The following is a 62,509-nucleotide window of genomic DNA, read 5'->3' as shown; positions in this document are numbered from 1 at the left end:
GAGGAGTGGACAAGAGGAAGAGGAGTTGATGTGCTCAAGTCGTGTGGCATACTGCTGACATCTAGTGATCACCTTCCTCAACTATAATTACTGTGTTTCATCAAACATCCCAGCATGATTTAATGTCAAACATTTAAAGTTAATAGCCTATTAGACAGTATAATTTGAAACATATTTGACATATAAAGTAAATGAAAAGCTATATTTATATAGAGCTTATGTATTTAGTATTACTATAAGTGCGTAGCTCAGGGAGGGCGGCGCCCCAGCGCCCTCTGTTGGCCAGCCACCACTTCTGAGTGTCCTTGTGTCATTAGGTTTGTACATTAATATGGGAAGGCTATGCACGAACTACACAATTAGTAGTATTGTCTCAACATAGGTGTTTAGTTATCTACTGAAAGTTTGAACTATGCCTTTAAAGTTCACACACATCATGTGCCTTACAGAGTAAAGAAAATCAAAACAATGTTAGTTCTGTTGCCATGAGCTCATGTGGCTGACACACCCGAGAGTCATTCGTGGTTGCTTAGCAACTCGACTGTTTATATTTATTTCAAAACACGCCCACATACTGTCGGCGTTTCCGCGAGGGGGAGGGTACTTAAGTATTTAAGCGCTTAAATGTTCAAATTACCAACAAAATGCCTCATTGTGTTAACTATACTTTGAAACATTGGGTTGTATGAGCGCATTTTAACATGTAAATTCTCTCGTACATGTCTAATATGTAAACACTAGCTTTTCAATGAACTTTGTGCACGAGGTCTTTAAGGGTAGAAATTATGAATATTATGTTCCAAAGACAAACACAAATGAATGTGGCTGCAGGAATAAAAATATTCATTTGTCAGAGGTAAATCCCAGTTTAATCTCAAAAGTTTAATCGGTTTGCTTAATGTCTGTTGTATAAATAGTGGATTTAAATAAAAAGGAAGAGAGTTGAACCTACCTTTAAATTCTAAACAAAAAGGATTCAGAAAAAAACCCATTGATTTTTCATATTTGTATTAGTAAAAAATACCAATGTCAGTTATTTGTTTAAATATATGCTTAATACTAATAGTATAGAATTTGTACTTGCTTTTTGAGTATATGAAGTCCCTGTAGAGTCTACCAGAAAATGATGTTTCCTTCAGACAGGTTGCTCTTCAGGCAGGAATTGGTGTAATTAAACTTTGTTGTTGTGTCTGTTAGATATTCAGGTTTTTTTGGGATAATGCTTCTTTTATACAGCACTTCAGCCACTGCGTTAAATGAGATGTTTCATCTAATCTGTACCAATCAAGCAGTTATTGTAACATCTTTTGATTATCATCAGGAAATAATGGAAATAAAACAGAAAAGTAGACAGAACTAAACATATATATATATATATATATATATATATATATATATATATATATATATATATATATATATAGTATATTAAAGGGTTGACAAATTTTATCCTTATCTGAAGCTTAATAAAGCCTGTAACATGCTTCATTGGTACATCTTGTCTGCAGAAATAACAAGACTGAACAGTTAATTTACTTGAAGGGCCTTGCACTTGCGAAAAGTATATAATTTAATATTTATATTTCTTAAAAGTTGTTTGTTTGCTAATAAAAAAAACAATATGGCATTATAACAAAAACGTCAATTGAAACAAAGTATACAGAGGTTTAGTTCTAGAATCTACTTCTCACATCTGCCATCTTCAAAGCTTTGCAAAGAGTTGCTGAATCCAGCTCAGAACTGTGAGGAAGCAAAGGACGACAAAAACAACCTATGTATAAACAGTGTTTATTTGTGTGGTGGAACTTACAGGATTTGCGGATAATTTCTTTGGTGTCTATAGGTAATACTTCAAAATTTGAAAATAACATTGAGCACAACACTGATAAACCACTCCCTCCTTTACATAAATGCAGCATGACTGTAGTAACGACTTGAAATTAAGGCTTGTGGCATTTAATCCCAATGAACAAAATGACAGAACAGTCAGGTTTTATTTTTTTTTCCCAGCCCCTGTCACTTGCTTCTGGTAGATCTGTTCGCAGGCGATGGACAGGCCCACCACAAGAGACACAAACTCTTCAAAGTTCACCTCTCCATCGCCGTTAGCGTCCAAATCCTTCATGATCTTGTCTACAGCAGCAGGGTCCTTCTGGGACTGCAGTAGAAGAGAGAGAATTTGATTCAAATTCAAACACAACAAATGAAATAGTATTATAAAGATACAGTATGAGCAAAGCCAAAAATGTAGGGGCCCCTGAGGACCGCGGTCATCACAGGGCCCAAGCCAGCGTTCAGAGTTGCCCCACCCAGGGTGTAGCAATATCAGATGGAATGTCGTACCTTCAGAAAGCTGGACAACTCTGTCTCCATCAGCTTTTTGAGCTCTTTGCGATTTAATGACGTGCTACATCCATCCGTGCTTGCATAGCGGTGAAACACTTTGATCAGCGTCTCCATCGCATTCTCCAGATCAGACGGCATTATGGGTGTCTGCAGTAGTGAGAGATAACGTATTAGCTCACGAAAATGTTTCGAAACTTAATCAAAATGAATATTGCGAAAACAGGCTATTGTTCTTCTCCCACTGGGCAGGCTGAAACAGAAGTGGATTTTTCCATTTGGAAATAAGCCAAGGTATGAGCAATACCTACCAACCATGATGCCAAGTAAATGCAGCAAAATTAAGGCATTTAACAGTACACAACAGTATGTGCTGATGGACATTTTAATGAACTGTTAACAGCAGTTACATAAACTGAACTGTTAATCTACCTGTAAAGTTTATTATTATTAATTTCATTACGTAGTAAATAACGCCGGTGTCCATAGAATATGTGCATCTACGCATACGTGTTTCATATTTTTTAAGAATTTTCATATTTCAAAGTTTTGTCCCAACGCTTAACAAGACGCAATAACTAAGAATTTTAAAAACTTTTGTAAAGCGCTCTCGGTGGATAACTAAGTTAAACAAGAAGATGTGCCACGCTCCGTTGAGACGTTTCGAGTAGTAAAACATTGCGTACTTACGCTGATAAAAGGCAGAGAGTCCGCTGGAGATGAAAGAGTGTGCTTAGTGTCCCGCTCGAGAGCTGTTCTAGAAGCAGAGCAGGAATTTATACCGGGGCTCCGCCCGAATGATGGGTGAGTCTGTGGGTGAGTCTGTGCCGCGGTAACTGGCGAGGAATTAAAGCCACAGAACACGCTGCCTGAGATTTACAATCCAAACGTGAACGAGCGTATGTATGTAAAACGAATATAACAGTACTCCTGTTAGAGATTTATGAAAAATAAATTCCACACCTAAACTTCCTGGAAGAGAAACACCTTGAACCAGCCTAAAATGGTTTGATTTCCTGGATTTAGGGGATTTGACAGGACTTGAAACCGGCTATGCAATTGTAAACCTAGCTAAAACCAGCAAACCTACCTTGTGGAAAAGACATGGATTTTAACCTTTTACTTTGAGTATGTTGATAATTATGTTGAAAAGGAAATCTGAATATATGTTTTCACAAAGTGTCATTTCCTAAGTGAATGGCTTGAGCTTGCTCAATGTGTCTCACCTTACAGCATAAGCTGTTTTGCTCTCTATTTGGAAAGATGTGTGAAAAGGATTTTTGCCAGGGAGTCTGTCTTTGGCAGCGATTAGGCTCGTTCCAGTCAGCAACGTGAAGGGATGTCTCTATCCAGCACACAGGAAGTACCTTTAACCATTTGGTCTAAGTAAGAAAATGTACTTAAAGTGACCTGCAACGCAAGCTATGGGGCTTTTTAACAGCATTGCTGTGAACATGCTATACAGTAGCAGTGGGGAGTCAAAATGTTGAGCCTGAATTCATGCATTCATTGCACAACAGACCTAATGAACCAATAGTTTGAAGGGAAAAGGCTAAAAGGAAGGAAAAGAGGAAGAGATTGAACGGTCATGGGTGGATGATACATGGTGTTTTGAGCCGTGATTGCGTTGTCATAGTAACATGGTAAATTCCATGCAACTAGAGCTCTGAAGGCATTCTTTTCAAGCTAGGGCATGACACTTTTTTATGCGGCCTACACAGTAAGTTGGTCCACAAAAGGCTGAAACAGACTAATATTCATTCATGCTAAATAAATAAATACATCTTTATCCATCCGGAAAATACATAAACGGTTTCAGCAAATTTTTTGAAAATACATGTAAAACGTTTAAGTAAAGAAAATGATAAACAAAATAAATAATCGTCAATAAATAAATGAATCTATGGTTTCGAAATGTAAGTGTCTTGTATACATGCAACTTTCTACACATCACCATTAGTTTTTAATTCATTTTACAAACAAAAAAATAACAAGCAATGGTCTTAACTACTAGAATATGGAAATTTGTCATCTTTTTTTTTAGTCCTAATGTCTAAAGATCCTACAATCGAGATACATTTACTTGGAAACCAAAACAACAGGATAAGAAGCATTTTAAAATGTAATGAAATATCTGCCAGTGGGCTTTGAAAATTCTACTTAGACTTTCATATAGCACGTATAGTTATATATAACATAACATATAGCATTTATAGTTGTTTAAAGCATAAACTAACAACTTTTCATAAGAACTCATATGTTCAGTTTTCATCTTGATTAAAGGAGGTTTAGATATTTGTATTGAAAAAGTGCATTCAACGTTTAATGGCCATTCTAAAACCTTTTAAAAAACCCACAGAAACTCTGATGTAAAGATAGACTTGCATGAGTTTTGAAAATACAGTGCTGTTCATACAGCCTGCAGAACTCTTCAGACGATTCCAGCCATTTCACAACGATCTGTTTTTAATTAAAACCCACCGAACAAATATTTAGCTGAGGCACATATTTTTAATTCCATGCAAATTTAATCCTTATCTGCAGTCTGTCCTTTAAGGACCGAGTAGAATGAAAGATTTTTTTCTTTTGCACAGTCCATACCAGGACTGAATCACCCGGGAGTCCCAGCATGCATTGTGAGGTCAAAACAGTTTAGCATACACAAAGGGTGGAGAAACTAGAACAATGAAAATACTTTACGGGTTAAGGTGCAGTCACAAAATTTTGCTTCATGTCTGCATGGGAAGCTTTTACACTTCTGTATGAATCTCCCAATTCAAATGATTCCTATTTGTAACTTACATTCTGCTTGGCAACGATAAATGGGACTGCACCTTTAGTCATGTGGAGTCTGACAGGAAAAGAAGTAAAATGGCAAATGTATTTTTTTATCCGTTTTTAATAACAAACCCCTTAAACAAAAATATATTGTAAACAAAACCAAAAATCACACATCTATGAATGGTATGATCAAATGTGTTATCTTTCAGTGTGAATGGAATGGATAAAAATAAGGTCTGCTGATGGCAAACACATCAGATTTTGTAGCTTCAGCACGCTGCGATCCGGAAGCTGAATGGGGGACTGCGAAGGTGACGGGATGAGGTAAGTACTTCAGTTCTTCCTTTTGCCCTTGCTGGTGGGTTTGGTGGGAATCGGGGCAGGTGCTGCCTGGTAAAGAGCGGCTGACACTTTGTTTATGTAGTACAGTGCAAAGACAGAGAAGATCAGGCTATATTAGAGAGGACAGAGAAAGAAAGAACAAATAAACGATGGCCGATTAGACAAAGTTTATAAAGGTGGGTTTCCAGTGGGATGTGGTAAACAGAGACTGGAAACTCAAGTAATATTGTCCAGCTTACCATGTTGTGACACACACACGGTGCACCAAACCAGACGCAAACAGAGAGAGGCACAGGCACAAGGCAACTAAGGAGAGAGACAAAAGACATTAATAAAATCAGTCAGAATCTGTTTTAATTTGTACAATAAATTGTTTAATTTGTTCAAATGCCACTGTTTAAAACTTTGGGGTTGGTGAGATTTTTTTTAAAGTATCTTATGGTTTTCAGGATTGCATCTATTTGTATTGGGAAATATTATTATTATTATTATTATTATTATTATTATTCATTTTTTTAATAAAATGCATTCCTGTTTTCATTTTCAGCAGCCGTTACTCCAGTCTTCAGTGTCACGTGATCCTTCAGAAATCCTCAGAATAATAATCTTATGGCGCTCAAGAAACAATTTTTATTAATAATCTTGAAAACAGTTGTGCTAGCTAATATATATATATTTACGTAAACCATGATGCATTTTATCAAGATTCTTTTTTTAATGTAAATGTTTAATCTTTTGCAACATCATAAATGTTTTACTGCCACTTTTGATCAATTTATTGCATCCTTGCTTACTAATAATTAATGGTAGTGCACAGTGTATTCATCTGAGCTTTCTGCAGGCAAGGAAGAGGATACACCAGGCAATATCAGTACAACATACGGTGTAAAAACGGCCTTAAGCATATTCTTTCTCGCACTTACTCTCCGGGAAGATTTTGGCTTGGAAGCCTTTGCCAAAGACAAGGTTCTCCAGGTTATTGAAAGCCTGTAATTGTGGGTTAAGAACTAACAGAAAAACGTGCAACATTGTGTAACCTCAACATTACTTAAATCTAGGGCTGTATGCATCACAAAGCGATAGAAGGATACAGTAAGAGAGCAGACAAACAGCACTGATCCCAGGAATCCTCCCAGGATAGTCAGCCACTCCGAAGAGCCCAGCTGCCGGCTGAACATCTGCATTCCTGCAAACACCAGCACTGACAGCAGACTGGACAAAACCAGGGACGTGCTTGTGTTCACCGCTATGAAAACAGAGAGAAAGACTGGGTGAAAGACTGCGTCTAAAAATCTAAGAAAACCATTACCAATCATGCTAGTAATACTTCTATTTTACTGATATTATTTATTTTAAATAAATATTCTATTTTTGTTTGTTGTTAAACTTGCACCAAGATTAAGTTTAAATATATCTAAAATGCATTTTAATCTAAAACATGTTGGCGAATAATGTTGACGTTTGGTTCCGCGACGGAAGTGTTCATTACGGAAGAATTTTAATCGGCCAAGAGAGCAGAGAGTGGTTAGAAAAACCTTTCTCATCTGTTGCTCAAACAAAAAGAAACACTAATATACTAGAACGAAGGCAACCAAAGAAAGGTCAAGTTAGAAATTGTATTATGGATCCATTACAAAGCAGGTATATCTGCAAAAAAAAATAACACATTTTGACACGTCAGTGTACGCTCTTCAAAACGTCCCGTGTGGAAACAAACACCGCAGCTGCAATTTTCATCTTTTGTTTTCTTTTAGTGCTTACTTGCTTATATAAATAGTAAGCATCCCCTACAACACGTTATTATCGGTGTTCCTTCGCCTTTTCTATAAACTGTGTACGGTGACGATTTAAAAATGTATGAAATGTTTAAGCATGAGTTAGCGGTAGGCTCAACGTCATTCAGATTGTACAATGTTTTGTGCTTTTTTTCCCTCAGACACAAAGGGACAAATCAGCATCATTTCAACACATTGCTACAGTTTTCAGATAGAATTTATATGACAGCAGGCTTCTATTTTGCGGTTAAGGGCTAAAACTTTCAGCGAGTCCACCGGTGAACTATCCGTGCTATATCATAACCGTGCGCACAAACTAGCCGATAAAACAGTGCCATCAGACAGCAGATTACCTATCCCGAATAACTGCTGTAAAAGCTACACTCACCCATATTTGACAGCTGTAAGACAAAGAGACAGGCTTGAATCCTCTCTTTTCAGTCCCAGGGCCAGCAGAGCAAAGATGACGCGACGCTAACGTCTAAAACCCGTGCCAAGCGCGAGCCCCTCTACAACCCTACAGCTTCATCTAGTGGACACAAGCGAGTATTACACTCACAGTCACATAATGCGGAGATATTTTTAATAAGGGGGCATATGTGTCCCTGGAATGTTTTTTCCGTAAGCTTTTAACCTTTAGAAGATAATTGTCGTGAAACACAAACAGCGTGGTTCATGTAGCCCAACTAAAAAAAAAAACAAAAACAAAAAAAAAAAAACCAAACAATAACTCTAAAATCAAATTAAAAATACACACGTAAAAAAAAACAACAACTATATATTATGTTATGTTATGTTATATTATGTTATATTATATTATATTATATTATATTATATTATATTATATTATATTATATTATATTATATTATATTATATTCCACTCTCGACTGTGCGCTCAGCATCCCTGCGCATGCTCAGACCGATCTCCCCCCCGAACATCTCACAACATCCATCGACTACATGATGGCTCAAGATCCGTCAGAACAGACCACAGCAAGCACTGTTGGAAAACCCCTAAATCAACATGGACTGGGTTAAATCGGACCTATCATATATATTATACACCAATAATATAATTATAACTTAAAGGTTCGTCTTATAGCCGTCAATTTCAGTCGCAGGTACAACCATATCGGTTTATCTCGCGGTGTCCTGATAGTATTAAGCTGCTAGTCGTGTTTAATGATTCTATAAAGAGAAAAGAGCTCTCGATAATAGCGTTATTTCATTTAATATCAATTTAACCACCGGTATAGAACAGCAATGGCAGACGCGGAGTTGCAAACCTTTACATCCATAATGGACGCTCTCGTGCGCATCAGCGTAAGTAGCAACATTTGCATCAAAGCCACATCATTTGCACGTTATCTGTGATTTGCATGCGGCTTCATTTAACACACGAACGCAACTCATCTTTATAAGAAACGGGACATTTCGGGGCATTTTTCACGTCCAAATGTAAAATAGCGTTAAAATAGCCGAGCTAAACAAGCACCCCTTTCTTCATCGAGCGCATGCATATAATTTCCTCGGGATGTAGAGGAAAACACCTGTAAGCAGAAACCGATTTTTAATCTTTTTCTTAATGCTGACACGCGTGTAGGCCACGGCTGATTTTCCTCTGGCAATTATGCATTTGCTCGCATTCACTCGTGTAGGCCTTATACATGTATATATATATAACAGGATACGCGAATTTATTTCACCTTTTAATTCAAGGTTGGGTATATTTAGTCTACTTTAAAATCGTATGAACGCATATCAAGCGTTGATACAACACATCAACTGATTGAATGACTTAAAGGAAAAACAGGAAGGTTATTTAAATCCAAGACAATGTAAAAGGCCTATCACTGCCTATGGACTGGATGCATGTTGCCATAGAGACGGGATGCAGGAGAGCGCGGAGGCCTGGAGAGCCTCTGTGGGAAACGCCTGCGTGAGGGGCACGTGGATACAAGACCGATAGGCGAATTTAATTACTTGAATGGCTTATTGACAAAATTAAACGTATATGCTGTCAGCGGCACGGAAAATAACGTCTAGAAGCCGAACGCAAAACGGCTTAAAATAGCCAAAAATTGATTGAGGGGGTTTATGGCTGGCCTGCTTCAAGATCTTCTCGCTAGCCGTCTAAATGAGAGTTAGCATATTCTTTGAAGCAAAAGGTACAAGACTGTGAGCTACTTGTAAAGAACTGAGGCAAATGAGCGTAAAAAACAGAATGCAGTTTTTCACCAGAAATTCCTCCGATGAACAGGTTTATTTAAAGAATGAGCTACTAACGAACTCGGAGCTCACGGCAGGTCTGCCTTTAGAGGTTATCATTCAAAGTCAGTTCCTCTGCAAAGAAAAGGAGTCGACTACTAGACGCGACGAACTCTGTTATCACTTATATCACTTAGATGACACTGCTGTAGAATTCATGAATATCACGGTTGCTTTATGGGGATGATCAATTTGGCAGATTAAAATGTTCACTTCTCTAAATTAATTCCAAATATGAAGCTCAGGTGGTTGGAATGTAAATAAACCAGATTTCTGTAGCCCTAATCATTATTACAGAAGCCAGTGTCAGGTTTTTCTAGTTTTAGCTGAGTGACACTCTTCTGCTTTCTGGAGTTGCATTTCTGCACACTATTCTCGGAAAGATCAAAGATGACTACATATGAACACATTTCTCAATCAAAAACAACTCAAAAAACGTTCTTTTATGAATAAAATGGAGCTGCTGTAAATATTATTCATATCGTATCTCATTTACAGTTTGAATATCGCATATAAAGATTTCCTTTGCGATTCCAATACTGCGACTAAATAAAAAAAAGGATGTTTTGACTGCGGTTTTTATGAACAATATGGCTGTTTGTTTGTGTTGATGTTTGATATCTTCTTTCTCTTGATATGCAAATGTTCTAACATTTATGAGTTCTGACTAAACCATTTCCATATTGTTTACCTTACAAAAACTCCATAGCACAATCCATAAAAAACTTCAGTTATAAAATGGAACAAACATCTTTAAAATCTAAAACGTATTAAAATAAATAAACCATGAAATGACACATAGCATAAAGAGTTAGGATATATGGATATGATCAAGTCTATAAATATCAACATAAGCTATAATGAAAAGAGCGTGAATGTTTTCTTCTGACAGTTGTTTATTTAACTCTGTGTCTTTCTCTGTCTAGTCCAACATGAAGAGCATAGAGCGAGAGCTGCACTGTCCAGTGTGTGAGGAGATGGTGAAGCAGCCGATCGTGTTGCCTTGTATGCACAGCGTGTGTGTGCTGTGTGCGGCAGAAGTCTTAGTTCAGAGAGGATACCCTCCACCCGAACTCCCCCCAGAACCCAACACTCCCAACTCAAGCCCCATCACCCGCTCTCCCCGACAGACACGCCGGCCTCCCCCCAAAACAGACCGTCTAGACCGGGTGATCAGAACAGGTTTGACTTCGAGATCAAAATCAGTGCTAGCATTTAGTTATAGATGGCATTTTGCGATGCTTGATTCTGTTTTGATTAAGTATTTTTATAGTGAACACTATACACTACCATTAAAAAGTATGGGGTCACCAAGGCTGCATTTATTTGATCCATAATACATTTTGTGAATATATATATATATATATATATATATATTTATATTTTTATTTATAATAATTTGTTTTAAAATGTAATTCATTTTTATAGTATAGCCATTACTCCATTCCTCAGCATCACATGATCCTTTTTAAATCATTCTAATATAAAAGCATGATTTTTTTTTCCTCAGTATCAGGATTCTTTGCAAAAGTGTTTACGGTAACTTTTGATCAATTAATGCATCTTTGCATCAAAATAAAGATGACTTAGTGACAGCTAACTTTACATTCTTGTATCTCTTTGTGGTCCTTTTATTCTCCCAAAATCAAATCATTTTTAGCTCAAATCAATTAAATTTAAGAATCACTTCAGTTTATTTAGTGTATTTATGTATTATTTGTCTAAATCAGATGAAATATTATTTAAAAAATAGTTTTAATAATTATATTGCATTGTAGTATTAAGTTTAATATTACATTTATATTAACCTTATAATAAAAAATTAAATAATAGAACACAAATGTAATTGTTTATTTTCTAATAAACGTATTATTTATTTGAAAAATATTTTATTTAATTAAAATGTACATCGTTGTTAAATATTTAAATAACATTTCAAATGTTGACATCGATTAAATATTATTTATAAAAGAGTTTAAATAATTATATTGCTTTAAATAAGTTTAACAATAAAACATAACAGCATGGGAATTTATTTATTATGATTATAATATTTATTTAATTAACTCGGCATTTAAATCGCATTTCAAATCTTGACGTAACAGAATAGTTTCAGCTCTGTTCAGAAGTTCCTGTATCACTGAAATGTATTGCATCGGTGCAGCACTTTGCAGGTGTAGCAGTCGTGGTGATGGGCTGATTCTGAGTGTGTCAGCACACAGCGGGCCTCTAGATTCTCTTCTCTTTCTGCATTGATTAGCTTTTCCTTTCTTCTTGCTGGCTTAGATTTATTGCGGCTTAAAGAAGCTTTAATGTTGGAAACAGCTTTTTTCAACAGTATCTCTCTCTCTTTTTGTGCAGTGTGCGGAACACATCCAGGACGCAGGCGTAAAGACACCCCTCCTGTGATCATGTTGTTCCCCTGTCCCACCTGCGGAAAAGATGTGGAGCTGGGAGAGAGAGGGCTTGCAGACTGTCTGAGAAACCTCACGCTGGAGCGCATAGTGGAGAGGTCTCTCTCTCTCTCTCTCTCTCTCTCTCTCACACACACACACACACACGCAAGGACGCAAACTCAGAATTCCTGCTACATTCAAATTGAATTCCAGTAACTGTGCTGTACAATGCAGAAATGTTGCTCTGCTGGTTTTGAACACTTGAGGAGATGTCACATCTATTCATAGGCACGCAGCCAAAGAGATCGACAGCTCACAGAGTATGTGGACCAATGAAATCATTTGAAATGAAGTCGAGAAAAGGAGGAGACTGACAAATATTTAGTTTCTTCCTTCCAGTAAAGAGCATGCATGACTGCCAATCAGCCTCATGCTTTCAAATGCCGTGTAGGTTCAGTGATAGCTTATTCAATTTATTAGTAGTATTTGGCTTTAAGTGAAAAACATTTTAAAATATTGTCATTTTTCTACGTAAATTACATTAGGATCTTTTAAATTATGATGCTACACAAATCGCACATTTAGTTGCGATACATCAGGTTTGTCTTTCTGATGTCAATGTGACCAATTATTATTATTATTACTATTATTAAAATTATTTAGTTAAATCGTGGCCACTATTGAGCTACATTGAAATACATAAAAATGGATTAGTATTGCATGGTAGCCATAAAATTATAAAATAAGGAAACAAACGAGTACAACATGGACACAGATTAATAAGTCCTTTGAACTTTTTCTTAAAAGTTTCTTCCTCTCCGTCGTGTGTGGAGCTTTGTACATGACTGATCGTGTCTGGCACAAGATGTGTTATTGAATGTAACAAAACAAAATATTAAAAAATGTAGTTAGATTGTTAAACTGTTTAAATTGGGGCATGACGTTCTTTTCAACACCTATAATAAATGAAGTGAGTACAATCTAAAGATAAGTAATATATCTATACATCTCTCTTCTCACATCGAGGGGTAAACACCTGAGGGTTGAACATTGTTGAAATTGTGAGGAAACTTTGGACAGCTGAGATGCATCTATGCTAGAATACACCGCCTACACACACACACAATGTAGTGTAAGCGCACATACAAAATTAATCTGGTATGCATACATGCAACCCAAGCCAATGCATGTTTACTCTTCAGATTAGCCTGATGTTATTCAGTTCACACTGTCTTTGTTGTGCAGGTACAGGCACACCGTGAGTCTCGGCAGCATGGCAGTCATGTGTCAGTTCTGCAAACCTCCTCAGGCTCTGGAGGCCTCCAAAGGCTGCGCTGACTGCAGGTCTAACTTCTGTAACGAATGCTTCAAGCTGTACCACCCCTGGGGCACGCCACGAGCCCAACACGAACACATCCTGCCCACACACAGCTTCAGACCCAAGGTGAAAGCACACGGGACCACTAATGATTTACAGAAAGAGAGTCTTTGAGTCAAACTATTAATTCCTGTGTTGACATTCAGGTTCCACGTTTTTTCACACCTGAAGAAATGTATTAGCCAATATACATTAACATTCAAAGGAGTTTTTGAACAAAATTTAGCACTGATGCATTCAGTTGATTTATAATGTTACAAAAGATTTGTATTTTAAAATAGTGTTGTTCATCTGAACTTTCTATTTATTAAAGAATCCAGGAAAAATGGTGCATTCGTGTCACAGATTAAAATATTGCACAGCATAGCCATTTTCAGAAAGAGATGTTTCTTGAGCACCAGATCAGCATATTAGTATGATTTCTGAAGGATTATGTGATACTGAAACCTGGAGTAATGATGCTGAAAATGCGTCTTTGCCATCACAGGAATAAATTATATGTTAAATATATTTGAATAAAAAACAGTTCATTTAAACGGTAACAATATTTCACAATATTACTGTTTTTAGTGTACATTTAAAACATAAGCGCAGTCTTAGTGAGCATAAAAGACTTCTGAACGTGTTATATATAAATGCAAAACGGTATTTTGCATTATTTTATTTATATTTTTGTCCATACGACAATGGATTCTTTCATCTATTTTAAACTTTATCCTATGCAAATAATATTCAAATATTGCCCCTTTCAATAGTAATCAGCACAGATGATTTTTGAAAAACTGTTATAGTCTCTAAACTTTTCCCTTGTCCATTTCTCTACCTTTCTCTCTCTTTCACTCACATGCAGGTATTAGTGTGTGTGGAACACGAGCAGGAGAGGTTGCAGTTTTATTGCAGGTCATGTCAGCGTTTGTTATGCGCACTTTGTAAACTCCGTCGAGCCCACAGCGGACACAAAATCATGCCTATTGCTCTGGCTTACCAAACGCTAAAGGTATCCATTCCTGACATTAATCCTTATGTGCTCTGTAGTCTTTAGACTGTAGACATTATAAATATGCCAAACATGCCCTTCTTTCCTGTATAAAATAGTTATTTGGGATAATCTTTATAAGCTCTAGCCCTGCATAGCTCTCAATGATCAAGGGCAGAGAGGAGAGCATTTCCTCTCAATGACTAGGCAGCTCTAGCAGAAGCTCTTCTGTGTTGTTGGTGTTGAACGTAACTCATCCTTCTCCGTTTTGTGAAATCACAGGAGAAGATCACCAAGGAGATGAACTACATCTTGGCCAATCAGGAGTCTGTACAGGCACAGATCACCCAAGTCGAGAGCGGCATTGCTCAGACTGAGGTACACATCTCTGGTGGTTTAATTATACTTTCAGTGATCGTGAGACATCTCTTTATCTCAGGGTATGAGACTGTGGGAAAAGATATAAATATGTGTTCTGTATGTATGTATGTATGTATGTGTTTGTGGCTAAATGTCATGACAAGGATGATCAAGATTTATTGTGGAAATTACGAAAATATGTAATAGTAATAGAAAACATTGATTTTAATTATTAATATAATAATAATAATAACAACATTAATAATAATTATTATTATTGATTTACTTTCAAATTATATTTATGAAAAATATGTCTCCAATTTTAAGTTAGATCAACCAATTGTAAAATAAAAAAATATATATTATATATTATATATTATATATATATATATATAATATATATATATATATATATATATATATATATATATATATATATATATATATATATATATATATATATATTACTTACAGTACATATTCAATTCTTAAAATATTTATGACATTTAAAAATCCACAATAAGATGTCCCCAATATGTAATAAAAAATGAAATAAAGAAATTATCAGTCAGGCTTAGTTATTCTGCTGCTCTGTCTGTGTTCAGGTGAACAGCGCAGTGGCTAAGGAGCAGCTGAATCATTGTGTGAGTGAACTGCGCGGTGTGCTGGCGGAGCGTCAGGGGGCCCTGGCCATGTTTTTGGAGGGGGCTCGTGCACAGCGAGCAGGGGCTTTGAACACACAGCTCTCTGAAAAACAGAGTCTTTTGGAAAACGCAGGGCTGCTCACATACACTCAAGAGCTGCTTAAGGAAACCGACCAGTCGTGCTTTGTGCAGGCCGCCAGAGTCACGCACAACAGGTTAGAGGGTTTGTTTGTGGGCGTGGGTTGCTGTGATTGTGCAAATCTGGCCATTTATGAAACACAAATCCCTCAATTGCCTATTGTGTGTTTCCATAGAAACATTTTCCAAGTGCACAACAGCAAATGGGATGTATAATGTTACACATGGTTGGTATAAAGTTAGCTTGATTTTTATCTCTTTTTCTCCTCAGACTGGTAAAAGCAATAGAAAATCTACAGCATTTCTCTCTATCTGCTGATCCCTCGTTTCGACACTTTCAGATGGACGTATCCAGAGAACTCAAAGCACTCAGCAGCATGGACTTTATACAAGGTTTTCATAAAACGAGCTTTTCTGTGTCAAATACAATATCTAAATGTATTTGAACTTGCATTTAATCTCACCCATTATGTCCCTTCTTCAGCCCCATTGGCTCCTGTGATTGACACTCAAAAGACCTTGGCCTATGACCAGCTGTATTTGTGCTGGCGCCTCCCACAGGACTCCGCCCCCGCTTGGCATTACTCAGTGGAGTATCAGAGGAAAGTGGGCGGTGCTGGAGCATTATGGGGCAGAGTCTTGTCTGAAGGAAGCTCAGGAAGTAGTGGCACGCACTGCTCATGGCAGCGTCTGGATGATGTGGGCGGGACCAGTGCAGTGATTGACAAGCTAGAGATGGACAGCGTGTATGTCCTGAGAGTTCGAGGCTGTAATAAGGCAGGCTTTGGAGAGTACAGTGAGGAGGTGTATCTACACACACCTCCTGCACCAGGTAAGATGCACAAATACACAAACACACTTCTGTCTGAACCACTTCAAAAAAAAATACCAGAGTCCCAGTTTATCGCATTATTAAATGTTTCGTTTTTATTTGACATTTTTCCCACTCATTCTGCTTCAACTTGCAATTTACATTGCCTGCCATTCACGTGTTTTTGTGTTTTCTTGTCTATCCTTCCACTGAATGGATTATTAATTAGTTGATGTTTTCATCCATCTATTTCATCCATTCTCCATTCATCCATTCATCAATGTATTCATTGACTGATTTATTCTTTTTGTTCATTTTTGCTTTTTCACTTGGCATCTATGCATTTGTATTAATTATGCATCAATTTATTGAATAATTCATTTGTTTATATGAACTCATCCATCCATCCATCCATCCATCTTCCATTTATCCATCCAACCATGCATTAAATTGTCCGTTTGTTTGTTTGTTTTCACTCACTTGTTCATTCATCCATATAGGTTCATGGTTATGTATCATGGTTCATCTGTTTCATTGATTCGTTAAACCATTATTCTATCTTCCATCTATCCATCCATGCACTCATTCATTAATTCTTCTGTTTGTTCATTTGTTTGATTGTCCATGCATTTGTCTATAAGTATGAACTCATATGTAATTTTTTGCATCTATCAGAATTCTGTCAAACTGATCTTGTTGAGCTATTACATGTAGGCCTATATCGCATTCTCTTTATTTGTCTCTCATACATTTGATTCTGTTGCTTATCAGTAGAATATTTCTCCATGCATATCCACAACTCTTTGACACGTCTCTGTTTTTGCTCTTCTCTCTATATTATTTCTCCTTATGTTTCCTGTTATTCTCCACCTTCCTTTGCTCCCGTTATCTCTGCTGTTTCTTTGACTTGTATTCCTGTTTAACTGGAATATATAAGCTGCTTGATCTCCTCTGAATCCTAAAGTCCTTGAATATGTACAATGTTCCAGCTGTCCTCTTTGTTTCCTTCTTTTCTCCAAAACTCATTTCTTCCCCTTTTCGCTTATCCATATATAACCCCCTCTTTCCTCTCCTATTTATGTTTTCACTCCCTCATCCTCTTTTCGTTTGTGTTCTGCTCCTTCTGACCTGGCATTCCAACCCTGTCCTCCGCTCCATTTCTCCTGCATACCTCAATCTCAGTGTTGTCGTTCTGCCTGGATTCGCGCTGGGGCCTACATGCGGAGCGGGTGGCGCTGGGAAAAGGGCAAACGTACGCCCGGAGTGTTCCTGGAATGACTCTGTTGCAGGCTGCTGATCGGGCCCTCACCTCATGTCACCTCACCTCTGACCTCCTTGTGGCCGATGTTTCCATCACACAGGGACGACATTACTGGGCATGCTCAGTGGAGCCTGGATCCTACCTGGTTAAGGTCAACATAGAACTTAGTACAATAAACTGATCAGAAGTGACAGTCAAGCCATTTATAATGGTCCAAAAGATGGCGCTTTCAAACATACTCTTCATTTGAAGTTTCTGTTCATCAAGTAATCCACAACTGCAGCACAACACATTCGTTTTTAATAGTATTGAAAAGTTTCTTGAGCCCGGGTTCAGCAGTAGGATAGGATCATGTTACACTGTATTATCATGTGACATCGGAGTAATGGCTACAGAGAATTAATCTTTGCATCAGAGAAATAAATGACATTTAAATATATTAAATAGAAAAGTATAAATTTATTATTATTTAAAAATTGTATATGGTTTATTTTAAGTTGTAGTGACATTTAAAAGCATTATGGTTTTTACAGTATTTGTAATCAAATAAATGCAGCCTTAGTAAGTATAAGACACAAAATGAAATTAATTTAAAAATAAAATCAAGTTCACAGAAGTATATTCCAAATTATATTAAGAATAGCATTTTTAGTATATTAGTTTTTTATACAAAAATAAAATCTCTAGAAAAAGTGAATTTGAAAAATGAGTTGTTTTGTCTGTGTGTAGGTGGGAGTAGGTATTGAAGCAAAACTACAAGAGTGGTTCCATCTTCCACAAGACATGGCAAGTCCACGGTGAGGAGAAATGTTCAGGAGTTTAAGAGCTCACTAACTCTGAATTATGTGGGCGATATTATTCATATTATACGATGACTTTTTCCTTCTATTTGTCCCTCGTAGATACGATCCAGACAGTGGTCATGACAGCGGTGCAGAGGATGCACAGGACTGTCCTCCTCCTTTCTGTTTCCTTACAATGGGCATGGGCAAGATCTTACTACCCAAGTGTGGGGCATCTAATACATCTACCGGCCCCCTCACCGCCCCCTTACCACCTCGCCTAGGACTGTGTCTGGACTTCGAGAAGGGGCGGCTCACTTTTTACGACGCACACTCCTTGAGAGTGCTGTGGGAGGGGACTGTTGATTGTTCTGCGCCTGTTTGCCCAGCGTTCTGTTTCATTGGTGGAGGTGCTCTGCAGCTGCAAGAGCTAATAGCCAACCGCAGCACAGAGCAGAACCCACCAAGAAGAGTGACCATCCAAACACGAGTCACCGACGCCGGCCGCTAAACCGCCTGGTCGCTTTAAAACTAGTCAAATGAGCACCTTTAAGCAAATCTTCTTTTATCGTTTTTTATCGACTTTGTTTACCTGCTTATTTCGTAGCTAATGATGCAATGAATGATTATATTTTATATTAAGATTCATTTAATTTCAAAGGATAGACAATAAAACGTGGTTATGGATGCTAACAACATGTAGCATGCTAACAACATCTAGGTCAATATTAAATAATGAGGAATTGTTCTTTTTTATGGCCACAAAATGTAAAAAATGAAATCAGGTATGATTCAGGTCCACTCATAACACCTTCATTTTGAACATTCTTATGAAAGCAAATGATTCCTCGTTATTTACAAACTCGTTCTCCAGCATTGTTAGCATGCGAACCGCCTAATAAGGGTGTGCTAATAGTTAGTAAACAAACTGATTTGTTCATTAACATTGTATGTGCTCTTTACAGGAATGTATCAATGCCTTGAAATGTGATCAAGTTGCAATTCAAATCCATAGAGACAGTTCACGGCTGTCTTGTTTATCAGTTTCATGTTTCTAAGTAGTTCCCAATGTCCTTGAATTGTCTTGCTACTATGAGGCTCAACCAAGATGCTAAACATTTGGTTGGACATGTTGTATTGGTGTCAGTACACGTCCTGTGCATAGAGACCTTGTCTGTTTGGTTTGTTTGGGCCAAAACAGGGCTGATGGATGCCTTCAGCAAGCGAAACTAAAAGAACAACGGTGTAATGAAAAGAACCTGCTTTTGTGAGATCTCTACAGGTGCCTGCTCTTGTGTTACACAACCCGACTCTCCCATTTGAATGTCCTATAAAATAACAATGTTTGACACACCTCATACTTTTTTTTTCATAATCATGACGGTCATTGTCATGTCTTTTGTTTTCTTTTTGCAAAATGGGTACGGTGACAACAATTTAGCGGGTTAAATTTAATTGCAGAAATGGATGCTGCTTATGACCGTGCAACTGTCAGTCATTAGAGTGTGTGCTGTTGAAAGGAAATGTTTGAATTGTATACTGAATGTTGTATTTATTGTGTATGTGTGTGTGTGTGTGAGTGAGAGAGTGTGATATGTTATTGCAATAAAGACAGTTGCTAAAAGCTCTAGTTTTGGCCATGTTTTCTGCTATTTGGATGCATTGTTGCAGATTCAGGTCTCGTGTGAATTTATATTGATGTTGAGGATATTATGTAGCATTTCTTAAACATGCTGATCCTTTGAAAATTGGCAAAATGTTTGTAAATGACACTAATGTCGGAAGTGAAATAAAGCATCAACGTTTGTCACTTGTATTATTTTTGCCTATGAATAATAAGGAAGCGTTTACACGAAACACATTTTTGCAATCCACTGTGCTGCTTTTCCATTGAATTATTTAAACATAAGCTGGGTGGACATGTTTGACTGATCACACTGTAATAAAGGTAAAGCAAGATAAGTAAAAAAAAAAAAAAATTAAATATCCCGAGACATCGCTATTTTCCCAATTTCTCAATTTGATAGTTTTGGGGGGAAACTAACAATTTAAGGAAGTTAACTGCAAAAAACTCTTTCTGTTATTCTGGTTCCTTGGACCTTCTCAAGTTGAATCACTTTACATAACATTTACTACACATACATACTATATATAGCAGGCGAAACCTAGTTCACATCATCCATTTTGTTTTTGGGGCTGGGGTTTCTTTCTTCACTTGATTCAGGGAAGATTCATCCTTCTGCTGTTCTCCACACAAACTGTGATGTCATTTTCTCACTAATGGTCTAATACAGGTTCATTTCACGGGTTATCTTTTATTCTTGTCTGCTGATCAAGAGATCTCTGAAGATGGAAGACTTTGGACGGCGGTTAGTCATACTGAGCTCGTGCTTGCTGGCTGCTGCGATCATCTCTGAACAAAGTGAGTTTTTAATGACTGCTCTCATTTACTTTTGTTAGCAATTAACAGCATTTTATGCCAATTTCAGTGCTTTGCCTTTGGATATTTCTGTCTTTTTATCTTTTGAAAACTACCATTTTGCTCTCCATGTCTGGCAGAACTTCCAAACGATCTTAGTTGTGATGGTGACATTTGCTCCATATACATGCAGGGTGCTTTCAGAGGCCTTCAACAGGATCACACTGGAGTCTGAGAGGGATACCCAGGTTGGTTAGTCTTGTCAAGTTAACTAAACAACTAATGTAAAGAGCTCCCAGTAAAATACATCTTTTCACAGATGATACACAGACGACAGAATTGTTTCAGCGCTCAGATCAGATGTTTGAATCATCGTGAGTGCATGGTACTGAAGTATATGTTGTTGGAAAATACTTTTCTTTCTCTCTTTCTCAACTAAATAAACTAAATATGCAGCTTAACTGGTTTCATGCAATCTTTGTTAGGCATTTTGATGCACTTCACATCAAGGAATGACTAAACGACGAAATGGACGAACAAATGGTTTTTCTACACCATTATTGTGATCCTTGGTGTTACGACAAGGAACTGTGCATCTACGTATGAAGCCGTTTCAAACTGTAAAGCAACAATGAATGCTGCAACCATTTATTGTGACACAAGCACACCATTATAGTTATACTTTACTAGTGGGTTCTTTTCTTTTAATGTGAATATTTGATCAAAAAAAATTCCCAGGACATATTGACAATGAAAAAGTGAAAGGAAAACAAACAAAACAAAAAACGCTACTTGTCAGTCCTGTTTTTCTTTGTCCTATATATATATAAGTTTGACTGAGCCATTTCATTGCCTATTTTAATGCAGTTTCCATACACATTTTATAGATCTGGCATTGTTTTTATTGTTATAGTCCTGATTAGGAAGCTGTAATTAGTGAGACTGTGTGCCAGAGAACATACAGTTTTGAATAATATGCTGATTTACAAATGAATGCTAACTTACTTTGATGACGTTCTTCAGGAACAAGGAAACACATGTCAACAAACCCTCCCTCTCTGACTCTTTTCTCTGTATCATATGTATAAATGGGTGGTGATATGTAAATCACATTTCTAGTAGTTCTCCTCTCCTTGCTCAGAGCAGAAGGCAGTTTCTCTTCAGACTTGATACAGGTAAGACGCACATGCGCTTATATAGTTTTCTCTTACTTGCTCTCATACAATTTTTGCTGTTCTTGTTCTTCTTGTGTTTTCAAAATCCTGCTCCAGTGTTCACTGAAGGCTATTAACATTATTGCTATTTTTGGCTGTTGTATTAATTTCATTTTCAATATGATTTTTGATCAGCTCTGTATATATGGATATGTTGCGATTTAACATTTGCACGCTGAATTAAGAGGTTAATAAAATACCACTGCACAATGTTATCATTTAATATATTAGGTCAGTTTTTAGATATAGAATCACAACATATAAGGTATCGTAAAGTGACATAATTTGTTATAAAAGTATAATTCAAATGGCTACAGTGTCGTCCCAGACTAGTTTAGGTGCTCAATGCTGAATAATGGTAACATTTACATACTGATAGATAAAATATACATTCAACACTAAAATGAAAATTGTGTTGTAATTTACTCCACCTCATGCGGTTTTATGTGTGTCATCTGTTTTCTGTAAAATGCAAAAGATAGCAGACGCTTCAGTCACCATTCACTTTCATTGTATTTTTTGGGGGGGTGAATTATACTTCTAAATCTTTCACTTGTCCAGTATTTACTCGAATGTGACGAGTGCTGGAGCGTGTGTCACTGTGCCCAGTACTTTAGGTTTAACAAAAGCTTGCACAACTGGATCGACCGCTCGAGAAATACACTTCAGTGAACCTTTAAAAAGACAACAGGTTTACATTCTGTTTCAAAATGATTGTAGTACATTGATGGAAAGATAACCGCATGAGCCGCTGAGTATCCAACGAGGAAATGAAGCTGTAAAACAGTGCAATGTTTTTATATTTCCTGTAATCTCTTGAACTAGGTTTAATGTTTTTTAAATGAAACTTGACTATTGGTCCAGACTGTAGATTGCTGTGGTAACCTTAAATTTGTAGCTGAAGACTAAATTACAGCAAGACATAAAGAGGAAGAGGAAAAAATCAGGATAAAGTTAATTTGACAATCATATAAAATTTCTTAAATTGTTATTTTCTCCTATATAAAAACAACTGTATATTTTCATGTGCATTGACACATTTATACAGTGTAAAATACTATTAGCTGGAAAACATTTACTGTTAGTTTATGAATATGTTTTTTCTATACACTTTATTAAATGTATAAACCTGATCAAACCTGAATTTTTCTTTTTGCTTTTGTTTCGTTTTTTTTTTTTAATTATGTTTTCCACAATATTGTTCTGAAACTATTCTTTACACTTAAGGAAAGAAAAGACGGACACAATATTTTTAATGTCATGATATTCTACATAAAAGTGTGTTTATCATATTTCAGTAATATTGTAAGATAATGTATGAACTTTAACAAACATAAAATAATTTTTACAATAAACAGAACCTGACACACATGGTCTAAAAAACACAAAATTCAAATTGTGTGGGATATTTAAAAATTCACATATAGTGAGGAGAAAACGATCAATTCTCTTTCATCTAAATTTCTGTATTTTTTTGCGCAGTCTCGGTTTTGATCTTGCAAATCATCTTCAACAATGGCACAGATTGTCCATGTGGTGGCAGTGTTGGGCCTGTGTCTGCTGGCTGCTGTGGTGAACTCTCAAGGTGAGTGTCCAGTCACAGCTCACCAGAGATCATGTAGACCTATTATATCCTGTTCTTTATCACAATAACTAGCATAAGTTTTTTTTCAGTGCTTTGCCCTTTCATTTAATTTTCCTATGCAACTAAAACCTTTTGCTTTGCTTTCTCTTTCTACGCTAGAGAACAACCCCCCACCACCTCCTCGTCTCGGACAAGAGATCTGCACATACTACACTCAGAGCGGGACCCTCCTTCTGGACGGGCCAAAGGTCTTTGAAATGATGCTGATTGAGTTTGGACGAGCAATCCAGGTCTGTGTACATGAACGTTTCTTAATTTTAATGTTGTAAAAATTACAATTCTGTCATTTCTCACTCACCCTCAAGTCGTTCCAAACCTGAAAGGCCTTCAGAACGTAAATTAAAATATTTCTGTTGAAATCTAAGGGCTTTCTGACCCTGAACAGACAGCTATGCAACTACCATTTTCAAGGCCCTTAAAGGTAGCAAAGACATTGTTAAAATGATCCGTGTGACATCAGTGGTTATGACATTTTTCAACAATTTCTGGTGGTGGTCTGGTTGGTGGTCCCCATTGACTTCCATAGCATGGATTAAAAATACCATGGAAGTCAACTATTTATTCAGCAACATTCTTCAAAATACTTCTTTTATGATCTGCAGAAGAAATAAATTCACTGAGGGTGAGTAAATGACAAAAAGAATTAGTAATTTGTATTGAGCCTATATATAGGGATTGCTAAGGGGTCCATGAAAATGAAAATATAATATAATATATAAAATTGAATTATGAGTTAAGATATATTAAGATATATATTAAGTTAATTAGCTAACTTAACTGGAAGATGTGTGCTTGATTAAATACACACATGTATGTTTATAGCTTATATTTTGATATCCACTACATGACGTTTGAAACTGGTACACCATTATTATTCTCTGTTTCTCTCTGTAGACCCTGAACCCTATGGTGACTCAACAGTGGATGGATGAAGTAGATGATGATCACGACAAGTCTCTTAACCTGGCAGAGTGTGCCAAACTCGTCCAGAGAGTCTCTGATTCTATTCAGAGGCCTCCACAATAAAGAGGTCATGACACCGATTGAAGTAACTGAAGTATATGAAGCACATGGACGAGTATGAAGAAATATATAATATCTCACAAACACTTAGTATGTAGGTCTGTAGCTTAATCTCATGTAACAATGTTTCAATCATAATCTAAACAAAGCTATGTAGCGTTTTAGAAATTACTTTAAAACAAGAAATTTTGACTCTTAGTCATAATAAAATTTTTATCAAAAATAGCTGTTGAGTCCTGCTGCAGAATGTTGTGCTTGTACACCGTGGCTGTTGATGACAATGAACGCAGGTAAAATAACTAAATATCTTTTTAATCAACTACCACACAACACGAGAGGTTTAGAGGTTTTTAGATCAGCTAGCGTTATCTTGCCATCTATAGACGTGGATTAGCAGATCACTGAGGTTTACTAAATAATTAACTCACTAAACGGTCCAAAGAAAAAAAGGGCAAGTTTAGGCATTTCTGTTTTTTTCTGTCATCTAAGATTTCCACCTTGTGTATGCTGAAGGGATGTTCATTTTTATGTGTAATTATTTCGTCTAAGATCTTTCCTGCTTCTTCAGCAGCTCAGATTCCCCCGCTGTCTACGCTGATAAGGCTTGTTTTGCTCATCTCAACACCAAACTACATTACCAAATAAGTCATATTTCAAAACGCAACGATCTTCCCCTTGTGTGTTGTAACAAACTTGAACACAATGCGAAATTATCAAGCATTTTTATTGACATTAAAGCATTTTGCCGGAAAATGAGACGTTAAACCCTCATCCCCGGTTTCACAGACGAGGCTTAATAAAATCCTAGTCCTAGACTAAATACAAATCTGGTTCAACTGAATGGAACCTGCACTGACTGATCTTAAAATATGTCAGTGCCTTTGTTTTGCCTTAAGCTGCACACCAGTAATTATTTTTTATATAGCATGTTTATAAAAAAATGATTTAAATGTCCTAATTGAACTGTGGACTAATCCTGGCTTAGGTTATGCCCAGGCCTTAATGTATGAAACTTCAAACCACTGAATGCTTGTTCAGGGAAGGGGATGAGGTTCGTCTGGTTATTGTGATATAATCTGGCTCTGGAGGTGAATGTCATAATCTGATCCCAAAAGGCAGCCGTTTAAATGTATCTGTTTTCAGGCAGAATGAGTTCTTCCACGAGCTGCATACAAACCGCAAATATTTTGTTATATTATAGTAGATATGTTACCAGAGCCCAATAATTTTTTGGAGGGCTCTTAACGGTGTGCTGCTGGGACCTCACCGCTCGCAACAGTCGCTCAGCGGCTGCCATTAAAACGAATAGCGCAAATGATACAGTACAGAAAAATAAAGCACGTAAAGCTTGAAATAGCAGTTTGAACGTTTTGAGCCTGCACAGTGTTACTCGTAAATGCCTGCCTACAGCAACTGCACATGAAACGGAGAGTGAGAGAAGATAGTGAGACAGTTGTAACGGAGAAAAACAAGGTCGCCATTACAGTCTGTGACCTTTGACCTAACCTGTTCTACTAGCAGAAGTTTAACCCCCTGAAATCTCTGACAGAGGTCAGCAGGTGCCGAAGGGGTGTTGCCTGTCTCTGCCTGCGTCTTCTGCTCTCCGTCTCACGTTTATTGCTTTTCTCTCGAGTTTTGAAGAATGGAGTCTCTCTATTGAAAACGTGTCGGTACAACTTGTGGTGCTTTTGGCATCTTTGTTAACATCTACAGTTCTGGCGTAAAGACAGATGTGAACAAGCATGAGGAGACAGAGATAATTAAGGCTGTTAGGAAAAAGGAGACCTGAATGAGATGAAAGTTAACAGAACAAACGTGATACAGGAGATGAGAAGGGCTGAAGGAAAAAAGGAGAGAGCAGCACATTCCTCTTCCTCTGTCTCTGCTTCCCTTGTTTGGGCTCTTCAAAACAACAGCTGGAGCTCTCACAGGTGTGTTTTACTTGCTGAAAGCTGAAACATATGAGCTGACATTGCACGCGCACACACACACACACACACACACATACCAGCATGCTGATGCAGCAAACACACATTACTGTTTTTCAGAGTTCAGCAAACAGAAGTTTAAAGTGCTCCTTCTGCACATTTATAACATTTATTTTGGATCATCGCTGAGATACAGCAACAGCAAGGACATCTTTAGCCGCTGATTTTAAAACCGTATGTTTTGCAAAGCAAAAATATCAAACTAAATCCGCAGTTTCTGTAAACGCTTTATGCCGGAAATGCCTTCATTTTTCCTATAACCATTTTTGTATTCAGCGTTTGCAAGGGTGCAGGAAGGTGATGACACATTTTCAGTTATTAACATTATAAACCCAGCAAGGTTTTTGTATAATTTCATGCCGTGCACATTTATGTCATCACCTTTGCCTTCAGTTTCAGAAAACTAGTTAACGCTGATGTGTGGGAGTTACTAACACCGAGGAGGGAGTCACAGCAAATTTGACATCTACATTTACATTTATCCATTTAGCATACGCTTTCATCCAAACAGACTTCACAAATGAGGAATGCAACAATCTACTCTTTTCTGACCGTCATAATCAGTGTTGGGAAGGTTACTTTAGAAGTGTAATAGGTTACAGATCGCAAGTTACCCTTTTTAAAATCTAATAATTAAGCAGTTTAATTATTTAGTTACTTTATTAAATGCAACTGATAACATTTGATTACTTTTGTACATTTCTAACTAACGTTTTCAACTATTATTTAATTTTAAACATTTAAACAAAGGGTTAATCTACACTGATTACTGTCAGAAAATCCTTTATTACTCGCAGATTATAATCCTTTAATTTAATATGACAGACACGCACCAGAGAATCAGATTTTAGCACCTCTTTTTAGGTAATTCGGAGGATAAATACCGATTTTAAAATCGTATAATTGAATATTATAATTGAAATTATAATTGAATTGCTATGATCTTTCTGTGTTGTGTAGTTCCTTGTGTTGTTATGACAGGAAAAAGGACATTTAACACGACTTCAAGTTAATTACGGATTCCACCAAAGAGCTAAAAACTCAGTTCTTTAAATATGTTTCATGGATCCAAATAAGTATAATCATGTTATTCTTATAAAGTGCTTTTTAAAATCAATTTCTTTCACGCAGGACCTTCCTCAGTAGGAACATCGATGAAGGTTCTGTTGATTTGAACATTGGCATCTAACAATGCTTTGTAATCGTTAACATTTTCATTAGTAATTGTAATTTTTTTTCCAGAAATGATAAAAGATTAGTTCTAACATCTATTTTGTTAACAAATTATGTAACACGTTTACATAGCTCCTAACTAGCTCCTCCCCAACTATGCCAATAATCGATTTCTTTTTCTGTTTTGCTTTTGGAGCAAAAGGAAATGCAAAAATATTCGCCACCATCGACCTTCGCGACTTCCACTAATATAGAAGCCATCAACCTGAAGAATGGGGATTTTAATAATTTGATTGTCAAATATACAATTCATTTTAATATAAAACTAATGCGATTATTATTTAAAATAAATAGAACTAAATCACTCATTTGGCTGCACCAATAATGGTCGTTTTAAGGGTTAAATCAAGTAGAAATAGTTCCTGGTGCCAATTATACAGCACCACTACTTATTGATCAAGTTTATATATCACAGAAAACGCCACAGAGAGTTAGCAACCTACAGACAGCCTTAAGGTGGTGTGTATATTTGTGTGTGTATCCCAGAGACAGTCTCTGTTGCAGGAAACAGTGGTATCCTGTTTTGCAGTGGACTCCCATTGTTGCGCTGATTAAACATACACTGATACACACACCCACACGTACTGCGCTGTTGTGTGATTTGATGAGAACAGAGCAGCGTGTCCGAGATCAATCAGACGCGATTCATAATACACACATTTGCCCGGATGCTTTCACACAAGCATTCTCATCTTGAGCGACAAAAGATGAAACGCTGGACAGCACACAAACACACTCGCACGGTGTTGTCTAGTCTCTCTGTCTCCACACGGTCATCCATCACTCCTGACCGTCCAGCCCCTGTCACTGTTTATTTATCCGTCTGTCGAGCAACGGAGACGGTATACGCTGTAATTACACTAAATCATTACCCAGTTTCGGTCTGATGAGCTTGTCATGCTATAGCTGCCATTTTGATCAAATCATTGTCATTTATTCTTGCGCATTATGGTCTTCTCTTTTATCATGTCGTTACTGGCAAATGAATTAATTCAATCGGTTTATGGAAGGAGCTTCATAATAAAAGAATTGGCTGACAATGCACTCCCCCCGCAGGCAAACGGAGATGCCAATGAGTTTCTTCATCAATAGTTTTGGAGAAATTTGACATTACATCACTTGCTCACCAATGGATCTTCAGCAGCGAATGGGTGCCGTCAGTATGAGATTTCAAACAGATGATAAAAACAATTCACACAGCATTTAGAAATTCATGAAGACAAACATTTATACCATTGCATTCAGGTAAAAATAATACCGTCTGAATCAGGAGTATTATCGTTGTTGTTTTGATGTAAGAGGATTTTTTCACTGGAGGACTTATGGAGAGTCATATATTCTGACCAGAAGCAACAGTTTAGTTAAACCACCTTAATGTTATTCACTGAAAAATAAATGATTTGTTGAATTTACTTGATTTGTTTGAATCTTTTAAGGTAAGTGGTTGCAATCAGTTTATTTTAGCTACATTTAAATAAGCACATTTAGTTGACTAACTTTAAACATTTTTATTTAAATATAGCTAAAATAGATAGTTACCACTTACCAATTACTTGTGGGTTATTGTGACAGCTGTTTGATCTCTCATTCTGACGGCACCCGTTCACTCACTGCAAGGGATCCTTTGGTATGCAAATGATGCATTGCTGAATTTCTCCAAACGATTTAACAAATGCATCCTAGAATGGATGGCCTCCTGAGCGAGAGTAAATTTTGAGCAAATGTACATTTTCTGGGTGAACCAATGTATGTTAAAATGTATTCCCATTTACATTTATTTACAAAAACTGTCTTTGCCATACTGCTGCTTTAGTTCATCTTTATACCTCTTAACGTAATGGTAAATAAAACTATTTTTATAATTAAAAATGTATTATTATAATTTAAAATATACTCTTAAAAATGTAGGTTCTGAAAGGGTGTTTTTACAGTGACAAAGAACCATTTTTGTTTCCCCAAAGAACCTTTCAATTTAAAATAACCCAACAGTTAAGAACCACTGATCTATGTTTAAATATACCTTTAAAATCCATTCACCAAACATGACTGAGCATCTTAAAAATGCTTTTGTCTTCGACTGCTATGCTCAGCATTGTTTCTCTCCCAAAAGAGGTTTTGCCAATCACTAATTTTTTTCTTTTTCTCTCAGAAACACGCTTTCTTGATAAACAATCACCACCCACAATGCTTTTCCTCTCTCATGTCTTTCTCAGAGAAGCAGACAGGAAAACATGTAAAGACTACATAGGCACTGAGAAACAGCACACACTTGGTTCCCACTCGCTCGTGTTAACGAAGACAAACTACAAACAAGCAAACAGCACACGTTCACAAACATTTGACAAGAGCTCTACAAAACAAAGCACCTAATAGCGGGAGATAAATGTGCTGTTACTTCCCACAGAAATGAAAATGTCTGTCAGCACGCGTTACGCCTCGGCTTTTGAGCGTATTTTAGTTTTCATTGCTCACAATCAGAGCTGATCCTCTTTGAGACCAGAACAAAATCCTCTCACATTCCCCTGCTAAGCTCTCATAACTTCTTCTCTCAGTCTCAGCCAGACACCGAAGGTTATACGTTATATAAAATTTATTTTTTTTTCAGTAAACTCCAGAAAGAACATCACTCTAAATCCCCTCTGATATAATATATGCTGTTGCATAGCATAGTACAAAGAAACACACACAAAAATTAACTTACAACACCAAGGCCGTAAACGATATAACAATGAAACATATTGATATGTTTTAAATGATTATAATTACCCTTTTTTATATTCACAAAGCCCAGTCGTGGAGACTTGGAAAGGCTGTAGCGAATAAAGTACCAAATGATGTACAGTAAGATATATAAAGGCTTGCCCTGTCACTGATCAAACCAGTTTAACATACGCAACATTTAGCAGTTTAAGATTTTAATTGTGCAATCTTACAAGTCAGAAATGTAAATAAAAGTAAACTGATTATTCATCCCCTAATATTCTGCCTGTCACCACAGCTCAGTGAACAAAGCCTTCAGATTTGTGCGACTTTGGTGTTCTCTGAGGGAGGGGAATGAATGAAGTTATTGTTTATTTACATTACTGTTTTTATGGGCTCATTATAAAGAACAATGCTCTGACATTGACCGTTGAGAAAAAAACCTTTTTTGCTACAAAATGAAAACTGAATGGAGACGTACAAAATTTCCCGTTTTCTGAAATCTCTGATATTCGCAATTAAACATCATTCAGTAAAACTCGTTTTCTATGCTTGTATTATTCTTCCGCATAAAGGAAGGTTTTTACGCACATAATTCTCTTCTGGGCTTTGTCACTGGAGTTGGACGCTGATTAAATAGCTGCCAAATTGCCATATGGACACAATTAAGAATGACGTTATAATAAAGTAGCCCATGATGAATTAACAATCTGAAAACACTACATTCATTAAGTATCAGAATGTGGCCACTTGGAACCATAGGTAAACCAACAAAAACAAAGAAAAAAAGAAAAAAATTATATATATATATATATATATAACTGTACCTGCTTTACAGTAATACATCACTTTCAAAGAACAGCCTCGAATAACCCTAATGAAAATTAACCATGGTATTTCTGCAAATAAAACAAACAAAAAAAGCATGGTCATTGTAGTTCAATTATACTAACCACAAATCAACCATGGTTTGGCTACACTGACTATAGTTTAACCATAGTATTTGTAGTAAAAGTTTGGTTATTCAAATGGTATTCAAACTGCCAAAAAAAAGTGTTACTACGCTTTACTATGGTTAATTTCCATAAAGGAAGAAACCGGTTTGAGCTGTCAGTCTGAAGTGTGTCGTGTTTGCAGATTTGCAGAACATCTATTAACTAAGAAATACCAGCAAACATCCTCATCCATAAATGGATTAACCAAAAAGACCAAGAGAAAATAGTCTGTCACTCAGACAACTTAAAAGTTCAAAAGGTGTTAATGTACAGTCATTATTCACTCATCCTTATGTCATTCAAAACCTGTATGATCGTCTTCCAGCAAACACAGAGAGATTCTGAGGAAATTATTTAGTGTACGCAAACTTTCATGATATACAGCTATCAAAAAATATTAAGGATAAAAAGATCTAAAAGACATGTTTTTAAGCTATATGACAGTCTGATAATATTTCCCTCCAGTGGGCTCAAGAATCAGTTATACCTGAGCTGGAGTTATTCAGTTGAATGAACAAATTCATTAAAAAAATAATAATCTGTTCAAGAAACAGGTGCCAAAAAGAGCTAAGGTTTTCAGTTTCTCAAATTTTAACTTACAGCTTCAGAAAACTGCAGCAACTACAGCAGTGGCAGTTTTCATTTAAACACCGAAAGCTCCCGTTTCATATCTTTGCAATTACTTGCACAAAAACAAAACAAAAGACAAAATGTCTTCTCTTGTGAGCAGAAAATGTGTCATACAGGTTTGGAATAATATAAGCGAGTGAATTCCCTTTTTTTGAGAAAAAACATGTTCTAAAGGGATTGGTTTTCTAAAAATGAAAATTCTGTCAAGCTACTCATCCTCATGTCATTCAAAATCTGACTTTATTTCACTGGAATAAAAAAAAAGGAATTTTGAAAAATATTGGCAGCTGAACAGCTTTGGTTACCATTGATTTACACTTTTCATTTCTATACATGAAGTCAGATATGTAATAACATGATGATGAATATATTATAACAGGATTTTCATTTTTGGGTAAACTATGCCTAATACAAAGCTAAAGTGAAAATTGTCTGTCTTCACAGAATTTAAAGTGGCAGTTTCGGATGGTATCACGGACGTCTGACGTAAAGGAAACCAGAATCTCTTTTGGACCGGGTGAAGGAAAGTAGAGAAGGCAATTAATTAAATTGAATCACATTCAATGGAAATCCTCTCTCAGATCTGGATCAGTTTATAAGAGGGATTGTTTGGAATGACTGCTCTGAACCACCAGAAGAGGAAGAAGCGGATGAGGCTAGTAAAGATGCCGGGGGTGTTGGGCACCTGAAAGACAAAATAATAATAATAACAACAAAATACTGCTTCACTACAATCCACTGTCTCAGATGAGTCTCTTCTTCATCTTACCATGATATAATAGTCACTCAGCTGAAGGCCATACAGTGTCCATGACGTGGATGTGAAAAACGTAGCGACGGTCAGGGAAAAAGACAAGCGCTCCACAGACTTAGTTCGCATGATATCCAGCTGGTGGAAATCAAAAACACAAAAATTTTTTTGAGAGGAGAATGATGCTTTTCCTCCTGTTTATTATCAAATAAAGTACAGGAAATGTCGGGGAGGACCGTGAGACTGAAACACGTCGCAGCCAAGACTCAAACCTGCGTCTTCCACTTAAGCACCAAAGACCAGCAAATCTGAAGGACACGCACACCGCGACGCCGCTCCAACGACAACATGTTACTTACACTCGAACGTAGTCTCTCCCATAACAAGCAGATGCTGACACTTGCAGACAGCGATGGAGGAAAAAACAGGAAGCAACAAAAGGAGGTACGAGAATGACAGGAAGTACACCACAGGGCACAGGACAGATAGATAGAGAAATATGGAAGAGAGAGAGATCCAAAACAGGAAGATGGAGACTGTGAGAGGGCACAGAAGAGAAGGATGAACGGAGTGATAAACAAATGATGGAATGCTGGAATGTCTGTACAAGACTCCACACCATTTTTTTTTTTTTACAAAGAAAGCGATAAGAAGAGGAACAAGCTCATTTATTTCACATGTATGCTTTATGTGATATGTAAGGGTGTCACAGTTAAAGTGCATGCGGTTATTTCTCATTTTTTAAAGATGGATTCATTTGTACGTTTAATTCTATTATGGGGTGTCGTTTTCTAACAGTGCAGGTGAGATAACACTGAGCCACATATATCTACTCTACAAATTTCATTGACTTTCGTTGGCCGGTAACATGCTGCAAGGCTGATACAAGCTAGCGGTGCATTTGCAGCTTGTTCGAACTCATACGTTCCATTCAAAGAGCACCGAAGTGTGCGAGACGTCATTTATTTACAGCGCAAACCCATGAATGAATGCTCCGAAGTGAAGTAAACCTTTAACGGATTTCCCCTGCTCAGGGACTGGGGAGCAATTAACACCCTTGTCGATCGGAACACATTTCATGCACGGAGCTCTCTTCTAACGAGCTGATCAGGTGCGTTGACAAAGAGAGAAATATACTAAATATGCAGAGCGGTGAGGCGAGAGGGCTGGGATTGAGAAGCGCTGCGTTACTGTAATGTAATCCTGAGTGTATACGTGCAGGTAATTGCTGACTGTGTGCTTAAGCAGAATGATTGCTGGTTAAACGTATAGGTGTGTACTCACAAGATCAGCGAGTGGAGAGAGGTACATGCTGATGGTGAACACGCTGCAGGCCAGGCCCAGCTGGGAGAGTTGAGCTTCTCCAGGAGGAATAAGCACAGTGAAATACACCCAGCCTACACACAACACACACACCATCACCAGTGTCTGCGACAACACTCGCCTCTGAAACACACACAGATACAGCATTTTATCATTTCTTTTGCACATCTGGACTATTCTCTGATCACTCAATGTATTAATTCAGAAAAACGGATTTGTAGCATACAGCGTGGTTGAAATGTCTGAGCGTGCGTTAAAACATCTGGGATCAAATTTGACTTGAACCGGGATCTAAAAGGTTTGATTCATTTTGAAATAACATTTTAATTTGTCAACTTCGGGCATTCAAAAAATACAACTTTTTAAATTAACTTTTCACTCGAACTGATATTTTGATGACGTAACGCGATTTAAATTTACACTCAAAATGTGGCGCTGATAATTTAAATTTCACAAAAATTGCCTTTCCAATAATATAGTTTGATATTAATATATTCAACAATTTTTTTTTTAATAAAATGAATTCAAACGGTTATCCTGGTAATGCTGTAATCATGTATTTTGTAATTAAAATATTACATTAATATTTCATATTAAAATATTGAAAAATGCAAAAATGAAGCTAGAGGTCTTTTGAATGCCCCTGTAAAATGAATAAGACTAAGAAGACAGTGCTAAATGACAAACCTTATCTTTGGTATAATGACAGTAGGTGATGATGTATAAGGTCTGTAAAAAGGCCCCAATGATGTTTACAGATATCACCGTTCCATCTCCCTTTAATAATCCATAGTACAGCCAGCCTAGATTACTAAAACACACACAAAGGAACATAAACATTCAGACTAACCCTGATGATACAAGGGGCACCTTTTTACAGCAGCATTTTACCTGGCTGCCCATTAAAAGCAACATTGCTCAAAAGGTTTTTCGTGTATCATCACAGTGCATGTATGAATTTGCATTTACATATACATCATTACTGAATGAAAGCTATGAGTGTCAAACATCAATTACATACTTCAAGCATGTGGTGAGGAAGGGCAGAAACTGTACGTTATCTGCACTCTGTGTGGCCTTCATTTTCTTCAAGTCTGTCCTGCAAACGCAGAAAGGACGTGTAATGAGAATAACATCATCTTGCGACGTGAGCGCAGATACAGAAAGTTATGCATATGCAAATCGTATATTTTATCATCTGCACTGTAAGTTCACACATACGGTGAATTTCGTTTGCTTTGGGTGCCCAGCACAACCTCCAAATGTCACACACACACACACACACACACACACACACACACTTACATTTACATACATACAGAATAGCTGTTAAAATATGCCATGGTTTCAGACGAAATACAGTAATTGCTACAGTTTATTGTTAACTGTAAAATCCTAATAATGTGCGATGTTCTTGGTGACAGTGTTGTCTAATAATAGTAGCAACAATAAGTATAGCATGTTCGCGGAAACTTTTGTTACTATGGTAAATTGTTGTGAGGAAACTGTTTGTTAAGTTTGAGTGAAATCTGATTCTGTCAGGCGCTACACCATTAGATTATTACAACTCGTTAGTGTGTACAGCTTTGGTCAGCTACATTACAAGTTATATGAGGGGTTTTAAAAATCAAGTAGAACGCGCGTAAGTAACTTACAATCCCGTCGTGAACATCCCGACGGTGAATATGATGCACGCACATGATAGCAGCTGCAGAAAATCCATAGACTGAAAAAGCGAAATATTAGCTTCTATTCGGACACCTGTGCTATCAAGCTAAGCGAATTATATTCATAAAACCTGTAAATCCTGCACTCATGCAACGCTGACGTCTACCTTCACAATTTCCGTGTTTGTAATCAGTGTGGATCTTTTCCTGCACTCTGATTGGCTTTCGCCGAACGCTGCGCGCTGACGTCATTTTGTAGTCCGTATGTGTAGTGAAATAAGGTGTGGGTGATTCAACCCGGAATAAAGTTAATCGCCAGCGATAGCCTATTCCTTTGAATATAGCGAGGTTTTGTGTTATAGGTGTAGTCTTCAACAAGTATCTACTGAGTTTAGGTGAAGAACTACCCAAAAGAGTTTAAGCACTCATGATTTTGTTATAAAAATATGCTTAACGAAAAGTGTTTAACTACGCTGAATAGTTGCACGTTGTAGCTTGTTTGGTGCCCCTGTGGTTAATATTAAAACCAAAAGATTTTTTTCAGCATTTTTCTGTCTCATATAACTGTAATGCTGTCTTAGAAACATTACAGAGTTTTCTTAATTTATTGTTTGCATTTATTTACTGCTAAAGAAATTATAGAATTGTTGCTTGTCCAGTCTAAACAAAGTGATCAAATGTACTGAATAAGATGCTCGAGTTGAAATGGCACAAAGCATCATAGATTTGAGAAAGCAAGTCACTACACAACATTTAAAAATGTACTTTTGGTGAATTTAGCAAAAATGAAAAATGTTGTGTTATACAGAAAATTCTAGCTATGAATTATCTTAAATAAGACAAAGTCAGTTATTTTATTCTAAGGGTGACAAATTTCCCTCACATTTCTCTCAGAAATATGCATTTTAATAAAAACATAAAAGGTTTGAAAGAAAATAAAATATAAATGTTTTCTAAAGATTCAGGTGCCAAAAATAGCCACACCTGACAAACACCCATGTAGCGAGTCCACATGAATATCTTTAGATGTCATTGCAGCAACCATTTTGCTCCATACTTTCACACAAAATTATGAATTTTCCATTGACATGGTTAAACAGAGAAGAAGAAGTATCTTGTGTTTAATGTTCTCAAATGTCACAGAATAAGCTGAGGCCAGGGAAATGCGCAAGTTACGTCCTGGCACCCAAGTGCCACTTTACTATCCCCCCTCTTCTTTCATTCATCTCACCCCTATTTGAATGTTTAGTTAAAAGCTGTGAAGTCCTGGCCAGGAAAAAGAGATGAAAAGGGAATGAAAGAGGACAGGAAGAAGGTTTGAAAGTGAATGTATCGGTGTTTTGACAATGTTAAACTTTACTCTGACACCTTCACAAATTTCACAGGAGATGAAATGCGTTGTCTATATATATATATATATATATATATATATATATATATATATATATATATATATATATATATATATATATATATATATATATATATATAAATGAAAAAACAACTTTATACACATTTTTCATAATTAACAAATGTCTTTATTTTATATAGCTCTCAGTATGTACATTTTTACATAACTATTTACAAGTTTATAAACCAATACAGTACAAAACACAACGTTTTACAAAAGAAATTGATCTTTTAACTTATTTGAGAGAATGTATTAAACTGTTTGTGCATGTTGTGCTCTGTCAGAAGTCCGGCTTCTCTCGCTCACAAAGCACAAACATCACAACCAAACATTCCTGCTTGAAACCAAATGTTGTTAAAAAAACACTCTGATCTCATCTATACATTAGTGCCAGTACATTTTGTAGGGTGTGTTCACATTACATCACAGAAACCAACTGAAACTACAGTAACACGAGATCCAAAACACAGGAAACACCAAAGCTCGATAACTGCTCTAGATTTACAAACACTGTTATATGCACAAACATCAATTCTTTATAAGGTGCAAGATAAGGGTCAGTTTTAAGAAAAATCCTGTGATCTTTGGCTCAAATCGGTACAGTAGAGCGAAGGTCTCTATCAAAACACAATATCTTATTAATAAACTTATTGTTCACCCTTGTGATCACAGTTCCAGTTATACAGCTGATGGTTACAAGACAAGCTCTTCGGTGTTCAGGGTTTATTTCTGCATCACGGTAAATTAATTCGTGATGAATTTTCAGGAAGAATGAACACATACAATCTACAAAAGTAACTCGAAAAGAGCTGATGGGGAAAAGAATCAGAGCACGGTAAAAACTCTTCAAAATAAAAAAAGAGAGAAGGTTCTTCATAAACACTTTTCTCTGGTCACATCACTCTCACAAACACAAATACGAACACGTCACTCAGCAACTTGCACTCCAGCACCAAAACTTCAGTTTGTATAAAAAAAAAAACACTCTTCGTACAAAATCTATTTTCAAAGCCGATTACCAGCACCGGCATTACAGTCTTTTTGGGTCCTAACGGACCAACGTCCATAAAGTCTTCTTATACTAGGCTCAGTGGAGAAGCAAGAAGAGGAATATAGAGATCAACGTGACGAAACTTGAGACGGGAGCAATGCGAACACCCAAACTGCCCACGCTCCTCTGCACCACTGGGATCATGGCAATAGGGTCATCTGAAAGTAGACAGAGAAGGAGGATGAGTACATTTCACGACTATGCAACATGTCACTCACGGCTTACAGAGTCTACAAATTCCATGTTTTCTAAAGCAAATGGACAAGCTTCCAGAAATCAGAGGAAGAGGGGCAGCTTTGAAGTGCTCACCTGCTGGAAGCCTGTTCGATGGGTTATGGACTCCACCAGCAGCCATCTTCCCTTCTATTTCCTCATCTTTTTCCAAGGTCTTTTTCTTGTTCTTGGAGCCTAGAAAACAAAATGGTAGTTGGACTCTTAGTAAGACTTCACGTGTAATCTAGTAAAGACTTGCAGAAAAGTTAAATGCAAAATTCTGACTTACCATGAGGTCCAACTACATCCACCTTCAGTCTCAAACACTCCTGTCCATGATGGTGAAGAGGATTGGCTGTGAAAAACAGAGTACAGTTTTAGAACTGGAATCTGAAACCCGACAAATATACACGTAATACACTTAATGTGCTTATAAATGCTAATGCATGCATACAGTTTGTAGTCATTTTTGTTTCATAACATTTAGATAAGTGTGAAAAACTCATCACACTTTCCATACATTAATAATTATTAAAAAAAAATGTGTTAAACCTATTTTGGAAGTTGATTTTTATACTATTTAATTCATGTGCTATTTTATGTATTTTTATTTTTTTTGTGCTGGGTATTTGTATGCTTAATATACAGTGTATACAGTATTTAATATGCACATATGAATACACACACATGCATGTATATATTAAAAAAATGTTATGTAATATTACTTATATGAATATATACACACACAAATGTGGATCTACACTACACTGACACTGATCTACACTGAGTTACAATTGCAGATACTTACAAATATAGTAGTAACTCTCTCCCTGGCGGAACTCTTTGCCCAGAGTGAAGGGAGTGAAGCGCTGGAACTTCTCAGAGAACTTCTCTGGAGCGTGAGGAGCAAAAGGCCTGGAGCACTCCCAGCGCAGCTGGTCGAAGGACTGTGCCTTGCAGTTCTCGTAGTCCTCCAACTCCACCATGTAGAGCACGTAGCGCTCGGCCTCCTGCGATGGGATCTCGCCACGTGTATAGTGAGGGCAGATGATGTCTAGGTAGTCATTAATGCGGACCTCCACGGTGTAATCATCCCATAGGAAACTGGAAGAAGAAAGAGAGAGAAAATCCATGAATGGCTGTCGATATTTACTGAACACAACCTACAATGGTGTTGCAAAGAACACAGACACACCTCAGGATTAAAACGGCTCAAAAAGAACTTGACATGCACAAACAAACAGAAAAAAAACTTCTGGCGACACTGAAACAACCTCAGGCAAGCATCATCAGTAAAAACCAAAAGTGAGAGCTACACCCTGATGCACGTGTGTGGGTGACTGGTGTTCACCCTTCACCTGGTGCTTTTATTTGCGTAAAACACCCTGTAAAATCCCTCTTTTCTTTTGCTTTCTTTCCTTCTCTGTACTTTGGTGTCACACTAGGTGAAGGAGTGGAGATGGGAAATTGTCCAACAGTATTTTTCTTTATTTTTCCTTTTCATTCATATCACTGATTTATTCCCATGTTTTCTGTTTCGCAATCTTCTACCAAATGTTGTGTCCACTTATTTAACTTTAAATTCTACAAAGAGCTACAATATCTTCCTCTTTTAGTCTCTTACCCTATAGACAAAGTGTTGTCAGAATTAAATTATAAATATATATAACAATACAGAATAATAAAGTTGAAATTTTTTTTTTTAACTGAGGAACATGATTTCAATTCAAGCAATTTCCCTAATAAATACTGTTCTAAAACAGAATTATTATTATACGATATATTTTAAACATTTTAGCTAACATGTCACTTTCAACATCTAAAATACATTTTACATTTTTTTCTGATGAAAACCTCTTGACTTCACCTGATCCATCACAACCTTTTCCTTGGAGCCGCTTAGACTGACTGGCTCTTTGAATCGGCTCTACGTGTTTTTACAGCCTCCACTCTGTCTCCCTCTTCTTTTATTGTCGTCTCATTTGCTTTTCTCATTTTCGTCTGATCTAAGCTTCCCTGCTGCTGTTGCCAGATGTACAAATGACATATCCACAGGCTTCTTGGTATGTTATTCTTTCTGTGTCTCTGCTTTCATGTTGTCAGTGATTTACTATTGTGAATTTTGTCTAAAAAAATTTGCCCGATCGCACAACGTTTGTGAATAAATCACAGTGTTTTTTATAACACCGTCACTCCCACGGTGACCACAAGACGCCATTGTTCGAACCCCACAAGTCATCCGATTGGAGAGTGTTACAACGGCGCAAGCCATCACATTTCCATATACCCAAAACCATCAAACCCAATCACATTACCATAACATTTACTCACACGGCCCTCACGTGAACCGCCGTCAAAACGCAAGGCGGCCTCTTTTCCCCCTGCATGCCCTTTGCTCCATCACTTTCTCCCTTTTGGCACATGTATTTGTTGTTGTTGCCATCGGGAGCCGCAGTTAAATGACGGACAGACACACAGGCTCCTGACGGGCCCCCCGTTGTCCACTCAAACCCCCTTCATCTCTCCCTCTTTCCCACTGCGGTAAGCATTAGCCGACCTGTCTAAACAGCCTGGCGGTCTATTCAGACGGGGGGTAAACATACACATCACTGCGCTCATTAGCGCCGGTTAATGCAGAGATTAGAGTCAGTCTCGCACGGCTTCTAATCAGCAGAGTGTTCAAAAGACAGGGTGTACGCCTTGCTAAGCCAGCTGACTTTTCTGTGTGTGGGAAAGAGGCATTTATTGTATGTGTATTCAATATGCCAATCAACGGATCACGGCTGATGAGACCAAGCAAAGGTGGATGAGATTCGAAATGCGTAGCGGTTTCAGTTTTAGACTGTTTCGTGGATTGCCTTATCTCACTTCCTCTGATGTTCCTTTGAAGCAGTTGATCTGGAGTTGTTTGAAACCTAATGACAATGTGTTTGCAAGACCGAGACAACAACACAAATTGGGTGTCATTAACTCCCCCCCCCCCCTCCTTCTCGCACACATCGGCCTCAGGGTCGGCTCTAGTCTTTGGACACAGAGGTGTTTGCTTAAGAATGATTGGTTTATAAAGCGTCAACATTTATTCATATTTTCAATTTATTTTGCCCCAAATAGTATTGCATATTAAGTTCATCCCCTAATTTAGTTTCCTGCTGAGAGGGTCTGGTGGGCCCTCACACTACGATTCCCATGCTCTTCTAATCCCTCTGAACTGATCCAAGGCCAGCCCCTGATATCTCAAACAATCACAAGCTCTGTTGTGTTTTTCATCATAGTGATCGGTCACTTCAAACGCCGCTGTGCCCGCTTATTCCCGTGTGACAGTTTGCGCCTCGATGGGCCGAGCGTGAGAGTGATGCTGTTGTAAGCCAGGCATGGATCCATGCAAACATCACACATCTGAGAGGAGTGTCTATACCTGCAGCCCCTGGGGGCCACGTCCCCCAACTGTTTATCACAAGACAAAGAGGAGCCTGGGTTTGAATGCTTGCGTGTAGACTTAAAAACTTAAAGTTGGGGTAAACAATTATGCTGGCTAATTAGGTTGGTCATGTGATCTCAACATGGCTATCTATCTATATATATCTATATATATCTATATATATATATATATATATATATATATATATATATATATATATATATATATATATATATATATATATATATATATATATATATATATATATATATAGATCTTGTTCTTGTAATAAGAACCATTTACTGTTATTACACATACATACATACATATATATATATATATATATATATATATATATTTAAAATAAATGTAATTCTTTTGAACTTTCTATTCATCAAAGAATATTGCATATATGGCATATTATAATGATTTCTAAAGCTGTCAAATATGCTGTTTTTTGCTTTCAAATGTTTCAAATTTCTCCTCTATATTTTTTTTGTTTGTTTTCCCCCTCTTTTGTTTCTGACCAAATGTTTTAAACTGTCAGGCGGGTCAGTAATGTCAAAGTTCAGGGTCAGATTTTGCAGACACACCCTAACTGAGTCAGCAGCATGCACACACACACACACACACAGACACACACGCTGAGAGACGGTCAGTGCTGTGCGCTTCAGAACAGATGTACACACTGCCAACTGCACTACACTCGCTGTCAGCATTTGACACACACAACACACACACACACACACACAGTCGAGGGTTTGGTTACTGAAAACCTTTAAGACCTGCTGCTTGTCATGACAAGTATTATGATCCTATTTTAGCGGCTTGTTCTCACACTATCGAGTAATAAAACCTGTCTGTTCAAGCGAGTGCACGGAGCTTTTACGCTATTTGTGTCTGTCTGGCTTTCTTTCTCCATTACAAGTATAATATACAGAGACGTCTCAGTCTTACACCTTTGTATCGTTAAAGTCTGAAAGGTTCAAGGTGTTAAGTCACTGCTAAGTCCTTTTAACCTCACCGCTCTCTCACTTTCTTCTCGATCAGTATGTTCTCATATTGTCCTTCTTGTCGATTACATGCTGGTAATTACCCCAGCCGTAGCGGAACGGGTCGGAATGCCATCCAGCTAATCCGCTCTTCCAAACCAGGGATTATCACACTGAGTACACGGATCACACCGCTGCTATTCACCGGCACCAGACCCATCCAGTACAGGCCGTTTGCAGGGGTTAAAGTTGGGCTTGGGGGAAGGGTTTCACAAATACACGTTTTAAGGCATGTAGCTGGAATTGGGGAGGGGTTTGGCATGAATATTGCAAATGTACAAATAGTTATATGTATATTGCAATGACATAACGGATTCTACTTAAGTTTTAGGTCAACACAAATCTTCATCACAATGCACATTTCTGTGAGATTTTGTTCAAAGCAGACAACCAAAATTTCACTTCATTCATCACTGTCCTTTTGCTCCACCCCGATCTTTATATACATCTTATATATATAGCTATATATATATCTTTCAGTCTCCCATCCCCCTTTTCCTCCATCGTCTCCACCCTCTTTCTTTCTCCTTTCTGTTTAAAAACACATTATAAACCTGGGCCTCTTCATTCAGGCTAATTTTTTAGAGAAACACTTCTTTCTTTCTTTTTGACCTCTAACCCATCACCCATCCCCCGGTTCTATCTTTCTCAGTCCTTCCCTCACAAATGCCTGATTTCCCCCTCCTCCCTTCCTCTTTCACTTTTAAATGGATGCTAATTGCCTGATGATATGCTAGCTTGCTGTTTGGTAGCATACTGTGAGCTTTATTCAAAGTACTTGTGAAAAAAAAGTACTTGTGAAATAAACCGAAAACGATACAGGCACTGAATGAAATTAAAATGTTAAGTACTGTAAGCGTTCTGTAGATGGCAACAGTGAGCCGCTGAAGACGCTGAATGCAAACACTGCACTTGAGGTAATTAAGTAAGGCCAGGCAATGAGCTTCTGGTTCTTTTGTTTACATTTGTGAGCTCACACAGGTCACACACTTTACTACACAGACAGTTACACAATCTAGCACGCTGCAGACAGAAAAACAGGAAAACTCCAACTCAACAGGGCAGTGGGAATCAAAACAGTAATCAGGTACTGACCGAGATAGACAAAGGGAGTTGTGTGGGAAAAAAAGTGCACAGAAAGATGGAGCAGGGAGGGTATAAGGACATACAGAGAGAAATAGTGAGGAAGTCTGGGCTGGAGATAAGGAGAAGAGAGGAAGAGCTCAGAATAATGGGATTCAGGGTTAAATGAGTGAAGAGAAAAGAAACTAAGCACTTAAAAAAAGACCCAAACACATACACATCAAAACTGAACTGGAACAGCAGATTATTTCCTGTCAGTAAGTAATCATCATTACCTGACCAGTTCAAAACCTAAAAATGGAACTCTAATCTGCGAGAAAAAAAAACCAACAACTAAAAAAATACCAGAAATGATCCGGAAAGGTCTACGATTTCATAATCAATCCAAGCCCTAGATTGTGGAAAATTCTATAATTCTTTGTGGAATTATGGATTATATTTTCTATACACATCATTTTCTGTGTAAAGTGGGATTATACAGCACTGGATTACACTGGGGTCTATAAATATACACTGTGAGTTCTGTGTGAATGGGTCATCCGGCCAGATTACACACGTCGACGTATAATCTGAGGCTGAACTCTGTTCCTTTCACAGATTATAGCCCTGCCTATGCAGCCCACCATGTTCTCGCATTTATGAGCCTTAGACAAAGAACGAGAGGGTTAAAGAAGATGGATTTACTGTGGAATCTGTCTGGATATGTATGCTGATCTGTCTGCTCCCCTCCTCCTCAAGATAACAACTCAGCAATATAACGCTCGGATACATGTAAAAGAGCGAGGTTGCCGAGGAAGGGATGGACGACGAGGAAACGGGGTGGACAATGAGTGGACAGCTGAAAGGTCAAGTATAGCAACATGTTTGCTGGAAGGAATCCCAGTCTACTAAATATACTCGAATCGCACATTCCCCCCTGTATGTGAGCCAGTGAAACTCTGACGAACGAACGCACATGTATATGACAACATGTACGTGAAAATAAACAAATGATTCAGGGCAAAAATAATGATTCAATGATGCTAACATGACGGGACTGTACACTTCCCCTTCAGCGAGCTCAGCATGCAAGCGTAGGCATGTGACAAGCTCAAAAACAGACTGTCGAAAACAACGTTCATATGTCAATCTGGACCTGAAAATCCAGTCTCCTTGGGGCGAACACTCACGCACATACCCGTCAAACCAGAGAGTCAGCTCACCAAAGGCCACGCGCAGGAGATTAAATCATTACTGTTCACTCACACCCACATGGTTAAAAACAGTCTGGAGTGTGTTTGTTTGCGTGCGAACGCTTTTACGCCACCTGCAGAATCATCTGATCACGCCAATTAATATTTAACACCTATCTGCCATTGATTAGTCGAGCCTGACTAATCCATTTACACACAGACTGATTGAGTTTCACGGGCTGATTGAACAATCACTGGCTTTGATGGAGGTCGTTAAAGGAAAGAAAAGTTGAAGACGAAACCTGAAAATCCCATTAATGCAAACTGTTTCTTTTTCTTAGAACACAAGATTAATAACAGAGGTTTATCTTGGAAAAAGACGCCGTCAAATCGCAGATCCCACCACACCTGCCAGATTATGACCAGCTCAAGATGGGATTATATTTACAATTCTGGTTTTGATGCGCGTTTTAACCTTTTCAATGCTAATAAAGCACGGCCTTTGTGTATGGGCGCAAGAACGAAAGCTTTAAAAGGAGAGATCCACTCAGATTTTTAAAGCTGAGATTTTCTGAGGGCTTAGTGTTTTGTTATTACAAATTTTCTTGTTGAGGTTACGCAACCATTTCCGTGGATGTGGACCATGTCGGGATTAGGGACCGGACCAAACACCAGACTGCTGCCACATAATCCCCTCCACCTCTTTTTCCACCACCCTCATCTCTAACTCAAATTACCAATCCTGTTTTTTTTTTCTTTTTTACCCAAACCCAAGCAGCTCCTATTCCCCCGTCATTTTCTCTTCAGCCTCATTCTTTTCACAGCAGGTCCTAAAAAGAGTTTGGTCTCTATTACATGATTTCTTCTGTCTTTCTTCAGGCACAGCTGCTGTTTCTCTCTCTGCCGGCTGATAGTGAGCCAGGCTCTTCTGAGACCGTGTCTGGTTAAAGCTGGTACACTCATGTTGCGCAACAACGACATTGATAAATTACTCACTGAAAGCAGACTGAATCACAACAGACGGTGTGAATCACCTGTGACATCACGAAAACTTCTCAACGGGGTCATGAGCATGGATTCAGTTAACTTTTACGACTACAAGTTTGTCATTGCTTACGTGCGGATCCAGGTGAAACAAGTCAATTATTATGGGAAGGAATAAAAAGATATCATCTCATGGTCAAAGATTCTGTTTTACAGTAACAAGCTTCTGATATCCACAAAAACCAATCTTCTTGTTCTTGAGTTTCCTGCTAAAAGCGTAATATAGCTCTGAATGCTGTCATTCGTATTGATCTCTCTAAAGTGCCTGATGTCCTTCCTCACTACGAGATGAGATTACAATCGCAATCATTTGATGAAACACCCATCAAAGAGCTTTTGGGTTTATACCACCCTCGATCTGTAAATTGTAACGGTAAAAACTTAATATCACACTAAGAGTAACAAGACACTTCCCGTAAAAAGCTCAAGCTACTACTAGAGCATAGATATTCTCGTCTTGTCTCGTCATGTCTGTTTATTTATTGCTGTATGTATACTTGAGTCGAAGTTAGACTCATTTTTAAAGTAAAAAAATAGGGTTCTTATGAATATAGTGAAACAAGATCTAGCTTAGTCCTGTACATATACAGATATCAACAGGTATGTCTGTTCACTAAGTAGGCTACAGTGAATAAAATATCTCGGAAGCAAAGCCTGTCAATAAGATGCCCTCATAAATATAGTAAAACTAACATGTGCGTGTATATTTAGGCTGATCTGTCTATCCATCTGTCTGGTTTCTTTCCATGCACTTCTCTGTCCAGCTGCTGTCTCTAGTAATTATCGTGTCATTCACTTGCATGTTAAAGGTTCGACTAGAGACAAAGATAAGCAAACCAATGAAATGCGTGATAACTGAACTGAAAGAGTAAACAACCTGAACCATCATAACCTGCAAGTAAGGGTCAATGACTGGTTGTGTGTTAGAGATATTATGCGTTTCCTTAATCTACACATGCTCCTTCCCCCACCGAGTGAATCTTCAGGAAAAGCTAACAACTAGAAATTGCAACAAAACATTGCATGATCCAGATAAAATAAGATAAGGCAGCTAAAGGGTTGTGTAACTATTTAGACCATCAATGCAGTGACTATAACACGTTCCTGCACTAATACACTGCGTACTTACAAGCTTTTAGTTGGAGAACTAGCGTTAGTGTGCTATGCAGTGATTTAACATTTCACATAAGGATGCTAAGAAGAGTTACATTATATAAATATGGATAAATACATGTGATACGATTAAAGGAGTCTTACTTTGCGTTCGTGCTGTTCCAGTAAACACTGTGTCGCTCCGCAGACGCGTACCAGGAGCTGACGCTCACCGCAACGCACACCAGCCACAGAAAATCCATTGAGTCCGAGATATAACGCTCTTCAGACTAATAGATACTAGTGCAATGAGTTGTTTTGCACGTTGAAATATAACTGTGCACCACTGTAGTGCGAGAATCGCTGATATAGCAGTGATTCGGTTTACTTGAATAACAGGTTCGTATGAGTCTCTAGCTGAAACTGTCGCGGTAAAGCCTGGAGAAATGTGCGCTCAGTCCGCTTTATCAATCAGATACGTACCACGCCCCCTCGAGAACAAGGAGCCAATGAAAACAGGAAAGCTTTATTTTTTGACACGCCCCTTTACACGGGCTTACAATGATTGAAGTAAACAGACCGTGACAAATAAATCAGTGTTGTTTTAGTTTTATTAACATACTATTTCAGTTTTATTGATACTGTATAATATCATTTTAGGTACATTTTATTTATTTTGTTCAGTATTTTTTTTTTTTTTTTTTTTTTTTAGGTTTATTTACTTATTTTTTGTTTATTTATTATAATTCTAGGGCTTCAACATTTCACGTAGATGAACAGGCAATTTCTAATTAGTTGCTTAGCTGACGTTATTCATCAAATATTTATATATCTTGTGTATGTATTATTTTACTTCAGCTTTATTTCAATCAACAACGCTGTTTTTAATTATTTATAATAACAGTAACAATTTTATCATTAGTTTTATGACTCTAAAATCATTTTTTTATTAATTTTTTTATTTTTACATGTATTATGTATTATTATTTTAATGGAAAACCCTCTTATATGTGATCCTGGACCACAAAACCAGTCTTAAGGGTAATTTAAAAAAAACAATAACTGAGGTTTATAAAGCTGAATGCATATGTTTTTCACTGAGGTATGGTTTGTTAGGAGTTAAATATTTGGCCGAGATACAACTATTTGAAAATTTAAGGTTAAAATATTGAGATTCAGTATATAATTTAAGTCAGAACATTGATTGAAAATTGAAAATCGCCTTTAAAGTTTTCTAAATAAAGTTCTTAGTAATGCACATTACTAATGAAAAAGTTTTTGAATTAAATTAATTTATTTCTAATAATTTTTTCCCCCCTTTTTCTTCACTACAAGTGTAACCCTGTAAGATTTCTATAGGTTATGTATAACCTGTTTACTGGATATTATAACCCTGTTCATATTAGTATGACAGCAAGTTGAGTAATTTACCGTGGGCAGCCTTTTTCAGTCAGTTATGAAATATTATATTTGGAAATTGTACATTGTGTAGAATGACAAACAAAGCAGGCTTTTCCTGGGTATCAATCAAAAAACTGTAATCCCTAAAATCCCCTTTTACACCTGATAGCGCTATTATGACATCAACCCCAGTCATCAGGGCTTTTCCCCCTCGTCCCACCTCCACAGGGGCTCTCTGGTTCTCTCTAATCCAGGTCTGACTACTCATCCTGGGGTCACAGCGCAGAGCAATTATCCAACACTCAGGCCAGGTCTTCTGACCTGAGGGTAGAAAGGTGAGCCGAGTGGAAAGCGTGTCTACCTGCGGACTATTTTGGGCTGGGCTAGGCAGGGCTGGGCAGGCTCATGCATGTTCCATGCTGTCGAATGTTTCAGTTTAGGATGATTAGTCAAGGCTGAGTGTGCTTACATGAGTGAGGATGCTTTTCCGTCTGCTTTGAGAGCAATGCGTCACCTTCGCCAGGTGAGCAGCGACATTATGGATGCGTCTTAGACTTTTTTTGACTGTTCAGTCTGAAAATCGCAGAATAATGTATGCTTATGAGCTCCATCGGCGTAGGAGGTAGAGCTCGGAGCAAATGTTCAGGAACAGATCTGCCCACAGCAGGCTTCCCTTTACAGCCTGGCTTGGCATCATGCAGAAGTCTATGACAGAAGTTGAAATTCCTCTCAGTTATTCTCTTTTGTCTTTTGCTCTCGTACACACTGTCTTTTTTGTTCTCTCACTATCCCCCTACACAGTAGCCGTTGCTGTCTATAAAGTGTGGATGGATCTGTGTAGGAGTGTTTAGCATTTGTTGGGCCATACAGTCCACTTGTGTGTGAGAGTGTGTATACGCGTATGAATGTGAATGGGCAGGGGTCTGGGGGTTCCGAACAAAGGCCTCGTTTGCATAATACAAAGCGATCAAGGTGCAAACGACTTCGCCATTCAACCTGGAAACCCTGCATCCAGTACAACACAAACTCTCTAATTCCCTGTTAATGTTAGTGTGTAAAAGTGCTCCTTCATTGTTATTGCAGTTAATTTTAGTTCAAGCTCAAAGAAGAAGAAGGCTTATGAAGTCTGTTTAGAGTTAATTTAGCATTTAAGCTGTCAAGTTTCTAATGCATATCCTCGTGAGCTCAAGAGATCTCATCTGTGCAACAAAGAAAATTATTCACAGCTTTGGGATTCCACTCTTGAAATAAAATTACACCAAGATACAGATGGGAATGATGAAATATCTCAAATGTATTTAATTCCTCGACTTGAAACAAACAAACATAGCTGTTATCACGAGCTGAATGTCTCTATGGAACACTTACTTTGTTTGTTAGTTGCCTGACATGCAAAATTAGCCCTACAGTTATGCAATAAAGGAAATGACATTCAATAATATTAACTAACAAACGCAGAGCACATTTATATACACTGTGTTTAAACTCTAAGTCCGAGAACGAGTGAATAATCACTGAAATATAATTACTTTTTGCTAAAGCGTACAACACTGCACAGGAAATGGTTGGAGTGGGTGGGATAATGGCCTTCAGAGTCATTTAGCGAGGGGGGCTTTGAGGTAATCGCTAGCAGGGTATCCCAGCAAAGCATTTGTGTTGAAAAATGAGAAGAAGAAGCATAATTTAATAGCAACACATTATGAAGTGCTGTTTAGAGTTAATTTAGCATTTAAGCTGTCAAGTTTCTAATGCATATCCTCGTGGGCTCAAGAGATCTCATCTGTGCAACAAAGAAAATTATTCACAGCTTTGATTAGCTTCTTACTTCAGATGGGAATGATGAAATATCTCATGAAAAATGTATTTATTCCTCGACTTGAAACAAGCCCATAGCTGTTATCACGAGCTGAATGCGTCTCTATGGAACACTTACTTTGTTTGTTAGTTGCCTGACATGCAAAATTAGCCCTACAGTTATGCAATAAAAGAAATGACAACAATAATAACGCTGACAAACTTTGGTCAACCTTTATACGCTTCAAGCTGTGTCTGCCCTTCGGGCACCTGCAGAACACATTTATATACGCTGTGTTTTGCTCTCTAAGCCTCACCCGAGTGAATAATCACTGAAATATAATTACTTTTTTGCTAATAGCGTGCAACACTGCTTCTGGAACAGGGAAATGGTTGGAGTGGGTGGGATAATAAATCAAACATGGAAAGGATTGGTTTACGTGGTTAGATGAAAAAGCAGAGGAAGGTCCGGGTGTTGAAGCCGTTGAGGGCGATGGTTGAAAATGGTTGAGTGGATAATCTAAAACTGTACTTTTGTTCCGATCTTCTGTCACGCGTGTGATAGGCAGGCTAGCAAACAACGAGATTGAACACCTTTAATCCACTCGGGATGAAATAAACAATATACAGGCGGCAGACGGGCAGAATGACAGGACATAATCACACGCATAGGAGAACACACGGAACTGAAAACACAGGACTTAAGTACACAAATTAACACTGAGGGAGGCAGGGCAGGGAGATGGAAAACATAAACAAAGTCCGGAGAACGATGTATAAATGGGATGAGGGAGAGAAAATGGAGAGAGAGAAAAATGGAAAGCAAAATAGATTTACTTTGAAAATTGCATAATATAAATGAACAAAGTGATGGATGACCTGGAGAACGGAGTAGGTGTTCATGTAGGAGAAAATCAACAGTTAGAGAACTAACTATTCAGAGTGCAAAAATAGAGAAAAGAAAAAAGCCTGTCCTTCCCATACAGGGTCATAAAGCAGTTTTACCTATGTTGACTGCTGCTGCAAATAAGCTTTCACAATCACCTGATGTTAGAAAATAATGTATGCTACTGTTCTACTGTACTGTGCTACTAAGTTTGGGGGTGGTAGAACTTTTTAATGCTTTCGAGACCCTTAAGCTCAGCTGCATTTGATTAAAAATACAGTAATATTAGACTATATTAATACAAATTAACAAATTAATGAATTTATTCCTGTGATGTAAAAGCTGCATTTTCAGGGGGCCAATAAATCATTCTTTAATGTTGCACGATTGTGCTGCTAAATATTTCAGGTAATTTTTTAACTGTGACACTTTTTTGGACTTTTTCCCTTTTTTTTATACAAATGCCTGTCACTTTTGATCAATTTAATACAGACAGTATTTATTTGGTAACACTTTAGGTGTATGTAAGGTGTCATTTGTTAACATTAATAACATTAACATGAACAAACAATGAACAACACATTAATTACAGTATTTATTCAACTTTGTTAACGTTAGTTAATAAAAGTACAACCATTTATTGTTAGTTCACAGTGCATTAACTAGCGTTAACAAACACAACTTTTAATATTGCATTAGTAAATGCTGAAATTAGCATTAAGTGTAAGATTAATAAATGCTGTAGAATTTTTGTCCATTCTTTATTTGTGTCTATGTTAACTGATGTTGTTGACTAATGTTAACTAATGAACATTATTGTAAAGTGTTACCTTTTATTTTGCATTATCTCTCCCTCTCGCTTTTTCAGTTACAAATTATATTAATAATATGACAGTGTGAAATCCATTTTTTTTTTGTTGGTAAATTATTTACTTATTTTCAATTTTTTTCTCAAAATCCAGCTTTCAAATTGCATTCCAAATTTCCAGTGTTGCCTCAGACTTTTGGTCTTCAACTAATGTATGAAAAAGCCATACATTAGTTATTCATTCACATGGACAAAGGAGCAACAGTTTTAAAATAAATCTGGTCGGTTGTATAGAAATCAAATCCTGTTTTCTAAATGACCTCCATCTGAGGTCATCAATTAGAAACACAGTGATCTGACCCCTTGACACACAAACACACTTCTGTCGCTCTATTTAACTCCCTGGTTGGTCACACTCAGTCTCATTGCGGCACACTCCGACAAGCTGTTCTCTTTTTGCAGATACAATAGGATGATCCCTTATTAGCATACAGGTGGTCTGCATTGAGGGTCAGACTCTGGTTGAAGACACAGTCCTCTACAATGGAGCTCCTGTTACTCCGCAGGGGGCAAATGAAGGAGCAGGAATGTGTTTAAAAGCTGATGTTCACACACACTTGCACACTCCTGTTTTAACTCTTAAACACCGGCCAATTATTAACCGGACCATTCTCTGCACAGACGTCCGGTCCATTTCTCTGCTTCTCCCTAATCATTTCCCTCCGTCTCTTCTCCATGTGTCCTCTCTTGGGTTCTTCAAGCACTCTTTTAATGTTTATGATCTCATTCCTTTCATGATCCATTGATGTAGCTTGTTTAAGCCATTGCTCCTTTGCCTTGTTTATTTTAACCATATATCATTTCCTCTACCTATGCTTGAACTTCTCCTCTCCTAATGAGTGAAAAGAAGATTTGTTTTTGATCTAAAAGATCAAAAGACTGGCAATTAATTTTTACCCTTTCATTTTATTTATTTATTAATTTTTAAATTGCACTAGTGCTTTCTTAGAACACTGGCAGAAATCATGCATTTAAAGACAAATGTATTAGATATTGTGCTTTAAAGTGACAATTCGTCCGTTACTCATGTTATTTGAGGCTCATGTGGAGAAATGCATGCTTATCACAAACACCTTTTTTGTTTGCATATTTTACCTATTTATGTCATTTGTCGGATTTTGAGTGTGCCAATGGTAACTAAAAACAGTACAAACACACACACACACACACACGTAGACTTTATTTTTTGTCAATTCAAAGTTGTGACAATTTTGGTGTCTCAGCACCGCATATCGATTTTTCTGGTACATTTGTGTGAATTTAAATGTGTTTCTCTTGCTCTCTCTCAGTTTGCTTAAAGCCTCTCTAAATTTAGAGATGGTCAGAAGGCTTAGTGTTATGATTATGAATTTTCTTGTTTTGGTTATGCAAGCGCAAGCTTTATCATGAATGTGGACCATGTCAGGATTAAAAACGGCAGATGAAAGATCGGTCTATGTGCCAGACGGCTGCCACAGTTTCTTTTTATTTCTCTCTCTTTCTTCTTCAGCACCTCCTCCGACACACACACACACACACACACACACACACACACACACACACACACACACACACACACACACACACACACACAAACACACACACACACACACACACACACACACACACACACACAAACACACACACACACACACACACACACACACACGCAAGCACAAACACACCCACCATCACCACCAGTAATTATCATCCATATCTGATCTCTGTTGTTTTTTTCTTTCTTTCATCAGGTGGAGTCTGTCACGTTTCTATCTTTCCTGTTTTTACTAAGCAGTTATTTTGCTTTTTGTTGTCGTTCTTTGTTCACACTCACAAAAATAAACTCAGAGTAATGATTCATAAGGTTAATGCTTAACCTAATGTTTTCAATTAAAAAAGGTTGAACATATAATTTATAAAATTGCATATTGTAAACTGTTTAAACAGGGTTATTCAGTGTCTAGTATTTGCAGCTTTTTCACAGCAAACACCCAAACAGCCGTAACTTACACAAATAACACATGAATAAAGTAAGTAATTGAATGCAATCTTTGGAACATTCATTGTGCATTTTCAAAATGAAAGCCATAACGTCTTACATATAAAAAGGAAAAACAGTCTAACTTCTCGTCGAACTTGCTCAGTATATACAAAACATAATAATGAAAAAAAAGTCTTTCATGTTATTAATCCTCTTACTCAACAACCATTCATAACACAGTTGTGAAAAAAACGGGCTTTAAATGCATCTGTGTGCTGTTGTCATGACATTCTTGTTTTTGTCGGCTGTGTATGAGAACCAACAAGCTGGAGATACACTAAACTGAATGCTGTTAATGTGGCTTTGATTCTTGGCTACACAGATGCTGCCTTTGTAGTGCATTAAAAATGACAGTTTATCATTTATATGTTTCATTTATGCCGCTCCCTAAATGTTTGGGGTTGCTAAGATTTTGTTAATGTTTGCAATCTGCATTTATGTGGAAAAAAAAACAGTAAAGATACAGTAAAATGTATTTATTTATTTATTTATTTCTGTCACAGTAAAATAAAATTTTTAGGAGCCATAACTCCAGTCTTCAGTGTCGCATCTTTCTGAAATCATATGCACATTTGCTGCTCAAGAAGCATTTCTTATGATTATCAGTGTCAAAAACATGTTGTGATGCTTCTCCAGATTCTTTTATAAAAAATGTTAACATTATAAATGTCTTCACTATCGCTTTTGATCATTTTAATGTCATTACTAGAACTTTCTTTCAAAAACAAGCATAGACTGACATCAAATAAAACACAAAAGAAGAGAAAATGCAATCAGCTAGATGGCTAGATGATACAAAAAAAAAGATCTATACTGCTTTAGGCCACCAAGGCTGAACTCCCTTTCAGTCTTCTGTCCTCAGGTCTTTACATGTATTTACACTCTATTCATCAGCAATGAAACACATATTCAAGGATCCCAGATGGGCTGATTTTATTGTGGAGGCGAGACACGACGGGTGACAATTTATACACACTCATGATCACACAACACTGTATGTGTATATTTGGCTTTCTGTGATGTTCAAACACAAGAACAGAAGATATAACAGGAACAAAAAGGCAGACAGAGGGATGCTGGATCATCCTCCCAGCAGTCATTGTTTAGAGAATCATCACCATGACTCAGACAAACACCACTGAATGTCCACTGACACACTTTTATTTTAAACCATAAATGCTTGTGATTATGTTTTTGCATTAAAATAGAAGTAGCGTTGTCATACGGTTAGATGGCAGCATTTCTGGAAAGCACACGCTGAATAGACAGAGTCAGAAATGATCATGTTGTAGTTTTGTTATTCCTGTCACAACAGATGCTTAAAAGCTTCGCGAATGCAGGCTTCACAAACCAGCCCGAAAACTTGAATTAATAACAATTAAATGATAATTAGTTACATTTTCTTATGCCGCGTGGGAATTGCAACACCGACGGCAAGTATTTATTGATTCTCAAAGCACAGTTATTATTAAATACACTTTATACTTCATAAATATTAAATGCCCGAATCTAGAGTCCCTTCTGCTTCATGCGCAGCTGCAGATGCGGAGCTGAACTGCAAGTGAGGTGTTAAATGACTAAGGCTGATTTAAATTCATAAGGTCGCGACCCGGTGGAGCTTTACACTTCAGACATGTTCTGGTCGCTTACATGGTGTGTTCACGAACATGTGTATCATAAAAATACACACATTCCATAACAGTTGTAACGTGAGTATATTCTGTAAATACATGCTCAAGAATGTTTGCCATACGCAGCTCATTCACAAATCTATCCATCTTAAGCCACTGAATTTAAACGACTTATAGGTGTATTTAGGGCTGCCAAAATGTTTAATCGTGATTAATAATTTTGGAGGCAAAGGGGGGATTTTAAATGAAAGAAAACAAAATAATAGGCTTTTGTGTAATTATTAGGTTCAGGAATTTGTGTGGGTGACAAAGAGCGTAAATTTATGCAGCTCTCTTTACTCATCTCACTACATTTCACAGCAGTTTCTGCGTTTGTCAAAGCCGGCTCGGCAAGCAAACACGAAACAAATTGCATTAATTCAATAAAGAGACAACTTTATTCCGCAATTCCTGGACTAAACGTTTTGGTCTTTGGTCCTCCACTGATGTTCAAGCTAATGATGTTGAGTTATATTTCACACTGGTCATCATTCATTGTCACCATCTAAGAATGTAGACGTTTTAAATAATGGCTTTCGCACTGAAAATATTTTTATGTTTAGAAAACACCGGGAAGTGGAATGAGGAAAAAAACACTAGAAACACATTTTTTAAAAAGTGACATGTCTTTTCATTTCAAGGGAGCTTTTTAGAGCACTGTGTCACATGGTAAACATTGCATTGCAAAGACCTTCTCAAAAGAGCAGCGGAATGAAAAAGAAAAGCGTTCTGCGTGAACTGTCAAAGATTGTGATCCGTTTTAAATTTAACAACCATTATTTAATTAAGCTGTATAAAATCTATGGAAGACTATATACCCTTAAAGGGACTTTGATAATGAAATATAGTGTTGCTTTAATGCAACAAGAAATTAATATTAAGTAGTTTACATCAATTTAGGCTTGCAACGCTTTTTGCAAAATACAGCCATTCAGCCTTCACTAATAAAAATAGATAAACTCATAAACAGAATACTTCCAGTTGGTTTGTTTTGTTGTTATATATTACACATGCATTACATGTGAACTTTAAATCATTTTGTGTTTAATACCTTTTTAACGCCATATTAGCAGTAATAATAAGCTGTTAAAATCAGCTAATGTGTGCCGTGCTGCGTCGTCAGGGTAACAATCCAGCAGAAGATAATGAAGAAGCGAGGCCGTCTTTCATCGCTACCTTTGCCAAGTCTGTTGCAAATGGCCACGCTGTGAGACACCGTCGCTCTGCGTCCTCTAAAGACACCACTTCAAGCTGAGCAGGGCAAAATGATGCTCACTTCCAACTGTCATCCAAAACTCTTGGGTAAGCTGATCGGCCAATCAAATTTGAGTACTATTAATAAAATCCAATTGAATAGACGCGCTGAAAAAATGACATCTGTAAACATATTCATTTCTTTGTTTTAAAACTAACAGCTTTTCTAAAAAATAAAAAAGCACACAAAATGGGTACTGAAATACACGGTGCTGATATACTTGTGTGAAAGTAAGGGATGCACTCAGTGTGTGTATTTCTACGTGTGGGAGAGAGGTAAAAAATAAGTGTGTATTGCTCACCAGGCGCTGACCACACTAGCCTCAGTGGTCTAGTCATGGTTTCTCATGTCCTTTCTCCCTCCTTCTCTTTCACCTTTTCACCCTTCTCTCTCTCTCTCTCTATCTCTCTCTGCATAATTTCAGAGTATTTCTCTGTCTCATTGTGTACGGTAATTGTTAGATACTGTTGTTGCAACAGCATTTTCAGTTTTTGCAACTGACAGCTCCTCTTCACTGCTTTGGTGTGATTTGTCTTGCCGTCGAGCTGTGATTCTGCAGGAGAAAGCAGCATGTTCCCGTTCGTTAACATTCGTTAAAGCATTAAATATCAATTTTGTTATACGGTTGTGTTGCTAGTGTGCTCAGATGCGCTGCGCGTTTGTGTCGTGTTGTTTGTTTGGCTGGGTGTTTGGGACAGCCTGTGTTATTGGCAGCAGGAAGTGCGCGAAACTTGTTGCATAAATGACACGTAATTAACAAGAACTCGGCGTCTAACACTTACTCTGCCCGTGAAGGGCTCTCCCTCTGGCCATACACACACACATACACATGCATGCACCTGGTGCTGGATATTTGGGACGGTCTGTTCTGTATTATGGATCTTCCCACAGGACATAAACCAGAAACACAGATGATTGATATTATGAGCTCTTGCAAGGGTATGTATGTGTGATTCCTCTCTGCATGTACGAGTACAAAGAAACGTGTGGTTTTGTGAGAGCAAACAGTTGCAAGGGTGTAATCAGGCTCAGTGACCTAGATGACGTCATCTCAAGGGTATTTTTTTATCATTATAATTAGCATTTTAATTAGGGCTGTTCATTTAATGTGTTAATGTGGTGCGATTATTTAAAAAAGGAAAAGAGCATATAATCATGTCTGCACTTATTTTTATAATAGGGATTTTCCATCTATTGTAAACTGCAAATACCACTAATTAAGATGTTTTTAACTTCAGACCATTGCTTCAATTAGTCCTATATCCATAATATTGTTATCTCTTGCATAAAGTCTTCTCGTCTGAATCAGGAGAGAAGTACGCACAGATTAAGCATCATTTGTAAGAAAAAAACGGTTCTAAACAAATATGTTGGAGGACAAGGGTTGGGCTTTTTCCACTAGTGTTATTATTGATTTCGCAACTGTATTTTGGCCAGAATTGACAGTTTAGAAATAAAACCAGCCTGATCTGAAAGCAGTTCGCAAAAGGTGGCTAATTCGTGTAAATTCGTACGACCTCACCAGCACATTTTTGCTAAATCGTATGAGTTGCCAGTTTGTATGAATTTGTACGAATGACCTACACCTAACCTCACCCCTGAACCTCTACGTCAGTGGGCTTGAGACAAAGCATACAAAAGCATATGAGTGAGGTCGTACGAATTTTGTAGCAATTAGCCACCTCTTAAAATACGTACAAAATGGTCATGAGACTGTGTTGTTGAAACTTTTATGAACATGCAGCTTTTCTTGAACTCTCACTCTGACAAAATTGTTGAAGCGATGATTGGTGCAGCATATATATTGAATGAAATCAGTTTTATTAGCAGCGTATGCCCCTAGGAAATGACCAGTGAGTAATTTGCTCATTAACTGACAACTGACTACTCACCAGTTGGATTTTGTCGGGCTGTTATAAACAGCATGCCAGCATGTAGTGTTCAGAACAAGGTGCATGAGAAGAACTGTGCTGATTTTAAAAGGGATTATTGCACTAATCTGATGCTTACCGATGACTGTTACATTTTCTACAGGAAATAACAGAACACTATGTGTTACATGGAAATAAACATTCAAATGACAAAACATGCATCACAAATCCTGAAAAACCTGTAGTGAAATCTATTACGATTCCTTTACGTATGATTGTCCTATTAGGTTTCGTCATACTTTTGGGGTTAAAAGGTCAAGACACTGTATAACTACCTTCCAGTAATCTTTTTCCTTTTTAAAAAAGTTGATATGTTATCCAGTAAAAATGTAAACATACTTAAAACATCCCTGTATACTTTTACTGATATTTAACCTGTACACCATGTTGAATATTTATAAAATTATTAGTATATATTTTAATTTAGAAAATTATTACACGTTTTAGTGAGAAATGATACTTCTCATTTTTTATTGTACATTATATATTACTATATTTATATAATAATTCCAAGGAGTTAATGAGAGTTATTGCATCTGTGAGTCCAATGCAAAGTTTCTTTTAGTGATAGTAATTTATCATTTCAAATGCTTGCTTAAATTTCATTAAAAAAAAGAAACTAAATTGCATACAATTTTTTTTTTATTTTAAATGTCGACTGTCATTTTGTTTGATTTCCAGTAAAAATCGTGCAATGTTTAGATATACTTACTGGACAATAGCTAAATAGCTGATTACGTATGCGGTAATCAGTGGCTGAATCGGTCAGTGTTATGGCAGCATGTGTGTGCGCGTGTTTGTGGGTCGGCGTGATTGAGTAGATTAGGATCTCCATTACAGGACACACGGTGTGACGTTTGCCTGCGGGGATTGCTGTTTATTTAACCCAATTAAAGGATTAGCTTGTCTACGCACTAGCCATCGATAACACTCGCACCGGAAACTGGGGAGCAATTATGGGTTTAGAACAAAGAGCATATCCAGTGACCACAGCAGAGCCTCTCTGACTAGCCACATCGTTGGCTACATAATACGAGATCTGTGCATGATCTAAATCTAGATTTAAGCCTGTTTATTTTTCACAGTGAATGATAGTTACATTTAGCTAAATTTAATTTAGCTAATTTCTCCCTATGAATCGGGGCTATTTAAACATCATATAGGCTACATATGCATTTGGAATGTTTTTAATCTTTTCGGGTTTTCAGTACAGAAGTGTCAGACTACAGTCTCAGCAAAGTAAGCCAGATTGCAGTAGTCTGCATCTTCGATGTCCCTTTGCACTTACCTGATTTGCATAATTTCATAATTGACTCAGATATCAAATTTTAAAAAGCAGACAGCGTGTGCACATAAACACGGCTTTCAGTGGGCACAATTTATAGCTTAGTGAATCCCCCCTCAGTCCTCAATTACGGAATATGTTCCGAGCAAATCTAACAAACATCTGGATGCATTTACTTGACAAACAAAGTTGCAGTCTTTTTTTTTCTTCTTCTTCTTTTGCGTGTGTGAAAAGCAAACGCAAAAAATAAACATAATCTATATTTCCAAGACAAAACTGAAATGTTGTCATAAATTAGTGATCCAGTTTGCCTTCAGCGTTTTAGCATAACAAATTCTCATGTCATGCCACATTGATTTTATTTGAGTAGTTAACATCATTAAGATTGAAAAAAATATATATATTTGGTCTTGTGAATAGCCATCTTTCTGCATAATTAAAAAATGTGTTTTGTGGTAATTAAAAAAAAAGATGCAAATGCTGTTTAAAATAGTTTTGTCACATTTTACTGGTCAAGTCAAGCAGAGTTTACTGTCATTTCAATCAGATACGAGTAAATAGAGAAACGAACAATGTTTCTCGAGAACCGAAATGTCAACTATCTAAAAAAAATAATAATGTTAACTACCTAGTTGCATGAGGAAAATATGTAGGTGTCACCCAATGCTCAAAAGTTTCTTGTTTGTTTTCCAAGTTGGAGTTTTGCGTGCTGCTAGAGATGTACTGTGACATGTTTTTGCTTTCATTTGCCTTCCTTTTCTTTCCTTCCAGTGTTTCCTCTATTCTGGGATGGTCCTAATTACAGTTCTCCTATGTGTGGCTGGACTTTGTGGCAGTACCATGAGGCCTCTCGCTCGCTCTCACTGACTCATGCTCTCCTTCAACCCTTCATTATGTCACTCCTCTGTATTTCTGATTTACATCCATTCACATCCTATTACTCCTCTACTAAAAAGGCAGATTTCTCTCCACACTTTCTCTCTCTTTCGATTAAGTTTGTTCAGCCTGACCACCCCTTCCACCCACATAAACCTGACATTAGCAGGCATTCGCTGCTCCTGTTTATTCTGAGCATGTATTACAGTAGTCAGGCCGTTAATGAGAGCCAGTGGCTCCTGCATAACTCACCACCTGCACAGGAGTGAGTAGAAACCAATTCAAATTCAGCCTATTTTCGTCACAAACATTAATTTCTTTCCGACTGAAGAAAGAAAGAGCTGATCATCTTGGCTGACACGGGGTGAGTAAATTTTCAGGAAATTAAATCTCATTCTGGAAGTGAACTACTGCTTTAAAATAACTGCTTCTAGAAGTTTGATATTTTTATTTTAAACCCATAAATTGTGAATCTATTCAAGTGGGTGATGGTACCAAAGCATCTGGGTTCAGTTGAGGTTCTTTGGCTCAATCAAACTGAGGAATGGACAATAATATGATAAGAACATAATAAAATATATCCTATGGATAGAGACCAGGGCTGTTTACTCTGGTATATCTGCAGATTAAAGTGTGTGAATAAGCACTGAATAAGTAATCAGAGATCACTGTAGCTTAACTTGTCTGGAGCAACTCAACTAGGTCACACTCGGCAGTGATTGAACCGTCCACACAACTGAATTGCACACATGGATAACACTTCTGCAGAAACTTAATCAAGATCACATGACCCAGCTCCGTGCAGACACAAACACACACACACACTCGCGCATTGATTTCAGCTTAGACAAATCTGACCACACACACACACCCAAACATACCCTCTCGTGACCGCCCAGACTGACTTTATCTGTGACCACACACGCATCCACCCCTCTCCTGACCTGCCTGACACTCATTCATACCCTGCAGCGAACTGAACCTCTAGTCGCGCCGCGTTTTATCCTAAACACGCTTCTGACCCCAACATGAGCTTATCATTCAGAAATGCTTCGATCATCTGTGCGTAATCCTCTGTCTGGCCTGCCAAATGTCCAGCACACCCTATTCTGGCCTGGATCTACAAATCACAGATGACCAACA

General features: G+C 37.4%; 6 protein-coding genes across 8 annotated transcripts; 2 read left to right on the top strand and 4 right to left on the bottom strand.

Moving 5' to 3' along the window:
- Positions 1-1,771: 1,771 nt before the first annotated feature.
- On the bottom strand, positions 1,772-3,191 carry s100a10b (S100 calcium binding protein A10b). The gene is made up of 3 exons (XM_043261527.1): positions 3,034-3,191; positions 2,344-2,493; positions 1,772-2,158 (listed from the first exon to the last, which is right to left on the bottom strand). The coding sequence occupies exons 2-3, from the start codon at positions 2,482-2,484 to the stop codon at positions 1,994-1,996; spliced, it is 306 nt and encodes a 101-aa protein (XP_043117462.1). The 5' UTR covers positions 2,485-2,493; positions 3,034-3,191; the 3' UTR covers positions 1,772-1,993.
- A 1,660-nt stretch (positions 3,192-4,851) lies between these two features.
- On the bottom strand, positions 4,852-7,757 carry krtcap2 (keratinocyte associated protein 2). The gene is made up of 5 exons (XM_043260034.1): positions 7,630-7,757; positions 6,558-6,712; positions 6,390-6,453; positions 5,706-5,772; positions 4,852-5,575 (listed from the first exon to the last, which is right to left on the bottom strand). The coding sequence occupies exons 1-5, from the start codon at positions 7,631-7,633 to the stop codon at positions 5,458-5,460; spliced, it is 408 nt and encodes a 135-aa protein (XP_043115969.1). The 5' UTR covers positions 7,634-7,757; the 3' UTR covers positions 4,852-5,457.
- Positions 7,758-8,180: 423 nt separating this feature from the next.
- On the top strand, positions 8,181-20,062 carry trim46a (tripartite motif containing 46a). Of its 3 annotated transcripts, XM_043260021.1 has the most exons (12): positions 8,181-8,565; positions 10,437-10,692; positions 11,872-12,022; positions 13,152-13,350; positions 14,135-14,281; positions 14,543-14,638; positions 15,226-15,479; positions 15,674-15,795; positions 15,887-16,234; positions 17,396-17,625; positions 18,204-18,271; positions 18,377-20,062. In XM_043260021.1, exons 1-12 carry the CDS (start codon positions 8,506-8,508, stop codon positions 18,765-18,767), a joined length of 2,322 nt encoding a protein of 773 aa, XP_043115956.1. In that variant the 5' UTR covers positions 8,181-8,505; the 3' UTR covers positions 18,768-20,062. The 3 variants fall into 3 exon arrangements, with proteins under 3 accessions (XP_043115956.1, XP_043115958.1, XP_043115957.1); XM_043260023.1 differs by lacking the exons at positions 18,204-18,271; positions 18,377-20,062 and having other exon boundaries at positions 17,151-17,488; XM_043260022.1 differs by lacking the exons at positions 18,204-18,271; positions 18,377-20,062 and having other exon boundaries at positions 16,443-17,488.
- Positions 20,063-21,737: 1,675 nt separating this feature from the next.
- Positions 21,738-24,782, top strand: si:dkey-247k7.2 (uncharacterized protein LOC797677 homolog). Its single transcript, XM_043260338.1, has 4 exons — positions 21,738-21,850; positions 23,372-23,474; positions 23,634-23,764; positions 24,429-24,782. Exons 2-4 carry the CDS (start codon positions 23,405-23,407, stop codon positions 24,558-24,560), a joined length of 333 nt encoding a protein of 110 aa, XP_043116273.1. The 5' UTR covers positions 21,738-21,850; positions 23,372-23,404; the 3' UTR covers positions 24,561-24,782.
- A 5,577-nt stretch (positions 24,783-30,359) lies between these two features.
- On the bottom strand, positions 30,360-36,032 carry slc50a1 (solute carrier family 50 member 1). Its single transcript, XM_043261806.1, has 6 exons — positions 35,833-36,032; positions 35,199-35,276; positions 34,865-34,988; positions 34,139-34,300; positions 32,873-32,992; positions 30,360-32,788 (listed from the first exon to the last, which is right to left on the bottom strand). Exons 1-6 carry the CDS (start codon positions 35,898-35,900, stop codon positions 32,681-32,683), a joined length of 660 nt encoding a protein of 219 aa, XP_043117741.1. The 5' UTR covers positions 35,901-36,032; the 3' UTR covers positions 30,360-32,680.
- Positions 36,033-37,359: 1,327 nt separating this feature from the next.
- On the bottom strand, positions 37,360-47,834 carry efna1b (ephrin-A1b). The gene is made up of 5 exons (XM_043261765.1): positions 47,546-47,834; positions 39,328-39,623; positions 38,809-38,874; positions 38,616-38,714; positions 37,360-38,464 (listed from the first exon to the last, which is right to left on the bottom strand). Exons 1-5 carry the CDS (start codon positions 47,641-47,643, stop codon positions 38,343-38,345), a joined length of 681 nt encoding a protein of 226 aa, XP_043117700.1. The 5' UTR covers positions 47,644-47,834; the 3' UTR covers positions 37,360-38,342.
- Positions 47,835-62,509: the final 14,675 nt, after the last annotated feature.

The sequence above is a fragment of the Puntigrus tetrazona genome, chromosome 16 (genome assembly GCF_018831695.1).
Source record: "Puntigrus tetrazona isolate hp1 chromosome 16, ASM1883169v1, whole genome shotgun sequence".
Classification (NCBI taxonomy): Eukaryota; Metazoa; Chordata; class Actinopteri; order Cypriniformes; family Cyprinidae; genus Puntigrus; species Puntigrus tetrazona.
Note: the sequence above shows the minus strand (reverse complement) of the source record. Positions and strands in the feature narration are given on the sequence as shown.

What these genes read in the sequence shown, in the direction of transcription:
- s100a10b (XM_043261527.1), bottom strand. Translation starts at nt 2,484, where the DNA reads ATGCCGTCTGATCTGGAGAATGCGATGGAGACGCTGATCAAAGTGTTT. An exon ending in AGTTGTCCAGCTTTCTGAAG is followed by an intron (nt 2,159 to 2,343) that starts GTACGACATTCC and finishes CTTCTACTGCAG; the next exon opens with TCCCAGAAGGACCCTGCTGC.
- si:dkey-247k7.2 (XM_043260338.1), top strand. Translation starts at nt 23,405, where the DNA reads ATGGCACAGATTGTCCATGTGGTGGCAGTGTTGGGCCTGTGTCTGCTG. An exon ending in TGCTGTGGTGAACTCTCAAG is followed by an intron (nt 23,475 to 23,633) that starts GTGAGTGTCCAG and finishes TTTCTACGCTAG; the next exon opens with AGAACAACCCCCCACCACCT. An exon ending in AGTTTGGACGAGCAATCCAG is followed by an intron (nt 23,765 to 24,428) that starts GTCTGTGTACAT and finishes TTCTCTCTGTAG; the next exon opens with ACCCTGAACCCTATGGTGAC.
- krtcap2 (XM_043260034.1), bottom strand. An exon ending in TGTTTGTCTGCTCTCTTACT is followed by an intron (nt 6,454 to 6,557) that starts GTATCCTTCTAT and finishes CCACAATTACAG; the next exon opens with GCTTTCAATAACCTGGAGAA. An exon ending in AGCCAAAATCTTCCCGGAGA is followed by an intron (nt 5,773 to 6,389) that starts GTAAGTGCGAGA and finishes CTCTCTCCTTAG; the next exon opens with TTGCCTTGTGCCTGTGCCTC.
- trim46a (XM_043260021.1), top strand. Translation starts at nt 8,506, where the DNA reads ATGGCAGACGCGGAGTTGCAAACCTTTACATCCATAATGGACGCTCTC. An exon ending in CTGGAGCGCATAGTGGAGAG is followed by an intron (nt 12,023 to 13,151) that starts GTCTCTCTCTCT and finishes TTTGTTGTGCAG; the next exon opens with GTACAGGCACACCGTGAGTC. An exon ending in CACACAGCTTCAGACCCAAG is followed by an intron (nt 13,351 to 14,134) that starts GTGAAAGCACAC and finishes ACTCACATGCAG; the next exon opens with GTATTAGTGTGTGTGGAACA.
- slc50a1 (XM_043261806.1), bottom strand. Translation starts at nt 35,900, where the DNA reads ATGGATTTTCTGCAGCTGCTATCATGTGCGTGCATCATATTCACCGTC. An exon ending in TCTCTCCACTCGCTGATCTT is followed by an intron (nt 32,993 to 34,138) that starts GTGAGTACACAC and finishes GATTTCCACCAG; the next exon opens with CTGGATATCATGCGAACTAA. An exon ending in TGAGTGACTATTATATCATG is followed by an intron (nt 32,789 to 32,872) that starts GTAAGATGAAGA and finishes TTTGTCTTTCAG; the next exon opens with GTGCCCAACACCCCCGGCAT.
- efna1b (XM_043261765.1), bottom strand. Translation starts at nt 47,643, where the DNA reads ATGGATTTTCTGTGGCTGGTGTGCGTTGCGGTGAGCGTCAGCTCCTGG. An exon ending in TGGAACAGCACGAACGCAAA is followed by an intron (nt 39,624 to 47,545) that starts GTAAGACTCCTT and finishes TTCTTCTTCCAG; the next exon opens with TTTCCTATGGGATGATTACA. An exon ending in GGATGTAGTTGGACCTCATG is followed by an intron (nt 38,715 to 38,808) that starts GTAAGTCAGAAT and finishes TTTGTTTTCTAG; the next exon opens with GCTCCAAGAACAAGAAAAAG.